Source organism: Anopheles ziemanni, chromosome 3 (assembly GCF_943734765.1).
Source record: "Anopheles ziemanni chromosome 3, idAnoZiCoDA_A2_x.2, whole genome shotgun sequence".
Classification (NCBI taxonomy): Eukaryota; Metazoa; Arthropoda; class Insecta; order Diptera; family Culicidae; genus Anopheles; species Anopheles ziemanni.
In genome coordinates, this window is record NC_080706.1 from 23,239,067 (window position 1) to 23,311,155 (window position 72,089).

At 47.1% G+C, this 72,089-nt stretch overlaps 1 protein-coding gene across 1 annotated transcript; it reads left to right on the plus strand.

Annotated features, from left to right (window-relative positions):
• The first annotated feature begins 22,710 nt into the window (after positions 1 to 22,710).
• On the plus strand, positions 22,711 to 59,124 carry LOC131284363 (uncharacterized). Its single transcript, XM_058313218.1, has 6 exons — positions 22,711 to 22,834; positions 24,840 to 24,899; positions 26,444 to 26,473; positions 42,459 to 42,552; positions 57,331 to 57,658; positions 58,581 to 59,124. The coding sequence occupies exons 1-6, from the start codon at positions 22,711 to 22,713 to the stop codon at positions 58,734 to 58,736; spliced, it is 792 nt and encodes a 263-aa protein (XP_058169201.1). The 3' UTR covers positions 58,737 to 59,124.
• The last annotated feature ends 12,965 nt before the right edge of the window (positions 59,125 to 72,089 follow it).

Below are 72,089 nucleotides of genomic sequence, written 5' to 3' on the forward strand. Positions count from 1 at the left end.
GTGCTCTCAGGTGCTAAAAGGTTCGGTTGTTTGTTCATTTGCTTTCCACAAAATTCCTACCAAAAACCTAGTGCCCGGGTGGGATGGGAGAGGCTGCGGGGCGTCGTTCTCGCTAGATTGAAACGGTACGAAAGAACGCCATCAAGCCGACATACCGATGAATGGTTCGCAGAGGCAGGTTGTAGGACAGTTTGTTGGCAGATCTTTTTTTTCCTCTCCTCGGTGTGATAACGTACGTTCCATTTACACGTTTCATCCTCCTGTTTGCATTTCGGAGGGGGGCTGTTGTTTAAGCTAGCAATCAGCTAGTGGGAAAGCCCACCCCAGGGCGTTAGCGCTTGTCTATGTGTTCATCTGTGCCTGGGTGCTGGGGCGTCTTATTAGTGTCAATATTTTTGTCAATTTGGCTTTTTTCGGTTGGTCAATATCTGCCGTGTTGAAGAGGAGAGTCATATACGTAGTAATTGAAAGAATGTTGTTCCGGGATGAATCACATCTGGCTAGCAATGGTACACAATAATAATAATAATAATAATAACTTAATTAAATTATTTAAAACACCTTAACTCAAGGGGGCAAGGGTGCAACAAGTCCAAAATGGTAGAGAAACAACATAAAAAAATGTGATCTACAACATTGTTAGCCAGTTGTTTATGGTAAACAACAAGATTTTAACATTTCCTAAATTGAAATATTATACAAAGTGCTTTCTTCAACAACTGACCGTATCGTGCGCGACGTTTGCCCGAGCGTGGGGCCATCTAATAAGTCGTTTCACTTTTTACCGGTTTTAAATGACTACTGCGAGCCTCCGAGCGCATCTGCTCGACAAACTGTGAAAACACGAACACGCCACTTCTTCACTCTCACTGACTGAAAACGTTAGAGTTCGGTGGGCCGAAGATACGAACCCACCGAAAAACATCAACACGAAAATACGGCCATGAAAATGTATGAAATCTTACGAAAGCTTTAGGGGTAATTAACAGATGTCAAAATTTAATAGAGCATACGCGCTCTCGACCACAACACCCGAGGAGGTGCGCACCCCGTTGGTGCACCCGCGGGGCAGTTTTCCGCTCGTGGTGATCGTGAAAGTGACAAAGATCGGTGAGTCCGTTGAGCGAGTGAAGAAAGGCCGTAAAGATGGATTTTGGTTTTCGTTACCCACCATCCCCCGGGGCGTAGGAAAACAATTATAAAATAAATAAAACCTCCGGAAGAAGTGGGTGGAAAAAGCTAGTCCGTTTACGACCCGCCGTTTGCGGCTCGTCCGGCAACGAATCCATCGGATTCACGTGCTTGTTGATAACCGTACAATACATCTTCACCAGCAGTTGCAGTCGTAGTGAAGGTTTGAAACGATAACTGACTGTCAGACGGTGCAGAAGGGTTCCGCGCCTACGAGCGGGACGACGACGATCGGAAGACGCAGAGAAAACGGAGGCTATTTTCCTCGGCGAGCTATATCTTCACGTGGGCCTCCGAACAGGTGACTCGAAAAGTGCGTGCAGCCTCTAATGTGAGTGAATGTGAGCGTGTGCAGCAGTTGGGTGGCTTCTAGCGCGGTTAAACATACCCTCCCCATTTCCACCATCCCCTCACCCCTTTTACCCCATCGGCGGCAGCGGGTTCAGAGCGGTCAAGCTGGAGTACTTTGGTTATAATGTCAGCGACGAACCATCCACCACCAGTCACCGGCCTCCGGTGGCATCGAGCACAGGTAAGCGCGAGCCCTTTTAACGGCGCAAGGGATAGTGTAGGTACAGGTTCCTGGTCACGAGTGGCAAGATTCGATTTTTAGATTGGCCCTATACTTGACTTGTCTCAGCGGAATAAAGATACTGATCGTTTCCGGCCAGGGTCGGTTGACCCGACGCAGGCTGGGGCTCTGGTCTATGCGCAATTAACGTACTCACGCGGGAAGCTGGTGACAGACATCACACGCACCACCGAAGGCAAGACCACATCAAATGGAGGGCGCGATCGCGTCGGTTCGAACAAAAAACAGAAAAACTAGGAAATAATTGAAGGCGCTGGCAGTCAAACGTGTATCGATATCTCTTCCACTCTCATTGCAACGCACTTAGTTTCTGTCGGAAACGAAAGCAATACCACCTCCCGATGGTTCGTGGCGCGTGCCCTAAACCACCTAGGCTTCGCCCAAAGCCACGCTTGTCGTCCAGTGCGTCAGGCCGGGCCCATTCTGTTCAGTTACCATCAATGTCACGGCCTTCACCTCGGCGACTCGATGCGTTACCGTTTCCAATGCCCCGGCAATGCACCGTCGTCGAGCAAGGGGACGCAAATTTGAGGGAGGGAAGCGGGCCAGGCCAGCTCGACAATGCAATCGCCATCGTTTAGTATTTAATTCTATCGCAGCGCACGCTGATAAAACTTGTTCCACCACCGGTTGCCCCCAACATTGTGGGATTCGGCAGGCCGTGAAAACCGGGAAGGACACACGGTAAGATAGTGGAAAAGGTTCACTATGCGCCTCTCACCCTCCCTCCTCTGTCGGGGCTCATTTGGAGGTGCAATAAAATTCGTTATTTTTAGATCACTTATCAGGGCGAATCACAGCCGGTGGCCGTGTGTGGGATCTCATTGCGCATGACCATGGTGAACCATGAAATGTCAGGGACCACACATGAACATCTGGAATGTGATCCACTGGTGAGCTACCCATTTAGATAATTGCTTGTAAATTCATTTTTACGAACATGATTTTACGATACTACACTGTGTAAAACATCTCCATTTAAGCGTTACATCTTAATTCATCCCAGAGGATGAGCATGAGCTTTTACGAGTTCCATAAAAAATATATCTTTTTTTTACGAAGCTTAAAGTCGACGGATCAAATTTGCATAGGCAAAATGTCTTCGCGACTTCCGCCGTTACATCATTGTGTTCCCCGCCCTATAACGAGCTGAAATTCCTTCCAGACACCAAATTCGGTCGGGCGGGTGACATAAAGCCGCACCAAAACGGACGAAAAATGACGAGGCAGCTATATGCAAATAAAGAAATGATCGTGAACACCTTCTTCGGGGTGAGATTAAAAACGCTGACAGAAAGAGGACGCGCGGTTGGGGAAAGGAGGAAAGAACTGTCATTTTTAATAACGTACGCCATGTTGTGGTAGATCGTTTGCGGAGTCCGATCTATGGGGAAAGGAGGGGTGAAAAATTAGTCAACGCCCTGTTGTGTGGCCAACAACACAGTTCGCCTAGTGCTCGGCGATCTGCACAATTTTGTTGTTTCCTCGTTTGGATGTAAATTGCGGCGGCTCAGAGAGCATACACAGACATTTCGTTTTTATCTCGCTCCAACCCAGCCCGCTTATGGCGACAGTAAATTATTGTGACGGGACAATCGTGGCACTAGAAATGGATAATCGCTACTCATCGTCATCATCGTTGCCGTTCGGGCGTTACTTCGCTCGGGCTTTAAGGTTGGGGAGGAACTGGAGAGGAAAGAAAAACAATCTTTCCAGCGTGGCAAAATAATAGAAACTATTTTTAAATAACTCTAGAGGGATTCGAGGGAGGAGGTGGTGATTGGAAAAATAGGCGATTGGGGGAAGAGTCACGGCAGTGGGGGCGACTACCGACCGACTGAGGGCAGATCGGGACAAGAAGATTGCCGGTGGTTGGTGGCCGCGGGACAAGATAAATTGTGCACGATACAGTTCACGTGGTAGAACGGCACTGTCCGCCCTGAAGTTCCAGAACTTTGCACAATTTCCCATCGTGAAGCATTGCAGGAGGGGAGGAAGCTAGCGATCGTGTCGGGCACGGAAACGGATATTTTCCGCGCACGTGGACTTTTCCCTCCACCTCCCGAACGTGTACGTGGTGCCCGTATCCGTGGGCTGCGTGCCGTGGAGCCCGCCGTGGGGTGAAATTAATTGCCCTCTGCCGTGCTCAATTTAAGTGAGTTTTCACTCTCGGATTCGGTGCCGGTCCGCAGCATACAAGCGGCCCTACGCTACACCGGGACGGGCACGTGAAATAAAATGAGTTTATTTTATGCGTGGAGATAGAAATAAATCCCTCCGGCGAGTGAAAAATGGTCACAACCGAACGGTTCGAACACACTCCACTCAATGCCACAGCGGCTTATAGCGTTTAATGAAACGGAACGGTTCAGTTTTGCGAGCCGTTTGTTTACCTTCCGCGCGGTGGCAGTGCAAATAAAATCGAAAGACTTCAACGCCCGCATAGGCGAGGAACTCAGTTTTTTACGAGCCGCTGTGCATGCGCACGCAACGTGATGTGAAGATACTTTGTATGATGAATGGGTTTAACGTTTTTCGTCTCGTGATGAAAGTTTTACGTTTAATAGTACTTACATTTACATTAAAAAGCTGTCCAAGCCAGGCCGAGCATGACGGTTCAATGTTTAATGTATTCGACCAACATTTTTCCGTTAAGAATGCTGTAATTTTGTTTTCATTTTTTTAAAGTTTACCATTGTTTTGACTGTGTGCTAGTAAAAGGAATGTAAGTGCTATATACATTTTTTTCTACTGTGTGAAGAAGGACATGAAATTTGGTTTGCTATCCAATCATAGTATTTCATGATTAAATTTGCACACATTCTTTCTATTATTTTAGAAGAATAACGACAATTCACAATAAATAAGAGTGATAGAAAATTCATATTTTATCTTCTACTAATTAAAAAACTCAATTTCAACAAAATCACCTGTTGAAATACAAACGTGAATTGTGCAAATTATTAACACTTTGGAAGGGGAAAGATGAAGAATCCCTCAAAAACATTAACGAACTGTGGATACATTTAATGAACTGTGTTGAGACGTGTCTCCGTGATGTTTCAAGTGGTATTACACCTTGCAGTTTGTTTACGAAAACATTCAAAATCCCACTGGATAGCATGACAATAAAACGGTCCATCCAGGACCAGTGGATTGTAGTGATAGTGGAAAACAACAAGTTGCCAAACGAAGGGCGCACACCATTCCAATCGCATCGTAATAACCGTGAAATGTGTATGGCTTCACGCCAGCGGGTGTTAAAAAAAGTTAAATATAAACTGCACCCAATGGGCCGTCGTTCCGTGCCAAAAACGATCCAAACACACAGTCACTTTCAGAACGACAGAAAGGAACATATCAACGAAATTCGTGACCCGAATATTAAAACCGGACGTACGGCCTCCAAATTCTGGCTGCTACAACCTGTGTTTGTTGCTCGAACTGCTGTGACACGAGCGTACGACCAGCAGGAGGTTGCTAGTGGCTTGTCATCGTTGCCACCATTGAACGTGTTTGCCATGGGCATCCTTTGGTGTCGGTTCCTTTGTAGCGCGAGCATGCTTCGAAGTCACTGCAGCAGCTTGTTCCGTTTTTAATTACATCGATCGTTATCCGACGGTGCCCTAGAGGGAACTCTCCCGAACGCTACGAGCGACCTTGGACTTCTGGAACCGAACGGTGGCTCCAGGATGAAGCAGATCCGCACGAGGCTCCCGCTATGACGATGCCTAAAGCCAACAATTAGCTGGTATTAATTGCACCTTTTTGTGGCGTCCTACGTCCCAACGTAAACTGTACGGATGGTCCAACCATGGGATCCATTTAATCCCTTCTATAGAGCACGCGAATGGGTCTTGCCAAGCGGCGGTAGCTTCCGTGTTGGACCGGTTGGCGTTTGGGCCGGTGATGGTTTCCTCCAGCGACTCCGGTAGGTGGTTTCGTGATTTATTGTGGAACTTAATTCATCGTCCCACTCCGCGCACACGCTTCAACGTCTCTCGCATGTTTCGAGCCAAGCAACGGCGAGGGGGGCGAAGTGAGGGGGCACGCAAAACAGCACGAACGAACTCTCATATTCGCACACACCAAAAAAAAAAGATCTCGAAGCGTCGCGTGCATGATTTATTCACCGAACGGAGCGCGAATGGCTTCGTTCTCACAGGATCTCACAGCAAAAGCAATGGCGGCGAGAGCACACGAACCGCACACGACGAATATATCCTTGAAAACGTGGGGATGCTATTGACCGTGAACCGGTGCGCGGATCAATGAAGAACGATCGTGCCTGCGTGTGTGTGTGTGTATATTTGTCGAACGAACGGATCCTGCCTGTGCGTCGCTGTCGTGTTTTAGCCACTTCTGCGTGCGTTGTGATATAGGTTGCCGACTTCCACGTTGCTGGGGAGCAATCGCAGGACTTACATCTGGAAGGCAACTGAACTAACCAACAACGGGTGTGGACGACGACACAGAACGGTTCTTCTTCCTATTCGCTTACTTTTCTTGGAGTCCTACGAAGCACCAGAAACGGAAGGCAGCGAGGATGGTTGCCGGTGCCGGTTAGTTCGGTGTCCGCCGCCGGCCATACCCTGACGTTGGGAAGGAGAAGGGCGACAGAGCACCGTCGGCACATGAATCCGTTAATGACAGACCTCCGCACCGAATAATGCGTTCGATGAACTCGCTCTCGCGTCACGTCAGACGACGCTGCGCGGACGAAACATGCTGCCGAAACGGTTTTGCAAAAAAAAAAGGGAACATTGGGTTTGCTGAAGCACATTAAAAAAAAAACCATTCTGTGGCATGCACATACACTAACAAAATAAATGAAAAAGAAAACGAAAAATGGCTAACAAGACAACCGGGAACCAAACCTGTACGATGCATGTTCTGAATTCAACCGTGCACTCCAAAAGCTCGTTAAGATACGGGTAGGGAGAGGGGGGAGAAAAGCGGCAGAGACACAACATCACGTGATCTTTTCCCTTTTTCGACGCTACTACGCGTACCCGGACGAGCGACGCCGTGGAACGGTGAAACGCCGTCTCAGAAGCGGCACAACGTGACTCGATTAACGATGGCTTCTCGGTGATGCCTCCGTCGGTTCTAACCGGATGACATTTCGTTCTCGAAGATCGTTCCACGAAACAAGGCGTCAGGGAATGTGGTGAACGAAAACACTTTCACTATCAAAGCCTTTCGCCCGAACCCGTCCGCCGACGAAGAATGTCAGTCAAATTAAACACCGTTACTTGGTACTACGCGTCGATCGGGGGAACGCCAATGATTGGTTTTACGGCGAAGCGCGGTAATCGTTGAAAGCGTCGGCCTTTAATGTCAACCGGATGAAGCTGGAGCCGCGATCGTAATCGGGCAGAAATCGCGACAGTCATTTGCCATTGTCATAAGCCATTTCTGCTGTTCTGGACCGGTAAGCCAACAACGACGGTGGCCATTTGTCATCTCACGTGCCGCTATCGGGGACGCTCCATCGGCGTCTGGTCCGCTTTGCTGGCCGTCGGTTGGTGAAATTTGCATTGCAAACTTTACTGGAAGTAGCCAGCCTTCTTTTTGGGGGGTAGGGCGTAGCTTGGAAGCGCGCTCATGGATGGGCACGTGGTCGTACTAATTGCGGGCAAAAAATTCAAAACGCTGACGCTGACGGTAAAGCTTTGCCGCAACGCAATATTTCGAGATGATAAACAACAGCGCATCCTGGAGTTACGATGAGATTGCTTTCAAGGAAAGAAATTGAATGTGTTTGTTGAAAACACATGAATACCATCAATAGACTAACGGTTATCACAAAGAATTTCAAATGTGTTTTTAATCTCATTATTCTGCGTCTTTTACTCAACAACCCATCAATGTACGGGTTTTAAAAAAGGGGCTTTCAACTTTAAACATACAATTTAAAACAACATTCATTTGACAAGTTCAAGTTATTGTCAAAAACCGATAAGATCATTAAGAGGCGTATCTTAAACACTTACCAATTTGAGATTATAATTGGGCTGCAATTTGATTTAATTAAGTTCTGCTTATTTGATTTAATTTAACAACGTTATATGTATATTGAAAATATTCTACTTTTTTTATTTTCACCTAACATTAATTGATTTTTAACAGTTTATTATAATTTATGTTGGTACGGTCTTGATATAAATGCGACGTTCCCTGTCGTTTCCGTTGATATAATTAATTATGCGTACCGATTGTACATAACGAAAGTGTTTGGTTTGTTTTTTCAATACAAGTTACCGAATTTTATTCCAATTGTGGTAGAAGCAAAATAAACAAACCATCACACACGGCCAACGGCAAGTCATTAAGTCTACGGCCATTAGCTAGAGCTCTTATTTGACAGCTCGAAGTTCGTCCGAATTGTGAAACGTGCCGTCATTTTCAAATCGTCAGATTGGGGCTCGCGCATTTCCGCTGGCCTTTAGTCTTTCCCAATTTTGGGCATTTTATCGATCGCTGCTCATCTGCTCGCATCTGCTCCAATCAGCCGCAATGAGCTGCTCGGTGGTTGGGCCCATGGAGATGGACGGGCTCGGGAAAGATGTCAAGGTTGCGTCGAGCGACCGGCAAGGCTTGCAACGGTCGGTTGATGAGATTTCGGAGGATGATTTCACGAGCGATTTAACGTCGGCCGGAGTGGAGGATGCGTGGTTTTTTCTTTCATGTTCCCCTACATGCAGCCCTACCGCATGGGTGTTTTTGCTTTCCTCCCCATTACTCCTATTGAGCAATTTGATGGTTCTCTGCTCATGTTTTTGGTAGGATAGTTTTGCTCCGTCACATACATGTACCTTGATTGAGCGCCAAGGTAGGGTAGGTGAATGAATTTGACGATCTTGTGTTGGCAGATGAAACCCAAAACAGACGCGGTATGGCCTCGGTAAGGCACAGGTCAATGTGACCCGACACAACGTGGTCGATAGAAATGGTGTCAAATTACCTACAAAGGTTCTTTTTTCGTCTCCAGCTTGGTCCTTGCAAATTACATGTTTTTCTGCCGCAAGGGTCAATCCAATCGTAAGCATCTGAACCGCCCATGTTTTTTTTCTTTGAGTGCGGTTCCAGCTGCCACGTCATTGCGTGCTAGAGATTTGCTCAACTTCCGTTTAAGGTCACTATCCGTAGCGCGAATTCGAAGTCATTGACATAACGAGTAGCATTTGCCCCGCGAAGGTTCAACACGCTCGTTCGACATAGCATTGATTATGTCGATCATCAGCGGCAGGTACGACATCACACGCTAGAGTTCTAGCCTATGGCACGGTGTGCCATCCGTAGCACACGACGCAAAAAAGCCCATTTGTACAAATAAGGACCCCGGGTTGCGCGTTGGAATGCATTTCAAACGACACGGGGAGATCTTGGCGTTGCGCCGTTCGTCGATCTTTCTCTCGAGTCGAGGCCTGACGGGGTTTCCTTCTTTCCCACTCTAAGAATGGTCGACGACGATGTTGTAATGGGTGTAAGCGCATTTGGTCATCATTGTTATGTCACTTTACGCTAGGTGTTTTTCCATCGAGGCGCTAATTGAATTAACCGCGCACCTAGGGGTCGGTTAACGACGTTCAAAAGACAGTCGGGTAATAACACATTGCTTCCTGACGCGAACACAGCAAGCACCCTCCCTTTCAGGGCGAGACAAAGCTGTTTGTAAACGGTCAACAACTCACCCAAAAAACGGAAAAATGGATTATAACGCCCGGTAGACGAAGTGTAATTGTGCAACAGTTCAGACGGTGGTCTTTTGGGGTGCCGCCATTGCCAAGGACACAGGAAGTGGATAGCTAATGTATGGAAAATGTGTGACCTACGGCTTGAAATGAGGTCACTGGACCAAACGGTAGGTCTGATGGCAGAATAGTTAGTAGTTACTTTGTCTCTTTTTACATGGAACCTTTTTTTAGGGTATAAAACGAGTACAGCTTTGTTTGTGCTGTTGTGGTGCTTTTTGAAGAGGGATTGAAAGCACTGCCATTTCATAAAGCCATATGGCACAGTGTGCATCTGACAATTGCACGGTGGACGTTTAGTAGAGCTGCAAAACAATTTCATCTTATCGCTAAGAGACGCTCTCGATTCTATTCAGATTACGGTATTCAAAGTCCGTTGCAAACAGGAATACATGATTGACGCACACGAGACTACGGTCGCCTGTTATTGCGGGTTGATAAGTTATTGAACTCACTGCAGCATGATGCAAACCACCCGCCTGCTGTCAGCCTCCACCACCTTCCATGGGAGCTCTGTAGCACCTTTACGCTGAGTGCAGTTTGTCAAAACAGTATGCAAATTTTTGGTCCACGCGGGCACCCATTGTGGGGCGGGTGAGAATAACAAATTAGAACCGCACAGTTTGTTGACTCGTGCTACGGCGCTGCTATAGAAACAGATAAACGCCGCCGGATCGTTTCCGTCAGCACGTATGGAAATGAGGAACAAAATTATCGGCTTGTGTTCGGCCCTGCGGCACGTTGGTATCTCGTGATACCTGAAGGCTCCCTACTGTAGATATAAGAGGTAACAAAGGGAAGTATGGGGAACAAAACAAGGCATCTATTTCTAGGCACACCTGGTATCTCTAGTATCCAGGAGGATGGACCGTAATCTCGGTTTCATCAGCTATTGCACTGATGATCGACTGTGCCGCATGGATCCATGACTCAAAATCACTTAAAAGATGTCGACACTTCCGTTAGACTCTACCCACGTTTAAGTGTACTGGTTGGCTTCCTTCACACGATAAACGCTATTTCCGCCATCAGACGCAACACCACCCGGGATAAGTGCAGCAGCCAATTAGTGTGACGTCAGGTGGCGTCACCGCAGACCGCGTATAGGTGGAGCGAGACCCTTGCTTGCCTTGACGCCACGGTCGGAACCTTCGGTTCCATGCTAACGGCAAATCCTTCGAGCCTTTCACTTTCGTGACGAACTTGCGAGACTTCCAGCTCCAGCCTGCAACGCAACTGGAAGATGCAATGGAAAAGAAACCGAATGACTGTCAAAGGATGGATCGACCAAGAATGGCGGTTCACTAGCTTCAGCTGTGTGTCTAGCGCTTCTGTTCCATGGGAGGCTCTAGGTGGACTGCGCGAGACATTATACCTCTTGTTGCCAAGTGCAGCATCGCAGCGATCGCACAAGTGGAGCATGGCTCCCTGAAATCGGGTTTCCAGGTGCAGGTCTCTTTTCTCTTTCTTTCGATGAAATCTGTAGGAAAGTCCCAGCGCCACACTCGACGAGCCTGTTCTCTTTGTGTGCTCCGGTAGAATTTAGTCCGTTCCTTCCGCGGTGCATCGGACCAAGTTGAAACAGGTACTGACAGACTAGGATTTTTTTAAAATGAAATAGTCAAGCATAAAGCGAATATCGAGACCATACGATACACATATCGAAAACATAGCTGTTGAATAGCGTGCGACTACACGTATTCGATCGTCAGACAAGGATCATTAGCCGGACGCAAAACCAGTTTTCGCCGGACTGTAGCCATAAAAGAAGTTGTAAAATGGAATTAAAGCCAACATTTAATAACGTTGTGGTGGCTGGGAAATCCCTGGAACAGGTCGGCAAAGCTAATAATAGACCTTCGACTAGGAGATCTTAACAGTTTGACGTTGTACTATGACCCTACTAGCAACAGTTTCGTCATATTGTTCATTACCTGCGATGACATTTACACCTGCGATAATGAGTTAAAAGAATCGACTAGAACCAACTCCGCGTCAAAAGATCAAAACATGTTAGAGATTAAAGAACCGAATTGCAATTTTCATTTACGAAACTAATAGACAATATAAGACATTTTAGACTTTCCAAATCAAATAATTCCCATACAAAATAATTACTTTACTTTGTATTTCATACTAGCACAATTGGCTAGTGCATATGTTACGGATTGATTTTATTGGCAACATCACCGATCATACGTTTCCACAACTGCAACTTCGTGCTTGCCATCTGGATTACCTCACCGCAATCGTACCCAGTGAGTCATGGAGTACGAGGCATGAACTCGTACGTCAGCTCATCGAGAACAGTACGGTAGATCGCTTAACCCTAATCATTCGTTACGACTAGATTGTCTCGATCGGCAGTAGACGAGCTGGGGTACAAGTTCCTGCAGTCTTGTCGTGCGGGATCATGAATTATGCAATCCCGCGCCCGTTCAACTAATGCATGACGACCTCGATCAATCTCGATCGAAGTACGGGAGCTGGCCCGGTGGCGGGGGTCAGGAACGCGAGCCCAGCTGATAGCGATCTCCGCAGCACGGTAGAGCGCACCTGTTCGCTTGACCAGAGGAACCCATGGAATCGTGCTCTCTCCTGGACTGACTGGACCGATCGTGTGTTGGCAATGAAATCGGTGGCTGGCTGGCGCAGGGGACGAGGATCCTGAAAAACAGGCCTATTAGAGAGATTACTTCCGCGAGTGTTGGTATTTTTAGCACTAGGAAGCGACATAGTGGCGATAGCAGAGACTCGCCAAACTCAAGAAAGTGTGTGGGTTGCGCCTTCGACGAGCATCGTGCAAAACTATTTCGTCGCTAGGTCAAGCCGTGGTCGGTTGGTAGCAAAAACCGACATTGACATTATATGTGACGCGAGGGAACTGTTCCCGTTCGAGGCCAACAAAACCTTGCAAAGATGAAGATGTTGTTTCCGAAAAACAAAAAACCTAAACAAAAAACATAGAAACCCCTGCTGAATCGTGAGTGTGGGCGAGCTTTCTCACACGAGCATCCTTGGACTTGTGCCCCAAAATGTGCGATCGCGATCGGACCGGGTGTTATAAGGCATGATATATGGTTTCGCTGTTTTGCCTACCCATCAAAAGCTCGTAAACTCAGACCTCAGACCTGCTGTTCAATGACAAAGTGTCCATGGTAAACGTTCTCAATCCACCCCCGTGTTGGTGCTGTTAGGTCAATTATGAAGAGTGAAACTGCGCCGCTTCTTTTAATTGAGGCGACCGATGTATGTCCTAGAGGACGAGATGAAACATTAGAAAGTGGCCCCCTTTTTTGCTCGTGCTCTTTCCTTGAACAACAACCTTAACAATCTTTTTTTCATTTCGCTCCAACTGCACAGGAAATCCGTGGAGGTAAACATGTGCACGTCAGTGGGCACATTGGTCACCATCATCTCCATCAGCCAACAACGTTGGTGACGGCTTGGCTGCACCCGTTTGGCAATGACCGTCGGTCTGGCCCGAAAACTAAAGTTGGCAAAAGAAAAAAACCTCGTGCATGGACAAAAAGTGGGACACTTGGCAATTGATATTCCAAAACCGATCACCAATCGCAGACTCGCTCTGGCTGGCCTCACCCATTGTCAGGCTAGTTGCGTGAAGACCATTGAGACTTCCAGTAGGGATGGGTGTTGTAGGATCAATGTTAGGTAGATTTTTTATTACTTTAAGTGATTTCGATAAGGTTTACTAAGCGCGAAAAGTTTTAACATATTAATTTGGTAGCGATTCTAAATAGCATGGATCTCGACCTCTACGGAGTCGAACGAACCCGCGCCAATCTATGATTCCCTGAGAGTGAGGTACCTCACTAGTTCAATTCGTTGGGCATTCCACGCGCGCCTAAATACGCCCCCAACCTTCTCTTTGCTACCCAGTCAGAAGTTGAAATCCTCCGAATGGAAGCTTCGAGGAGTAATTTTTCTATCGCCGCAGGGCGAGGTGACAAATGGTTGTCTATTTCGTTTTGAATCACCATAGCGTTCGGTATTATGTTTGGATCCATCCATCGGTCGAGGTCAGCGGGTAAATTTGCCCATCCTAGTCAGGTGCTTCAGGTTTTGAGCAAGCCCCTCATCGATGTAGTGCTTATCATCCTACGATCGGTGCGGATAATTCTTTTTATTTAGCAAATACTGACCAGGTTTGTGTAGTGATCGCGAGAAGCACTCCAAAATAACCGGAATCACAATGTTTCGAGCTCCCGCGAAACGGCGGAATGTAGAATCCGTGCGATACTATTCGAATCTCGTCCGTTCTTTGGCTAGACGGGTTTTTAATTTTTGTCTGCTTTTACTGAAGTGTTTTGCCTAAAATGTTAAAGGCGGGAGGTGAACGAACGTACCATAATGCCGCAAGTTTCCGTGTTGGACGGTACGAGACCCCATGAAAGCCGCTCCAACGAAGGCTCATTTGTCAGCGCCATTAGGAAGGTATTTGTCGGGTTTGAGTGATTTAGAGAGATCGGTGGGTCGTAATGAAATATGAGCTTTAAAACCAAACCTCAACATATCGTTACATTTTATGGGCGTTCAAACCTACCGATCTGTTTGGTTTTGCAGACGGCTTATCGGTGCGATAACCGTGAAGGTCAAGGTGCGATTTACGGGTCACATTCGGCACATAAATCTTTTCGTCAGGAATTTCGCAATGTTGAGTAATTGCGCAGAACCAACCGGCAGAAGAATTTTACGGGCGTCTCGTCTTGCGTCAATAACTCGTGACAGGAGTTCTAGAACTCGCCTATCGAGAGGTCGTGGTTTCTGCCTGGTAATCGAACATCTGGTCCAGCAGTGATACGCCACAACTTCCCACCGAAGCAAGCCTCTTCTCACGCTCTTTCGACGCTCGAGGAATCAACTCAATAGCGTCAAAACGACCCATCCACCACTGCGCGGGTACCGTTTGCGTCAGTTTAATTGAGACAAATTCAATTGACCTTTGTACCCTCGAAGTGATCACAGCCAGAACACAACACCGGCCAGACGATGACGGTGGGGTTGGATCCAATCAAAGCAAATCATTAACGACATTATTATCGCGCCGAGGTTCGCGATCTTTGACGCGAAAGTGTATCGTCTTCATTTGGGCGCAGAATTCGCATTTACGATTGGAACTTTCCACCAGTTGTTCGCAGCAAACGAAATGATCATGGCATAGGGGCTGTTCCGAAATTCCGCATCAAAGATTAACAGCGACGTGACGTATCTACCACGTGCTTTACCTCTCCTTCTCGAAGCGATTTCTTTATTCCAACACATGGTGCAACTAACTCACAGGCGGAATGTCGGAATAATCGTAAACAACCGTCTGATATTTTTATTTTCTTTATATCTCTGATTTTCAACACAAAATCCAATTTCGGCCGTGTGCCAGAACAAGCCTACCTTTGGATCCGAAACAGGTTTGAACCGGCGCAAAATCAGGATCAGACTGTTGTTCTACGGCAAATAAGGGTGTATAATGTTTTGATGGACTTTGACCACTCCACCTTCGCCTACCACGAGGGCCTTCGGCTGCCGAGAAGCATGATGGTGCGTTTATTTGCGAACTGGGAAAATCCCCAATCCCTCCGCGCACACACGCACGCACTCTTATGTCATTAATCGGGTATCGTTGCAGCGAGTGGATATTTACGATGATGAAGGACCTTTGTTGCCAAAATAAACATCAGAGGTTGGTATGCCAAAGAAATGTACAGATTTGGGGGGAGGATGACGATAAATCAACAAGCATTATGTTTAAGTGATGGCCACTTGAAGGATGTGAAGCGAAATGACGGTTAAAAAAGATTTGCAGGCTATCTTAAGAGGTATAGATTTTTACTTTTGAAATCGAACACGTTCATTCATAAATATCGGAAACCATGCTATATAGATGTTTTCAATAAACCAGAACATCGCCCACCGAAAAACTAATAAGTGAGCAAACATAGAAGAAATATATTAGCCTCTTATTGATCAGAAGTAAAACAGACATTTAGATAGAATGCTCAAAAATAATGGAAAACAGGAAACGATCTGTACTTTGCCTTAACCTCAACATTGATCCGAGATTGAATGCACTACAAGATGATTAGGCGAGGCGAACTTGGTTTCTAATTGAAGTTTGCTCATCCTTTAGGTTCATCCTTCCCCACCAGCTTCAATTAGCCAGCATTGCCCACACGTCGACCGGTTTAGCAATGCGTTCACAAATGCTGGAGCAAACGCTTCACAGCCTTTTTGCTCGATCGCTCCTCCAAACACCGGTGTCTTACCGTCATGCTGCCGTGTCGGATTGATTGTCCGATTGGCATTTCTTTCTCTCACTGCTCGCGGATAGCGTTCCCACCGACTTGAGACGTTTGCCTGTCGCCCCTCTTCTATGTTTGGCTGGCGGAGAAATTGTTTTTTTTCCCTTTTACTGCTGCATTTTAAGCGACTAATTACGAAACGATCCCGGTGTAAGTCGACATAATTGGCGCAGGCTCTCGTACGGCGATGGCCAGTCCCAGGCGGGGGTCCATCCGATCACCGTGGTATCGACCGAGCTCCGACGGAGGCCATTCCAATGCGATATTGAGCATCACAGCTGTGTGTGTATGTGTTCGATGGTGGTTCGGTGCTTGTGCAAGGGTGTCCATTTTTCCATACCCATACCACGCTGGTCGCGATTGCAGCTCGCGTGGCGTGGCCGTATGTTCACTACGATAGTTTTCAGATGTTTCGCATTGTTGCAGTGAAGAAATTGGTGTCATTTTGATTTGCTGGTGAAACCGATGATTGTAGATTGCGATAAACACCGAAAAGACGAAACCAACGAGCTTTTTTTTGAATTCCTCGCCAGTGAAAACATAAATAACTGCGCAAAAAGATGCTTAAGTAACGAACAAAAATACGTTTTAAAGTGTTAATTGAATTTGTTAGCTTCCGCCGTTATTATTATTAACGTTCAAATTAAACAGGCAGATTTTACCACAGCCTACTCCGTTCGGTTAGACAATGAACAGGGCTTCAAGGTGGAGTTCCAAAAATTAGTTTATCACGAGAGACGACACAGCAATCCACTCTTATCGCCGTTGACGTCTTATATCTGCCCCGCAACGCAATATATAACCACCGGAAAGAGAAAAGATCGGCTTCGCGCACCCGAATGGCACGTGACGTTCTCTTTGTTTAATAGGCTGGGCGCCTCCGAAACGGTCTTTCGAGTTGAGGTAATACTCTCGCCTTGCCGTTAGAAATTTACTTCCTACTTCGCTGACTCACGGGGTTCGCGTTTGGTTCTAGTTGTTCCAGTCTGCGTCACCGTGAAACGTGAGTCACGGCAATAAGCAAATTTGACTTCAATTGTCCCCTAATCAGCGAGAGGCGTTTTAACGAATTTTTTTTCGGCCCGGTTGTTGTCAGGCTGGTCAATTTGTGGGAAGCGGGTGGGCCAAAGTGTTCGATCGGAGGGACAATAGAATTGGATAATTTCGAGAAGCGCCACCCAGCGCCAAAGGGTACAACAACAACACAACAGAAGAAGACAGGGGACAGCTTTTCCGGCAGAACCGCAACGAATTGGCACCGCTCCGATATACAACGATGGCGCGCTGTTCTGAATTCCGGAACCGTGTGCGAATGTGTGTACTCACATGTGTTGTCGCTAAACAAAAGTGACTAATGCGGGCAAACAACATTCCGGAGCAGCAGGTTGAGCGTGTCGGTCTCGTCCAAAGGGCCCCAAGGTTTAGCACGCACGCCCCGGATCACGTGGGATCGCATCTTGTGGGTTGGGTGCTGACAAGCGCCAAATTTGCTTGAACAATAGGTGGACAACGTGGTCAAGTTTTCGGTCCACTGAGCAGTGGAGAGGAATCATTCCACGGTTTGGAATTTTCTGTGTTACGTTGTTGTTTTGGATTTTTGTTTGTCGTTTAAAAACATTGTTGATCTTTTCAGGCATTTAGCATTCACTTTTCAATTTAATGTCATGTTCTATCTCATTCTATCCCACTGGTCACTTGCTGAACGAAGAACTTAAAAATCCTTTTCCTTCGCATTTTATCTTTGAAAAACTTCAAAAGTGCCAATGGATATCATTAGGGAGTGGCTTTTAAGTGGCATTTTAAAGAAGAAAAATATAAAAATGGGGTATGACGGTCATTTTAATATCACGAATATTATTGTCGCTTTTCTAATTACCTAAAAAAAAAAACGGCGACTGACACAGTTCTAATGATGTTGACGAATGTCTTTTTAATGTTTTAGTTACAATCGTGCCGGTTTGTGCAAATTACTTCGGTGCACAAAATTAACCACCGTGTGTTAATGTAATCTTAATGGCGGAAGCTAGCTTAGCTTGTTGTCATGATACTGAAATCAGGAATGAGATCATACTTAAATTGTAAATTTCCTCACAACCGTCCGACAAGGGTTTGCTGAAATGAAACATTAACAATTTTACTGCATATTCCCGGAACGAACGATAGATAAGAGGCACGATTCGGTCATGGAGTTTGCAAACCGTTTTTGCATGCCAATAAAACGTAGTTATTACAAAAAAAGAGTAAAAACAAAAGTTCGTGGAGATGAAAGATTTCCGGAACTCGTTGGCCAGGCGTTATCTAGAACGGAATCATGCGTCCAACCGCTGACTCGGCCACACGCCAGCATTGCTCTCGTGCGGTTCGATGGCACAGCCTGCAATTCGTTTCGCCAATGTTTGTGCCGTTTGGCCGACGATCGTGTGACGTGCCGCGCGCTTTATTGTTGTGTAGTTATGTACATTCGATTTGAATCACGTCAGCGTGATAAACAACGAACCACTCTTCTCGCGTCCATCTGCATACCATGTACCGTGATGGGAAACGCCGTCGAAGCACGGAACTGCCGTCCGTACACTGCTGTGCGCAAACTTTGCACGTCCACTCGATGCGCGGCTCCGTACGCGCAACCAATTACTGATGATGAACGTTTGTAGACGCTTTGTCGGGCCGAAATGAAGGGGGCAAAAAAAAAACTGGTCGAAGGCATCGTACCGCGGTTTCGAGCATACATGTGTATAGGTTGTATGCTGCTGCTGCCGGCTTCCGCCAGCACGTCGCTAGCGGATGATGATGGGATCGGTCGCTGATGTCGCGCCGGCTGATTACAGGTGGGCACCATACGATAGAGCTTGCGTCGCTGTAGTCGTGCCGGCGGCCGTTGAAGCGAGTAAACAGGAAGGCGCAGAAGTGGACGAGGCATGAGGTGAGGCGGGGAGGGGGAGAAAAAAAGCACAACGATGCTGGTGTAGAACGCGCCGCTGGACGCGGTGGAGTCAGTTCTGGAGCACAGGTCCTTTCGGAACGGACGTAGTTGTTGATACGCTCCCGCGCGCAGGAGTACCGCCTGTCAGTTCAATTGTTGTCGTTCGGACGTACGAGTGGCGCAACAGTAGCGTCTAACGTGTTCTTTCCCTTCCCAACCCGTGAGTTATAAGTGCTTGCAAAGTGTCGGATAATCCTTGCCGATAAACCTCAAAGGCGCTGGTGAAGATTCTTCCTCCAAAAGTGTAGAAATCAATTGTGAAAATCGAGTAACTTTACTGGAAACGCCAAAGGCTGTGTAAAGCTTCTTCAACTTAAAGCAAAGAGCGTAGCAACTTCACAAAGAAGAAACCTTAACCGATGGTCGATCCCTTTTACTTCGACGTTTTTGGTGTGTGTAATTAAACTCAAAGGGGACGATCATCAACAAAAGCAAAGGGAGAAAATAGAAGGAGAAAAGGGGGGTTCGAATGTGCAACGGTTTGTCCCGGGTAGCGCCTGTTGCATCGACCAGGAGACCGAACGTGATGATTCGCATGTTTCGGTTACTGTGCCATTCCTCAATGCTACGAAAGGAATAGACTTTGTTTGCAATCATAAGAGAAGCTGAAAGTCCAGCGAAAACTTGACAACCCAGCTTGCTTAAACTTCCTGGACAATAATCTTTTATATACTCTTCGATGCAACTTTATAGCATTGATTGAATTGTGCAGTTTATTATATCTGCTCCAAACGCGCACAAGATGATGCCCTAAATAATTGATAATTACTAGATCAAGTGTTTTGACAAACGTGATACCGCACTTCAGATGATTCCGGTATGCCACAATGTATATCGGGTATGTCGTAGAAATCCTCAGCTTGTAGAACGGTAGCGTCGACTTGCAATCGTCTAGTTTTCAACTCCCCTCAACGTACTGTTGACCGTTCACCAAGACTAAAGTGTTGATAGTGTGTTATCAGTCCAGTGCCGGTATTCGCGTAGAACTCTCCCGCAATCGCCTATCCGTTGGTGATAGCAACATTATAATGCAATTACCCTTTGGGTGGCGATCGTTGATTAAAGATACGTCAATAACCTCGACCGAAGTGTACGTTCGGTTCCTTTTCGCTCGATGAACCGAATCGTCACCGCGTGGCGTAACAGTCGTTTGTGACGCTTGTTAGAGGGCGCCCCAAAAGCTTCCGCTTGGCCATGGGGCCAACATCCTTGACACTGAAATCAACGATCGTGTTCAGTGATTATGACCTCGACACAGTCACCCGCCCGCTGGGACGTTACAAACCGCGACGACGACGCCGACAACCGTGTCCCAAATATGCGCACCATCAACAAGTCTAAACGTGATGGGTTGGACCTAAGAATGCTTAGGGTCTGGCGCGCTCTGAGGAATTCGAAGGAAGTCTTGGCGTCTATTTTCCACCCCATTAGGGCCGGTATTGGTTACGATTGCAGTGATGCAGTGTAGCTTCAACTCCTCCTAAAGTTCCGGCATGCCATTGGCCTTCCGTTGCAGCAATATTGGCTGTCAGTTCGATGAAACTTCCGACCACCGGCGGTTACGTTTGTCCACCACGGGGAAAGGGACACCGAGGGTGGAGGTATGCTGTAGGTTCATTTTTTTTTCCCGATCGCACGACGGTCAAGGGCGTTATGGATTTCAGCACCGATCGCGCATGGGTTAACGACTGTTTCATTATGACGCGCATTATGGGACTGGCTGACTCCGGCGTGAGGGCAGCAGAACGGAAATGGTTGCGGTTCCAATGCGTAAAATTCTCCGTCCCAACTTCGGACCCGACGTAAACGTCAAGTACGGAACCGGCGGGTCGCATCGAATGGGCTCAGTGAGCGTCACCGAATGGTCAATCGTTTGCAGGAAGTAATCGAAGCAATAAAAATAATCAATTGGAAGTGGTTGTGAGTGAGTGAGTGAGCGGGAAGAGGACGGTGTGGTTACTGCCGTGGGGTTCCGAAGACTTGCGGCTCGGTCCAAGATATCCCAACAAGTCACGCGTCGCTTCTGCAGCCCTTTTTGTTCTAGTCTCGATCGACAACTCGAAATAGGCGGTTCAAAAGTTTTCCGTTTGGTATATTGACCAGATTGCAGATTTGGTTTTTGCCATTGTTGTATGATACCTACTAGAAAGGTAGTACTCAGTTCCGTCGCCCCAAACATGGCTCTGAATGTGGTGCATGAGTTCCGACAGCACAACGCTAGTGTTATCTGAGGTTCTCCGACATCTATAACTCTTCGGTCTTTCGGTTGGTCAGTGTGGTGAAGTGTGTGAGGCGACCATTGCGAGTGCTAGTGAATGTGAGGAACCAAGTCCAAGGCGACACGTTCGACTGATCAGCTGACCTTGAACGTTTTGGCTGCACCTACCCGAAACAAGTACCAAAAATCAACGCAAACTCGACGATGTTTGCCGGGCGATAAATTGTAGGCGCGACGTCGTGTGGATCTCGTGATTGGGCGGGTGGGTGGGATCCGTATGCTCCGTTGTGTGCGCTATCGGTCAGGTCAGCAGCTCGCGACTGACGGGTGTTGGATGATAATTCGATGCGCAAATAGAAGTATTACTTACCGGCAGGTGCCAAAGGGGGGGGGGGGGGGAAGAGAAAAACAATCCAGTGAGGCCCACAACAAGCCAATCGAACACCCAACTGATGGTAGCTCGTGGGAAAGCAACGGGAAGAGGGGGTTGGTCACGGCGATGATAAGCCTCCGGACTAATTGGTGAGACAACGCGGGGCATCAACATCGATACGAGATACGGCGTACGGTGGTATGTCTACTACGTCAATACTGACATGTCGATTGCTCACGTGGTTTCCCCCACCCTTTCTCTCCCGTGGGGAGGGGGGTTTGATAAAACGGAAGAGTTTCTGATAACCTCTCGAGATGGCTCGAGTGGAGCTGCTTCTTAAAGGGAACCGTTACACCGCCTTGTCCTCCCACCTTCCCACCGTCTCAAAGGGTTTTCTATCGAAGGAAGAAAACAAAAGCAGACCCACTGGGAGAAAGGGGGGAGGCAGGCAAAAACACCCACCGGGAGTTGGGGCACATGCTGTTGTGCGCTTTCACGGTCGGTGAGATGCTTTTTATTTATCGGACGTTGCAATTGGTACTTTAAATGGGTAATTAATATCTCCCACCAGCGCCACCTCCTCCATTCGGTAGCTAAATGGAACCTTGGAGGGTTTCAAACGGAAACGGAGAAAGGAAAACACGATCATTGATTTATGATGATTGCTATGATAATAAGGAAGTTGGCATCATCAATCATCTTAAGCCTTCTTTATACAGCACCAATCAGGAAAAGGGATAGAAAGTGAATAGATCATTGTTTTTCTCACTATTGAGCTGGGTATGGACATGCACAAACGTCATGGTACTCACGGGGACACTGGACACTTCAGATCTAATAGGGATTGATGAAAAACGACAATAATAAGTGCTGGAGTTGGGTATGGAGTGCAAAGAAAGGTTTTCTTCACTAAAGACACTGGTGTTGCGAATTCTTCGGTAAACAAAAACCGGGTGTTAAAGGTCGCTATAGCGAAATGCACATCACCAGCGGAACTAACTTATTGTCTAACACATGCTTCGGGTTGTCCAACAGCGATCCTCCCTGGATGGGTGAAGTGTCTTCGATAAGTGCATACGCAAAAGTGTCAACGTCATCGACAACAATGGTTTAACATGTGCAAATACGAACCCGTGTCCACACAACACAAGTGTACGTGCGCAGGAAACCAACGTCCGGTAGTGCCCTGGTAGAGTTAGTGCCCGCTAAAGTCGTTCCTCTGTACTTCCTAACGGAATCCCTCCTGCTTGAGGAAGTGAAATAACGAAGGCCGCGCACGATGACGATCCTTGGCGAAGCATCGGCGGCGGTGACGCTGTTGACGTCCGGCGGGCAGCAGCAGCAACAGTTACTCCGATCGGCGTCTCCCGTGGACAACGGAACGCACGCCGAACTGTTAACAGGTAAAGGAACGAACGCGTAGCACCCTCGGCGGGAATCTCCGCACAAATCTGAAGGTCACTCCAAGCCGTACGGTATTCCGCCGGCGAATTCCGCTCACGTTCCGGTGTGCTTCTCATGGCGGTACCGTTCGAAGGTTATCCGGAAGTGATTGCGCTCCCGTTGACGAATCCGCCCCGGGAATCGTTGGTTCCGGATACCAACCTCCTCGTTGTTGGTTGCTTATGCTGGACTTAAGAAACCGGTGTGAAATTTCGGAAGTAAATCTTACGTCACGTTTGATGGCTTATTGTTTCCTACACAATGTCGCCGCCGCGTGCCGGACCCGATGATCCGTTGGAAAAACCACTTTCTTTCGACACGCTCGGGGGGACGGTTTGTTTTCGGAAACGCTATAAACCACGCTCCCACACGGTGACTTCCGTCACATATGCAGGCACGGCAGCATAATGAAGCGCGTTGCATAAGGATCCGAACGGCAGCATAGCCCTCTTCTTTCAGTCGATCAGTCGGCCAAACCTTTAGTCGGGCAGGAATTCAGTTGGTCACCAATGCCACTTCCGCCAATCGCCGAACTGCAAGCAACATGGCGGCCCGTGCCGCTTTGTGGTGCCGCCGGAGTGGCCACTTTGTGGTCGATTGATTGCCTTTTCCCCTTGAGTCCGGTGGAAGGATTTGGCTTTCCTTTCGATCGTACATCACACACTTTCACACGGGCTTAAGTAACCTGTGCATCGGTTATACATAAAACGGTGTATCTATTTTTATGGTACACCCGCTCAAATGGGACAATGTTTGAAACATGAGTAGAAACGGTTTGAATTTTGGGAAACCTTTCCCCTTTGCCGATGGGGGTTGGTTCCCCCCTCTCTCCCTCGCGGCCCGGTTATATCACCACCCGCGCACGAAGAAAAAAGATTCCGATTCCGATCGGGGCAGTTTTTTCCTCCCCTTTTCTTCTCCTCCTTTCTTTTGTCGTGCTACCAATGATGAAACGCTAGAAAGTGAAAGAAAGGAACACGGTAGATGATAGGAAAAGCTGCACAATGCGCAACGAGTGCCGGGGGTTACGTGCGCCCACAGTTAGTCACATCCGGCGGAATGAAAGGAAACCGGGGACACGCTTTCGAATATGGAGATGCTGTGCTTTTATTCCAGGTCGTGGGTTGGCAGAAAATTGCATAATGGAATCGGGATCCGCGGATCAGTTTGGTACGAGGTAGGATTAGTCACGGTCAGGGGGGTAAGGGGCCCGAAGAGCGACTGCGCGGGTAAAGGGCAAAGACTCGTATAGCAAACCCGTAACTCTTGCCGCTTTGCACGACAATGCATAAATCAGGTGGCTCGTGCGAGAGTAACCTGCACGAGATCAGTGTCAAGTGGAAAATGTTATGAGTCAACCGTCACTAGCCTCCCTTGGGGGAGGGGCGGGCTGATGTCAATTGATTAACTCATTTAACTGTACGTTAGGTCGGGTGTATAAATATAAACGGCAGTCCCGGAATGTACTTGCTACCATGGAAGCTGCTGTTCAACACGTTCTTTTATTGATTTTGTGTCACAACACGCCAGCAAATAGGTCGATAAGATGTGTGTTTGTTGGTAAATAAATTTAACGATTCGTTGTACGTCCGGAAAACGTGAAGAGGCTTTCCGGCCTGGGGCTACCTTTTCGCGGGACGCGCGTGTGTAAATGATGGGCAAACAGCAAACACTGATCAAACTCGTCAGTTGTTTGCAGTGCTGTCGATTGAACCTGAGGACGGTAGGATGGTTGTTTGTCATTTTCACTAGCGCTTAAAGTACTCTCAAAATAGAAACGAGCCGTACGAGCAGATGATTAAATAATGAGCCTCATACAGATCCGGCTAAGCTATTCCGGCTATCAAATCTAAGACTAGTTTAATATGTTGTTGTATGACATTTTTTAAATGACCCATTAACAACGTTCTCGACAATTATAAACTCTACTAACTAATGCTTTATCTTTTTTTCATTTACTTTCAGCCGCTGGAGAAGGGAGTGACGTAGACAACGGAAACATTCAAGATCTTCTAAACGATACCGGTAAGAATGCAATCTTTGTGCGTGCTATCGTTACCCGCGTAAAACCCTTGTATCTGAAATAGCACAAGCTCATCCTGGTCGATACCTATCCTGGCATGCGAACGAAAGACTGTTCTTTTAACCAAAGATTTCATCAACTTTTTGTAGACTGTTTATTTGGGTAACCAGAGTTTAGTAAACGATTTTATATTTTCTAGCCTGAGTTGCACTACTCTCGAGTATTTTCTTTCCTTGCTTAATATGAATGAAAACTAACAGCCCGCAACAGTTTTCCACCTTGACATCAAAAAACCAAACTACATTTTTGTATCTACCACTAAACATTAATGCAGTTAAACAGTCAATTGAACTTTTACATAGCTAAGTTGTTTCAAAATTGTGATAATCTCGTACAATTTTGTTTTGAGCAAAACCTTCGAGAATTTGAATTTCACAATTTGTTGAATTTGATTTGAAAGCAAAAACCAAAAACTGGTTCCATAAAGCTCGAGTTTAACAAAACCGGTTGGACCGGTTAACCGATTCAGAGATGACAGAATTGCATACATTCGGGCGACGCAGCGCTTAACGCCAAAATGTATGCAATCGTGGTGACGTTGAAAGCTCCAAGTTCAATATTTGAATTTGACAATCCGCGTTCGAATGGACGGTTATTTTTTTAACGGAAAAGTGATGATCAGAAGATTGTAAGGATTAAATTTATGAACAATTGTAAAAAATGAGATTCAAAGATAGGTAAAAACGTGAAAACGTTTAAGCGGAGCGACGACATGGAGCTGTTAAGTAAATTAAACCGTGTTCCTATCAAGTTTGAAATTTGTTGCAAGAATAGTAAAATAGGAAAGCAGTATTGGATAATTGACGGAAAATACGGACCAAGTTGCCTATTTTTCTGTTGGAAAATACGGACTTGTATGCGAAACCAATCGGGATTACCCAACATGCGATTATTTTACGACATGAATGAACTTATCGTATCATTCATAGTAAAAGCTGAAGTGTTTATGATGTCCATCAAATATTAATAGACATGAAATGGTTTCTTCAACTCTTGACTTGTCGATGCGAATTCTTGTGCGGCAATAAACACTTACACGGGCAATCGATCATTCATAGTCTATCGGAAAACCAATGGAATCTCCTTCCATTGGTTTTCAATCAAGCTGTACTTCAGCAAATTCATCGGGTTTCACGTTGAATGTGTAAGCATGGATTCGTCCCCGGTTCATGCCCACAGCCACGAGACAATTGGGACCAATAAAATGGCACATTTGTCGAACGACATGTTTTCGAACCATCACGTGCTAACCGTCGTGACTGATTCTGCCAAATGATTGCGAAAGTGCTCGAAGGGAAAGGGTCGCCAGGGTGAGCATTTCTGTCCTAGAATAGATGTTCCTCATCAATTCATCTCCCATGCAAAAAAAAAAGCACCAGCTTAAAAAGGTTTCGAAGGCAGGCCCCAAATTTCCCCATACCGCAATCATTAGCTCATTTTTCTCATCCATTATTTTTTCCACCATTTGTTTACCATTTCGTTACAGATTCCGAACTTTCCTCCCTATCGCATCTTGGTAAGTTGATTCTTGAGCAAGGATTATATGTTACACATATCTTCATTATCAGACCATTCCCAGCCACATTCCATTTCGTTCCCCCATGGAGTTATATGTCATTGGATGCTATTTTCGACCAAATCATGGAAACGGTACACGCACAAGGTCTAGGAAAGAAATTTGTGACTTCACACAATACATGAATAGTGCACTATAAACAAAACAGAAAAATAACTAAGTAGATATTTACGGAAGTCTGGGAAATAATTGAGTTGTTTATGGTGTTTTTGTTTGCATTTCAATCATTTTCGCAACAAACATAGCAAAGAATGCAACGTAAGACCCTTTGTTCAAGTAGTTCACTTGTCGCTATTATTAGACACGATTAAGCGTTTGTTCGGTTAATCTTGGGGATTTTGAAAATCCGCTTAACCAGAGTGTGTCCGGCCCATATCTGTGCCAACTCTTGAGTTAATGTGTATGCCCACTTCACCGGGGAGTTAATACCGAACGCGGGCGGAATTTTCGCTAAGCGTTTTATCGGGCACGGAAAGATTACATGGGGGGATAAAAACATAATAAATCGATAGCGTCCGAACGGAAGTGATATGTTGAGCAAAGGAATCTGTCGACTTACGTGCGGTTTAAAAGATAGTCTAATCAACCGTACTATCAGATGTGCTTGAATGAGAAGCGGCAAATTCCCGGCGAAATACGGTCATTATCAAAAACCTTTCTTTCTTCGAGACATGACGAATAGTTTCTTGGCTTTTCTGGCATCTAGATAAGAGTTCAAGCACTCATCTAGTCTAGCGAGTGCCAATTTTCCCTTTGGAAAGATAACCGCAAAGATGATGGAAGATAATGAAGTTCGGGAAAACGTTCACGCAGCAGTCGACAAGCTGGCCTTGTAAATTTCCGCAAACGAGCGAACTGTTTTCATGTTTCCAGCGAATGCTTTGCATGACATCTCTGCGTGATGAGGAAGACCTGTTTCTATCACTCTCCGCAACATGTGGGGTGCCACTTTTCCACCATCCAGTGGGAAGATGGATAGATAACGGTTAGTTTTATTTTTATCAGCCTTCTCTTGCGTGTCGCCCCATATGTCACCCCACTTGGTGGTGATGTGTCGTAGTGCGCCCTATGCACCCGTACAAACAAACCCCACTCAAAACAAAGATCATATAATGGATGCAAAAAGGACACCAAGGAGTCTAAAAAGACTCTCGCTGAAGAAGAAAAAACGAATTTCATCACAACATAGTGTCGGTCAATGTGATCCTAATTAGAGGACTCACATGGGAAGTGTATTGCATCAGTTTGTTGTCGGCTTCCGAGCCACGATCTGCTGGCGTGATACCGATGTAGGCTGGTGGAGAAAGCCATGGAGGCGGGCTTTTATATCGTAAACATCAGTGAGCAACGTGGAATGGATTTGCAAAGAAACAGCTTAGAGCTTGCTTTCCTGTTTTTGTTTGCAAAGAAATGGCGTAACAAGGGAAAATATTTGATTTCGTTTCAAATTGTGGTGTCATGTTCAGAGAAATACAACCGTCATTAATTGCAATTATTCGTTTAATGTTTGTTAAAGAAATGGACAAAAATTTATCGGCGATAGGAAAAAAAAATACACACTTACAATTGAAGAATGAAGTAAATTTTATTGTAAAGTTTCATCAGTTTATTACTTTAAAAAATATTTCGACGGGTAGTAAGACAGTCTTACGGTACTTCGAAGAAACTTAAGCCATAGCCGACAAAAGTTGTTACGTGGACCACCTGTCGTTATGGCCTCTGTTGCAATTCAGAGTCCCGCAACATCCCGCAATTTGGAGTCCCGGAACGTGACCGGACATATCATATTTTAACCTTTCTCCATAAGTGATAAAATAGTCAAAAATCCAAATCAGTTGTGTTTGACGGACAGGAAAGCTGAGCTGACAGGAGCTGGAAAAGTGAATATATAATCAAAGCTAGGGAGTTTACCGTTTTAGAAGCATTCAATTTAAATGATAAAGCTGTCAAACTTGTTTTGACACAAAAGAAATGCTATCCTTGATGTTGCTGTCAAAAGATAGTTGCTAGCGTTGTCTGTTTTTGCATGAAAAATCGTCAAAAAATGTCAATCTTTTTAAATACAAACGTTATCACAACCTTCTATTGAGTAAATTAGGCAATTTTCTTGAAGCCGGAGCTAACGAACCCGCTTCGCAAGGAATTGCAAGACTTAATCCGCACACAAATGAAAAGGAAAACCGATACCCAAACCATCGGCAAAAAGTTAATAGTACTTACGTCTAGTCGGAACACCCGTTGTGGGGAAAACATTGTGGGACTGTGCGATTCTTGAACTCTCCTCCCACGCACCGAAGGTGGTCGAAGGTGCGTCTTCGTTTGTTGGTGAGTTTGGGGATTTCCAACCCTGATCCGGATCCGTCGTGATTCACGCTCCACAAACTTCGCAACAAATTTACAAGCACCGTAAGTTCGTTTACATGATGTTCCTTTTTCTGTCCGCTTCGCCTTGACGATGCTATATACCTTCGACTCATCTGGAAGTGCGTAATTTGTAAACCCCCCAGCCCCCCCCTCGTTACCGAACGGTTCGCACTTTCGATTCGTGCACCGATTGCACACCAAATGTTGTCCGTACGCGGCGGCCTCGACCGATTGAGGATGGTTTGGTTGCTCTATTTTTAGCACCGACCCTCCAAAACTGGAACCGATGATGCACCAACGCGTTGTCTCGTGGGAAACCATATGTTTTCTTGAGGGGGTGAAGGGATGCACAGATAGAGCGAGACAAGAGAGAATGATAGACAGTTGGAGGTCAGAAGCCTCTAATCTGGACCGGTTGAAACATATTTCGAACCCACCCATTATCACCCGGATGTTACACAACTCAGCTTATCTCTGGCGCGGGAGTCAATGTTTTTGGGGCCGCTCAGTACTCGCCGCTGCATCCGTTGACAAGAAGGTGACATCCCGTTCCGGAAGCATCCAGATTTCTTCGGCTACTTCTAAGAACTCATCAGCACATCGCGGGATCTAAAGGAAATTTTATAATCTCACCATTCGCGATGAGTTCCGACTTATCAGTTCGTACAACCACCTTCCGTCATCTTACTTCCCTTTGGGAAAGGAACCGAGTCCACTTTCTATCGAAGGGGCTCGTTCACGTTGGCATCGATTGCGATGTAGCTGATTGCAGCAAGTACTCGATCGTTCGACGTTACGTGCTCTTGACGTCACACCAGCAGCCCAGAACTCTCCACCAGGGAACGAGGGGATAGTCGATGTTGAAATTTCACCCATTTACCTTCCACTATTAATGGGTGTACGTTACACGCGTTTATTAGGTTACGGCGATGAGATGATCTCGATCCGGATGGCCAGTCGGCATCGTTTCGAGAGTGCGCTTACGCGAATCATTGACGTCACACGCGACCTGCGATGGCCAAAAGGGTGGTTCCTAGAAAACCTACCCAACAGTTACCCTAATTTTTACACCGGACATTTGTGTTGGGGGTGGATGTAAAGGGGAAACGTTCCCGTTCTTTTCGGCACCCGATGGTGGGGACAGTTTCTTGTAAAATTTCCATTTCATCGGAAAAACTGGTGAATGAGCAACCAGAAATCGAGGAAATGAGATCCAAAAATAAAACCATCGTGTTCCGATTATTGGTTGGTGGAATTTTTTCTTTAATTTTGTTTTGTTTTTTTAATACACTCGTGGCAGACACGTTGGCGGCAAATAATCATGATGAGTGTGTGGGTGGGTGGGTGTTCGTTATTTGTGTCCAGCTTGGGGTGATTGAGGCTACGACAAAATTGATTACTCCCGGTGCCGAGGGATGCCATAAATGTGTGACAGTTTATTACTGTGGAAGGTGGAAAGTGACGGCAGATTTATTCGTCCGATAATAAGCGGACCGGGCACCGGAAAACTCTAATCCACCCGAGCAGATGCGGAAAACACACGACCCATCAGCGAGACAATGTGTGCGACTTATTGTAATACATGGTAAAAATACCCACCGTCGACCCCGAGCGTGTGCAGTCGCGTTTTTCCGCAACGTAAATTAATGGTCCAAAAGCCTTATAATGGAATACGAGATGATGCGCGTGGAAAATCGTCCGTTGGCGGTTTTGTAAATTGATTGCCTGCTCGTAAAGAATACGCTAGCAGCCGGGACACACCTACGCAGGGCGCGGGCGCATTTTCGGCGCAAACCGCCGGAGTTTTCCACCTTTTACGACGCGGTTTAACCGTCGCGTAAACACAGTCGAATAAAACATTACAAATAAACACTATCGGTCCAGCCGGGGCAGAGGGCGGACGGGGTTTGTCTTCTGCTAATCGGGCGATCGTTAATGGCAAAACGTGCAACTTGCCCCCACCTGCCTTCCCTCCTTCCGCCCTTACTGACAAAATCCATCACTTTCACTGCCAGGGTTTCGTATGCGGGTTTCCAAAAACCTCCCCCCACCAGGGAACAATAACAAAGACGATGATGATGTAAACGAAGCTAACTATGTTTAGCCATCCCTCTAAAGGGGGCTAGCAAAGATTCGAGAGGTTTGTCAAGGTGGGATAAGCACCCGGCACCAACCACCCGCTGCTTCGGTTGTTGCGCCCGACCGAAACATTGCGCATAGGTCCGCCGAAGGGACGCGCCTCCAAACGGGATGTTTGATTGTTCTAGGGATTCTTCCACCCCGAATCGGCTGGACAAAGACAAATATTGTTTGGAATTCCTCAGCACTTAAGCGATGTGTCAGAAGGATCGATCACCTGCGTGTCTGGAGGGGCTTTCATGTGCTTTCATCATCTTTCCCTCAGTGTTTGTTGGCAAAAATCTCTAATGGAAACTTCAAAGAACCCCGTCGGTGTGTGGAATCGATAATCCAACTGTGTGCTCCAGCGAAGGTGTTTCTGGAATTTGAAGATTATTTATCTTCCTGCTTCCCGACGAAGCAATGCAAGAGAAGGAGTGCTGAAAATCTTTGGCACGCATTCGTGAGGGATACTTTTTTTTGGTGCACAATGACGCACGGACAAAACGGGGCTTGCGATGTTCCGAATCAATAATTGATCCACCACGGGGTGACAACTATGTGTTTTGCTTCCATCTCCCGATCCTTCCCGCTCTTCCGTTACTTTGTCAATACCGGCATCCCCCTCTGCCGGGCTCGTTGATAACAACCTAATGCAAAGTGTCAACAGCACGGCGAGCTACCGCCCGGGCAGTGGAAAAGTACGCGCTGCAAAACTGTCACGCAAACAGTGCCGGATTTACGTGAGCTGCAAGCAGCTCGCGGCCGCCTGGCGACAAGGTCGCTTTCGCCGGTAAAATAATTCGATTGTCATCGTGCCCAGATGGTCCGCCCTGGTGTTCGCTCCGGGTAACGATAACGAGGCGAATCGTACCCCCAGGTGTTGTTGGTGTTGCATAGTCATTACACCCGCCCGGTGGCGCTTATTATTCTCGCCGTTTGTCACATCGTTTGACAGATCGCGAGCGCCATCCGTCGATCGTCGCTGAAAGGCGCTCTCGATCGGACGACACCGAAAAAATAAAACGAGGAAACGTGCACGGGGTTGTGCGTGATAACGGAGTGGGGACGCGATGAAGCGTGCCTCTGAAGCGCTGGTGGTGAAGGTACGGGGGACGGCAAGCAGCAGACACGATCGCGGTTGAAACGATCGTGCGCTTAGCAACAGTGGCGGCGCGGTTGACTTCGAAATCGAAATGTGCTAAGCGAAAAGCGCTACAACAAAAAAACAGGGAAAAGGCAACGAAGTGTGCCCAAGAAAGAGACACCACCATCGAGGAAACAGGCAGCAACTGATCAACGTGACTTGTGGTGGAGAGAAATTTGGTTCATCCAAGCTAATCCCGGTGGACCATGTCTATCAGGAAATGGCCGAGCGAACGAGTGGAAATTGAAAGCACTCACGACTCAGCTGGTCAAAAGGAGTCAAAAAAGGGTCCCAAAAACTGACCTTATTTAAAAGCACCTCCAACAGGCATCTTTTACCGATGGCGGTAGGAGTGGTGGCACGATATCGTCACCTTCGCACACATACGAACACCTCAAAAACAGCTGATCGCTGGCCGGTGGCGTTGCTAAGGGAGCACGCAAGCACCGCTGTTTGTTTGCGGTTTTACATTTATCTCTTATCGCGGACTTAAAGGAAGCTGCAATATACACTCAAAGTAAGGCAATAATTTGCGAGAAATTTATGTACACATTGGCTACCCGCGTGCCCCATTGACAACAGCGAAATGGCACACATACCCGGCTGTGATAGCACTGCACTGTCGGCACAATATTACGTACGGGGAGAGTGCACCCTCTATATGAGTACTGGTGGCCGCGTTGCATCCGCAATTGCAATGAGGTAATTGTGCACCGAAGGTCGAAAGTCGAGCGGAACGCGCACTTTCCCAGCGTCGATCATGTTCCCACTTTTACTCGCATTGTGCGTACATACACGTTAGACGGGCGATCGGGTGCGGAATAAATAAAATGGATCCATTTATCAAACCATTCGTGACGTGGGACCATTCGTGTGCCGTGTTCGAAGCACTGGCAGGGCAGCGCAGCTTGTGTTTAGTCTGTCAATCGCGCTATGCAAACGTCAGCGGATCGCTCACTGCAAGTCGCTCACACTGGCACCGGCGCAAACAATAGCAACTCCTGTGTGCGATCCAGCATCTCATTTGTTTACCCGTGCGGGCGACAGCTCCGTTGGATGGATATACCCGTTGGGCGACTGGCATAAAGCTGTCTGGGTTCTCGAGATGACGGTTGCAAAATCGAAAACAATACGTGCGACTTTCTCTTCCGTATAAAGAACCGCATCTAAGCCGACTTTGGTGAGACGATCCCAGAGTCCAGAAGAAGACGGTCCGTGGGGGGATCGAAATGATTGTCATCTGGCAATTTTCGGGCAGCCCTTAGTACCACACGCCGTGTGGCAACAGGCGCACAATCGTGTATCCAATGCCCGCATCTCAGGCCGGGTGTAGGTGAGTGTGTATATGTTTTACCTATTGCTCAAAAATAAAGCAGACTTTGAGCTGCACAAGCGAGACACTTGCCAGATCGCGGCAACATACAGCACGAGGCGACGACGGTTGCGTTCTAGTTTCGGCTGCCTTGTCCGTGGCGCGTAGCGTAGTTTTTCACTCGAAACTGTCTTCCAACAACCAGCGCTCCGTTTCGCTCCACCGCTCCAAACACTCTTGTCCCTCCATCTCTCGGGTGATCACGATCGGTGATCCTCCCTGCTCGATCCGCAAAAACCGCTGCGTTTGACCTCCGCCAAGCCCATGTCGCCGCAAGCCGCCGTCGCAGCCGCCGACGAAGGCAACCTAGTTTTAAATAAACATCGCTCCGAACGGCTCGAAAAACCCTTCGCCAAGATTATGCTGCTGATGTGTCAGGCCTTCGTCTGACTTCGGTGTTCGTTTGTGGCGTCGGCTGCAGTATACCCGCTCTTTGTCACTTTTGTGCTCTATTAATACAAACACATCTTACGTCTTGCGCCCAACCCGACCAGGAGTGGATCTTTTCTTGTCCGGAATTAAAGCTACGCATCAAGAATTTCAGCCCTGCACCTAATCTCTACCGTGTACTCTTGTATATAACCTGATGAGCGTTGCATGATGACCCTACCTTCTTTCCGATGTTTCCACCGTCAAACGAATGTCCTCTCCAATCGATCTATCTCGATCTCGTTTCCATTTGACGGAGTAGTGTCACCTAGAGCCGGTTTCATGCATGTTATGCTGGTGTGATTGCATCACGAGGCCACACAGGACGCCACCACCCCACCAAACCCTATCGTCCCGTGTGGCATCTTTATTTGTTTTTTGTTTTGTTTTCTGTTTCCTCTCTTTCTCCTCCGCTTCGTTATTAGTCCGCAACCTACCCCAACAACCATCCGGTGGGGCCGGTTTGTGCTGACTCTGCTCAGTCGCCCCCGTGTCACTCGGGTACAGCGTGGCAGCCGTGCAGCTGGTACGGCACCCCACATTTCAAGGGCTCCCAGGCAGCGCCAGCGACAAAACGACAACCATTTTGGCGCCACGCCGATCAGCAGCAGCAGCAAAACAATGCAAACCAAGCGCATTAGTACACGAGGGTGGTGGTGCCGAGGCACGGGGAGAAGGTATAACGATCGACCTCGATCGATGGTGGGAAAGCGGGCAACTCGTATGCAAAAACAAGGGAATCAAATGCGCACGTACCGGCAGTAAGGAAGGGACGCTAATTGCACCGCAAGAATGAAGAAATGGAAGCAAGTAGGAGGAAAAACGCGAAGAAATATACTATTTTTAAAATGGCGGTAATAATCGGAAATTGCTGAAACACTTTCTCTTCCGACCGGTGTTCGGTCCGTTTGCGCGCCACCCGTTTGGACTTTGGATATGGTGGAGGAACTGGCTGCCCTTAGCACTTTGCGATCGTTTGTTCGAAGAAGACGGCAGAGGGACGGAGCGGACTCGAGGGATATTTTGAACTCGTACGCGTTTTCCTCATTTGTAAGCAAGGTTGGGAATTATTTAACACCACTGGATTTTTCCATTCTCCTGTAGCGTCGTTTGCGGGTTTTGGTGTCCAATTTTGTGTTCTTTGCTGACCAGCAACTCGATCGACGGCGTCGGCGTCACACACATGCACACACACGCGCAAACCGCTGGCGTGGAAGACACTGACCCGAGGCACGATCCGAAACTCCCAGAGAAACGTGAAACCCCTGGCAACAACTCAAAAGAGTCCATCCTCGAGGGTGAAAACCGAACCTTCCACCCGGTGGGTGGTGATAACCATCGCGTAATAAAATGGGAGGAAAGGTTATCGGGTGCTGATGGTGGCGGGTGATATTGGGTTTCTCGGGGGGCCATAAATAGCAAATCTCCTCCCGGAGCCGTTCCGACACGGCGCCTTGGGGTTATTTTTAAACACCACCGGAACCCGGTCCCAAAGTCCCGGCGAGGTAGCCGCCACCCCGCTCCCGGGACCTGCCCTGATTCGCCCTCCCTCGGAAGGCTTTGTAGGCCACCATCGCTTATCGCCCGCATGGGATCGGGGTTCGTAATCACCGGGGAAAGGCTGCAGCGTGCACTTTCATTCAGCAAACACAGGGCGGGGTGGAGGAACGGGAGCCCGGGTGGCGACGATGATCTGATTTTTCCCACTCGCCATATTGCGGAGTTTGCGATTATTTCGCACAATCATCGGCTTGATAAGAAACCGACCCTGTGGCACAACCTGGGCGTGTGCTTTTCGCTCCCGGACAAAGTATTTTCACCAAGCACACATACGATGTTGCGTTTTCTTTCGCTTTGTTCGTCGGTGGCTTGGGAATGGGACTCTGAACTGTCTTTAATTGGACGCGTTTCGATTGGCCGGAATTGATGGTGGGAGCAGCGCGCCTCAAATGAATGAAGCGGTAGGTTCGTCCACTAATTGCTCTTGATTGGATTGGCCGTCGCTGGCGAGTAAACGTTTCGCTGGAAAATTGTGAACCGTTTTCGTGGGCGGACGGCGGCGGCGTCGAAATGCTTATCGATAATTTTGGCTGTCTATCAGCGACAAGTTTGTCTCACAAGGATATAGCAAGAGGTTAAAAGGGTCTTTTTGCTGTGTTCCATCGCAAAAGGATTTATGGAAAAAATGTGTTTGAAGGCATAATTGAACCTAATTGATTTCAAAGCCATGTTTTCCAATTTTAATAGTCTGAAGAATCTTTCCTCCATCAAATGCTGACTAAAGAATTTTATTTTTGAAATATGATAAGCGATTTTGAGAATCCCTATAAGGTGAAGCAAGTTTTAAAGTTACCCTGATCAAGCGTTCCTACAATTTTTTAAATGATCTTGGACGATCTGGTAAAAATGTATAAACAAGATACAGTAAAACAAAGCAGTCATATGTACAGAGAACATACGATGTTACATAAATCCTAACAATACATCACTTTTAGAGCCATTTCAAAAGAAACCGTTAACAAACCAGTTTAACAGTACAAAATAGACGATCGTTTGTGGTCTACTTCATTTTCATCTAAAATGGATGGACATTTTCGACGACGATAAAACTATTTTACCTTCAATATTGTATAAAAATCCAATGGAAGAAACTTGGTTGAACAATTGTTCTTTATTCCTCCTTCAGTTCAATTTGAAGATGGTTGTATTCGACTTCTCTGTTAATAGAGAACAAAACAAAAAGATCTAACTAAACGCATTGCATTTCTAGAATACAGGGTGATATTAAACTACAAAGGCAACTATGTTTCAAAGAAAATAGTAGACATTCCCTAAAGTACAAAACCCAGAACCCTTTCATACGAATGCTTGTTTTGCTAATGGACAACATGATTAGTGAAATTGTAGAAATGCACAAAGTAAACTTTACTGCCAACAAAAACGGTGCAATGTCAATGATCGCTCTGGTCGATACCTTTCTAGCAAGTTCGAGTACTCACGACCAATGCCGTGTAGCATAAATATTTACTAAACTAAGCCAGGGTGGTTATCCATAATGAAGTGTGTTCTTCAAACCACGAATGCCAAGGTTGATCGATAACGACCATCGTTCTTGTCTGAAGTTCTATGCCTCCGGTAGTGTCCTTCCTCCAGTCCGCGCTGCGTTTGGGAAAATCGATAGATTATCGTCATTCTAGAGGTCGGCTGCTCTTGAGGTGTCTCCCACCTACCGGCGACGGCAGCTTGCATATCGCGTGCGGCGACATTACACTAATTTTAGCACCAAACAATCTAATCTAGTTCCAACGTTTACGCTACTCACGCCGGGGGGTCTTCCTTCGCGGCGCTCGCGACTGGGTGGCCATCGAAAGTCAATCGATAAATTGTACCCCCCAAACGGCCGGAAGGATACCCAGACCCTCTCCCCGACTCGATATCCCCTAGGGCAGTGTAACCACCTCCCCCTTGCCGGCCGAATCGTCAGCGAACCAATAGCATCGATCCAATGTACACCGACCCTTTTGTTTGCGTTTCGTGCGTAGTTTTCTCGACCTTATAGGTTTTCCCCGCCGGACGAGGCACACCAAAAGCGCGTGTGGTTCTCGTTAATCGCACACGCCACTAAATGAAACAAAACAAAACTACTCTTGCACCACCCGAAACCGAAAGGTTCTGAAAATAGTTCTAGCGAGTAAAAAGAGTCGAAAGTGATCCTCCTCTAACTGTGCCCTTCTGGTGGCGTTGAATTTTCTTTTCTTCTGACACCTGAAGCGCGTCCAGAACCACTGTCCCGTGTGGTTTATGATTTATCTTTCATCAACCCTGTCTCAAGGATTTTCCCGCCGTTAGGCCAGCCAACCAGACCTGCTTCATTCTTTTTGTGAGCAACGGGAAATTTGTCGTAGTCTACGACGATTGAGTGGACATGTTGTGGTCAGAAAGATTTCGTCACCGTTTCACGCCATCGTGTCCTCTCATGGGGCGCGAGAAAGTCGTCTGATGGTGTGGATTTATTTTTGGCTTCGCCGCACCATCAGCTCGACGGACAGCTCCCCTCGGGGCTGGCTGTTCTCTGTGTGGTCATATGACACAGTCCGTAAACCCGGGTTGGGGTGGTGAGTTGGCGTCGATGGGTTCGATGACGGAACGGGGAATGTCACCCACAGAGTTTAGCTACACTGGGCGAAGAAGCAGCGATAAGCGCGTCTTGTGACGTCGGCATCGTGAGGAGGGAATAGACAATCTTACCCACCCGACCCTACCCTAAGCCCTTCCGCCGGAGTCTTCGAACGGCGTTGAGCGATGGAAGTTATTAGCGCACTAATGAGCGCAACGCGAATAAGGCGTCGTCGAGGAGTCGCACGAATGCACTAACAAAAAAAAAATAAAATAAACCGGAAAGATGGCCGCGATGGCGCCAGAAAGCGCAACGGTGTGTGGAATCATTATCTCGGCGCGTTAGTGATGCTTATCAAAGGTGGTTTTTAGCGTGGCGTGAGACGGCGGCGATTGGCGACGGTAACACTCACTACCCTCCAAGGCCGTCTGAGGGTTGGACGGGCCGCCAAGCCGAAAGACTGAGTGGTCAATTATTGCCGTACACCTTTTTTTCGTTTCCAACTTCAAGCCGCATGCAGGATCATTTTCCGATGATTGATTGGGGTGCAAAAGGAGAAGTGAAACCCGTGGACAGACTTAAATAAACGAGAACTGTCGCAATCAACGGCATAGGATTTAAATAAACACAGTCGATTTGAAATTGTTTTTCTTCACACAATTTCACACTTTTGGATGCGTGATAGTTTATTAATATTTTGAAATTGTAGAGTTTGAACAATTCATGGTAAAAAGAACCGATTAATTGTCCAAGAACGCAGAGAATCTAAAGAAAAATTATGTTTTATGTTGTAAATAACACAACAAAATTTCAAAATTGATCTTATGATGTTGATAGAACATATAAACATGGGAGAATAAACAAATTAAATGAAAATATTGTCAAACAATCGCTACCCGCAGCTGCGATTTAACTCAAGCCAACAGTCGACCACCCCTTGGTCAAACTATTTTAGTTTCTTGGCTAAACTAATTTTAGCGCCGCTAGAGAAAACTTTCTTACCGGCAGAAAGTGGACCACGGGACGCCAATATCGAAACGAAACACTAGAGTGCACATAAGCGTACACAGTGGTGTTGATTTTTGTTGTTGTTGTTACCTCTAAAGATATATTTTTTCCTTTCCCTTCGCAAGGGTTCTGGGGATGTCCTTTCAGATCAGTGCCCAACTAAGTGTTACGAAAAGACACACAGGTGCAGGAGTTTAGGTACGTCACAAGTGACACCGAATGTGCAGAGCCCGGAGCCTAAGCGAGTGTGAGAAAGAGCTTCATCGAAAGGGCTGCATTCGGTGCAAGAGGGAAAGAAGCGGCCGGGAAAAGACCTTCGCTTTCTCCTTCAAATAGTTCGCAGGGCGGTGATCCAAATCTGCAGCCAAATTGGGGCCCACAGGTGTGCGCCCGCCCGTTCGTATTTGTCGACGCGATGTCTTCGGTCGCGACAATCGGGGGAACATTGAAAAAAAAATGGATGCATTCGAGGAGAGAGGGATGCAGAGTTCGGGGATCTCGGATGAAACATGGTTTTGGGGCGGCGGGGCAAGTCGGGCCAGCAGGTCGCCGATTAATGCAGATGATGATGATGATGCTGATGATGTGCCGTGATCTATGGCCCACGTGCGGTTGGGCCCAGCCCGAGTAGGGTGACTCCTGCCACACACGAGCAAACGACATCGTGGCGGACCGACGAATCAGGAAGAGTCGCTGACCTCGAGTGGCAGGCCATTTTGCTTTCGTCCACGAGCGGGCGGTTGGAGAGCGAAGGCAAAGATTTGCGCGCAACCCGCTTCCCGTAGTAACGCCGGCAGTAACGGTTACGAACGGTCGAATCTTTTGTGCCGTACCGCAAGTCGATCGTTCGTTTGTCGTTGCGAGCGGAGGTAGGTCCTCCGAGGTGGGGAGGACGTTGGCGCACCGAGCGGGATGATGCCGTGTGGTTACGCGGCATTTATGAATGAACGGTTTGTGAAAACCGCGCAAAGAGCGTCGTTACGCGAATGTGTCCGAGTGTTGTTCTTGGCTTTTCGCACACGCCAGACCGAGGGCCGAGGGGCGAGGTGGGTCGAGGGAATTTATTTCTTCACTTTCACTCTCGAGACAGGCGTTGATTGCTTTGCCGCTTCCGCTCTGTGGTGGATGTTCAATGATCTCGCCGTTTTGTTTACGTCGGCCCACCAGCATAGAGTAACGCCCGGAACCCTGGCGTGACGGTCCAGGTGCTTACCCCATTTGGTTCATTGGATTTACAGATCGTACCCAACTTCAACTGGCTTAATTAAGTTGGCAAATAGTCCAATTCGAGTTAATGTTTTGAAAGATTGAGTGTTTACATTTTATTCCTCAATTTTCCTTTCGAAAAGCAAATGTAAGTAAGTAACATCTAACTGTCTCTCGTTGACAGTTGAACCGTTTTGTGCTGGTTGGCAAGAACCAATAGCTTGGGGAAAGTATCAATCCTTCGTGGAACAATGCCGAGCGATACAAAATTCGCATGAAAGCCAGAAGCTGTGCCTGGGTTTCGTCTTTCAAATCACCTAGAGCTCCGAACACAATTTGCGCAGCTGTTCTCGCAGGTCTCGTTACGAAAGCGTTTCGCATCTATGTCGGGCAGCATATCGCGATAGTCACAGACATGTGAAACGATCGCATTATTGTCATCGACAGAGTCTGCGTCTGTTCTTCGGTAAACACCCAAGACACTCGCGCGAGTCCTTGAGAACAACATTTGTTCTGCGCCGAGCTCCGCTTAACCGAACGTAAAAACGAATCAAAAACAACAAACGCCGTTCTGTTGTGGTCTTCCTGCTGGCGTGGCTATTATGACGCCGGATAGATATACCACACATAAAACAGCACCAAAGTAAAAACTTTCACGCCGGCATGGTCATCCCACGCGATCCTAGGCGCGAAATTGAAAGCAGATCAACCGGGAGCTCCCGGATGGTTTTTGCGAGGGTGGCTCCTTCTTAGAGGCATGCCCCGGTCCGGTCGGCGTTTAAGACCGATTGCGGGCGGTGGGTAGTTATTTGAATTGCGTTACGTAAACTATGCCCGCGTTTTACTGATTACTCGTCGATGTGCATTGGAAGCGAGTGAAAAAGAGAGAGAGACAAAGCGTCATGTAACGAGTGCCTTTGGGGAAGTGCAACTCGTTACGCAAGTAAGCGGCCTCTATGGGCTTTTGTGCAGCAGAAGAACACAGAATGGTTAGGTTTGACATGCACACGCCACAACCGTACGGCGTACTTTGGAGTCTGTCAGCTTAGCTCGGCCAACGCGTGCCGAGATCTTGGGGCCGCAAGGATTTGTTCGTTCATAAAGAAAAAAACAAGATACAGGTATCGAGGGGGACTTAATGTGTTTGCTAAGGTACCCTAAGTCAAGATCGAGTGGATCGATGGTTATGGTCCTTGACGTTCACTACTTCCTGCTTCGACGTTTGCGCGCGCTCTCGCACCACCAACGCGCCTATAACCCGCGAGCTGCCAATTGACACCTGGTCGTTGGATCATAAAGTTCTGTGCACTAATTCCCTCTCGCCCACGAGCCGAACCATTTCAGCGGTTCAGCCGATTGGTTTTACTAGACGTCCGGGTGATGATTCAGTGTGTCGCGCTTCTCTCGCCGCTTGCCAGACGGTTAGCGTTGGGTCGCAGTCAATCACGCAATGCCTCGCGGGTAGAAAGTAATGCAAGCGGTCGTAAAAGAGTCGGCGATGTAGGAAAAAACAAAACATGCACCAAACAAACAAACAAGAGGAAGAGTGAAACACTCAGAAGTACTTACGTTACGCTTGTGCTAGTAGCGCGCGGCTGGCAGCGAATCTTAGTCGCCCATGATTGCACGGTTGTAGCCGAACTTTCCCAGGCACCGTTAATCTCTTAGCTCTTTTGGGGCGGACAAACCGGCGACAGTTTACTACGAGCTCGCTGCACTTACATAAAAGACACAAGCAAGTCACAGTCCCATCATCATTCCTTGACATTGCTGTCTCTAACCCTCGAGTTTGCGATGCAGTAATCGCGTTTTGCATTTACAACGGAACGCGTAGCCGTCGTTTGGGCCGCTCGCCATCAGGAGGGATCACTCAACCTCTCAAATTATCTTGGGGAGACTCGAAGGCTACGAGCATGAACTAGGGATATACACGCGATCCATCCATAAATCCACCCGGGTGGACGACTAAATTTAATCGTATTTTTTCTGTGTCCATGTTGAAAATAGCATCCAAATGCAAATGCCACACCCAACACCCGATGGCTACAAACCCTCTGTATCTGGGTGTGTGTGGTTGTATAGTACCCGCTACTAAAATTGTCCTACCATCTGCTGCATGCCTCCCGGTTGTTATTGTTTTTTCCCTCTTTCGTCTTATTTACAGATGCTCCCAACGATGTCCTGTATATGGTATGTGGAGTCGTCATTGCCATGCTCCTCGTGGGCCTCATCATAGTTTTAGTAGCAGTAACGATCAGGTGAGTCTCGTCTAACCAAATGTTTGTTTGGGTTTAAAAGGGGATGGCGGTTTAGTTATGCTTGTCCTTGGCACGTCGGTTTACCTCAGGCGATGGCAGAGCTTTTAAAAAAAAACTATCAACAGTTGGTTGTGATCTTTTCAATGAGTCCGTAGGGATGCGGAACTAAGGTTCGACATTACATATTACAGAAGATTAATAGACTAGGACACATGATGACTTTACAGCAAAGAGAACCTATCAAAAGACCTTCATCATGGTGATTTAAGACGACATTCAAACGTTTTGATTAGTTTCAGTAGTTTACAAACATGTTCACGAAAGTCTTTTTTTTACCCTAAATACAACAACGACGCAATTATTGTATTTTGTTTTGCTGCCCGTGTATTTCACCTGTACACCATTGCAGAGGTTTTAGTTTAACATGGAGTGTTGAAGAAGTTTACGGAACAACGGCACGGATACGGCTAAAGCGCGGTTGAGCGCGGAAAAGCGTGTGAACACACACGAACACGAACCTGCTTGAGGGTAGCATGTCGATGGGGGGGTTCGGTGGCTACCTTGAAGTACCTCTAAACCACTAGCGTGCCCGTGTCGTGCGTTCAATTACATTGTATTTAATCCCGGAGCAATAATAGGCGACTAGTTTTATTGTACTTCTTAAACGAGCAATCGTTTTGTAAAACACAGTAAAATACTTACCGAAGTGTTAAGCAATGTAAAGGGGTTACACGGTTTTGAGATCGCAAGTGTTGCGCGCTACGGATTATTAGAACCCCACATGGATTATATTATCTTGACACGCAAAAATGCTTGATGAAGGTACTTCTGTTTGAAGAATGACAGTTTTTGCTGCAGCAATAAGGGTCTAAGTACACAGGTAGCGTTCGCCAGAACGTAGTAAATCGTTGCGCCAGCTCAGGTTTGAAATCGATCGTTTCCTTCCTTCAGCACGATCGCCAACTGGTTCTGCAAGAGACCTCAACGCAGCGCGCAAACAAGGCTGGAGGTCACTAGGAAGTGGCTAGTATGCTGTGCCGAAACCTGAGCAAAAAAGTGTACGGACTAGAAGGGGGGCTTCATTAATATTCATCATTAGTTTTGAAATGTTCAACTATTCTGGTCCGGTGCCAGCTCGGAGGCCAGAGGCGGCATATGCTGGTGGGGCACCATTGACACTGCTGATTTGTGACGAGCGGCGGGTGGCGGGGGGTTTTTGAGCACGCTAGAAATCGCCCATTGTGCCCCCGTTTCGTGGAAGGGAGATTCACTTCCGCGAGGATCGACGGTGAATGATCGACGGTTCGCCCAGATGAGCGAACACCTCTCTTCTTTGTTTCTAACGGTTGGCAAGGGGTCGTCTTCGGTTTGGTGAACGATGCAGGGTGGGGGGGTTGAAGTTCGATAAACTTTCCGGTTAGTTTGTTTTGGTCGCGAAATGTTTACACACCGGCCACATCCGCCCGCAAAACGTTGAGATCGGCAGCCGTTCGGTTACTTCCGCGTCGCGCAGATTTGTTTGGACGCAGCGTAGATCGAGTGACTTGTTTTTCGCAAAGAGTGTTTACTCCTGTTTACGACCAAACTGAGATTTAACGTTCTACTCAGTCGATGACTAGAGTAGATATTCTTCTTAAAAATGGAAGTAGCGTGTGCAGCGTTTAAATTGACAGATCATGGTTTAAATTCACCTAATCCATCCTTACTGTTCTTCATCAGTATCCATCAAGCATGCTATGATGATTCTTGTGCGGGAATATCTAATGGAAAAACCTGGCAACGGTCGTAGGACACTCGATGCTCCCCACGCGTAACTCCACTGACTCCGCTTAGCTGGCGTCTAAGCAGCACTCAGCTTTCTTCTTCAGTTCATCGTCGGCCCAATCTCGCGTTACATAATATACAGCGAGACACTAGCACAGCAGAAGTGCTCGAAGCAATATGAGCGCTCCCTTCGGGAACCTACAGGTTTACGGGGGGACTCTTTTTTTTTTAGGCCTCACCGAACTCAAACCGGAGAACAAGCAGACGTCAACGTTGGTGTAATGTGAAGCCCCTACCAACGGACAGCCCGTAAAACCCACCCCCGAGTGGGAGTGTGAACTCGGTCGACAGTCCCAGTTCGCTTCCCGGGAAGCATTGGCCGCTTGCCAGCAGACTGTCGGCCTGCGCCAGACGGTGTCCGGTGGCAGTCGCGTGTAAGAACCTGACCCCTCCCGGAGACCCGAAGGGCTTCCGTAACGGTGCGAAACTGTCGAGTGGTTACGGGAATTTCGTTTCGCCGCTAGAACGAGTTCATGATGGTCGTCTTCGAAGGTCACCAAGCCCCTGCTACATGGACCGGTTAAGGAAATAGTAAGTTTCCTAAAGGGATGCCGTGCATGAAGGTTATCGGATCGGGAAAAGAAGGGCTGAAGCGAAGGGCTTGATACCTTTTGCCTAAAGGTACTTCCTTCTCCAAGTTCCACGAGCCGCGCACACGGCATGTGATCGTAACAATAAATCCACGAACTAATCGCTTCAAGTCGATAAAAGGCGCGATCGTTCAGACCCTGCTCTAGAATCTCTTGCAACGAAAGTCACACGCAAACGCTAAGGAGTGTTTCAATTAAGTGTGGATTTATTTTGCAAAGCAAATTGTACCTGGCTCGCGCACACAGCGAGTGGCCAAGTAATATATGCAGCGGTTACATTCCTTAACCTGTGGAAGGGTTTTTTTCTCCATGGCCGTATTGACGCGAAAATGAATTTTGTAAAGAACAGATCTAGAGGGAAGTTTTCGCTTTTGTTGGTTTATGTTATCGATACTCCATAGATTCAGCCTATAATGAGCGATTATTGAACGAACGATTCTCCACAAATGCGAATCGTGCTTGGATGTTAGTTTCTCGTTGTGAGAACATGACTAACAATCCTGAACGAACAAAATACCCCATTATGGTAAATCATTTACATTTATAGAGCTTGTTTTAATAAATGTTTCCAAAAAATCCCATCGAACGGATCAGCGCGATAACCAGGCAGTTGCGTAAGTTCCCTCATCGAAATAGGCAGAAAATCCCACCAGTTCTTGGAAATTGCGAAAAAACCCACCCCTGAGAAATGTAATCGGCAATAGAGATTCCCAGTTATACAGTGATGAAACGTGCACAAAATTCGTCAACAAAACTGGTTACTATACGGTTGATTAGTGCTGGGGGGGTCGGCCGTGGGGTTTAGCAGAAACGTCAGAACGTTCAACCAGAAGGCGATGCGTTAATACTCTGCCCAAACGATCGACAATCGCTGCTAAAAAGCTCGATTGACGTAGTTAAACAATCGTTCCGCTCGGCGATAACTGCGACTGGAGGGAACCATTTACCAAACATGATGCTGACCGTTGACACATTAGAACGAGTGTGATTTTTTAACACAACAAGCAAATAGACTCCCATCGGCAGTATTTGGACGAACCGGCGTTTGTTTCCATGTTCGACAAATAATAAATAACCGAAAGGCCATCACCCGGTGGAACGGCGCACAGTGCGGTCCGATTTCATCATCATCATCCGCGCGAGCCCCCGAAGGTTCATCGTCGATCGGAGGAAGGGCGGGAATGTGCACAAATCTATTGCCTTGTGTCAATCGAAGGATCTATTGAGTTATTGTCAAAACAATTTGTCGAATTGGTGCCTTTAGGTCGGGTGGAAGCGCAATGAAGCTGCCGGAAGCCGCAATTCGATCGACCGATCATATCGATTCCTCTACCCAAGCAGTCTCCGTTCAGTTGTTTAACGATCGCAAATGTTTGTTCATTGCCGGTGTCAAAAGGTCACTGATGACGCCGCGCGTCGATATCACTCGAAGGCTGAGGTTGAAAGGTTAACGGAGCAATTTACGGGCACCATGAAGATAGAGAAGACATTTTTGATTATTTTTCTCATTCGCAGGATCAATCACCCTCCGGTCCCCACTACTCTCCCTTGGACGTTATCTTATCGAAACGTGCATGAGGAGATTTTTTTCGTTTGTTTGCGGCACAAGTGGCACTTTCCTGGGGTGGTTATAAATCAATTAGGGGAAGCAACATCGAAGGGTGGCCGATAAGATTGATAAATTTACTCCCAGGAAGAAGAGGTTAAGGGGCTTAACGGGAAACGGTTGTTTGATGTTGTTCGATCACATCCCGCTGACAGGGGTCTTAATTTGGACAAAACCAACTGTCGTGTTTTATCTTTATGGTATGGTAACTGTTTCTGTGTCCACTACGAAAGGATTTACGAAATGGAGTTTACCGGATACGCTGGAAAAAAAGGCAAAGAAGGAATGGAGATTCTTAGGAAACATTTGGTTTTTCGTGGCGTTAAATTAAACAAATGTGTTCAATCGTTGCACATCAAACGCTAGAGGCACGCAAGAAATTCTTTGCTTGATACATCCAGGCGATGGTTCTTTGTTCGTTGGTTGACGGGACGATCTCGCATACGATCGATACCACTCGCGCGGTCGGTTCGATGATCATCCAGCTCCAGAGATCATTACCCTTTTAGGGACGCCCTGCTGCTGGTGCAATTATGCTGGTCAATGTACAGATTCGTCCAGCTCGGGGAGTAAATGCTGGAGGGATTCAGCCGTTAAACACACACACACATGGAAGTCGGCACGAGAGGAGCTACTCGTGAGCTCTTGAGCTCTGCATCGCGGATTCAACTTCTCGGACCCTTGCAGCTTCACAACGGCAAAGGGACTTCGCACACTAGCGCACCCGTCGGGGTAGTTCCCTCCCGATGACAGGCGCCGTTCAATGCCGCCGTTAACTACGGGGACTTCCACACCACGCGGGGATGGCATGAGTCAGAGTCGGAACGGAGCGAGACATATGCAGGGATCGCTTGGCTGTTGCTGTGCGTGATCATCAAACCAGAGACCCACACAAACTCACACACACGTACGAGTGCACGCACACAGCCCTTCTCACGGCCACAGATTCCCCAGGGGTTAGGTACTGGTGAGGGCTTTGTGCCGTTTAGACGAGTCTGGGTTGCCGCGACTCGTGGTGAGGCATAGCGCCGCGGCTGCTGGGAACTCCGACGGGTCTGGTCGCTACGTGGTTTTCCGCTTTTTCTTTTTCGTTTTCCCCCTTCCAAGAGCAACCGCGACTACGACAACGGTGGCGGTTGCTGCTGCTGGTACGGTCTGCGGTCGGTGTTAGTTTCGTCGGATAAAACTAGTGGTCCGTCGCGGCTCGGGAACCAGTCACCGACCAAATGTGCCTCTGAACGGAGCGGAGAACACGCCGCGTATACCTTTTCTGCGTACCTCCCTCTGCGTGAGTTGTGCGATATGTGTGTGCGAAGGTGTTTTCTGCATGTGTGTTTGTGGAACTAGTATGTATGAGCGATCGTGTGCTTGAGTGTGTGTGTATGTGTGTGTGTACGTGGGCATAGGCAAATATCAGCTGTTGCGAGCGTGAACGTGTGGAGTTGCAGAAACGGTGGCGATCCCAGCTGCTGTCGCTTCTTACCGTGAGGCTATATCTTATCGAGTGAAGCAGTGCTTGCCAAGGCAAGGCAGGGGAAGGAAACCACACACCGCCCGAAGACGCCGAAGATCGCAAGACCAAGAAGGGGCGCCCGAGGCGAGTCTTCTTTGTTACGATCGTGCATGCAGCAGCGCGCCGTTTGCTCGTGTCCGTGGAACCTCCCCCCGGGGATTCAAAGTTCAAACACCATTCGCGAACGAGGTCGCGAACGGGGCTTTTTTCGGTGCTGCAGCTCGAGGAGGCGCTTTAGCGGACTGAACCCGCTCTGACGGTTCAGTCGGGACGCAAGAAAGGTGCGAGGAAGGTGCACACACCGGAAAGAAAACTGGTGAAACTGAGGGCACACGCCTCGAGGCTCGAGCGGACGCGCGAGACCGCGAGTGTGTGGACGCCGTTCCGCCATTGTCTTTTAGTGTGTTTCTCGCATTCGGTGATATTGAGGTCGCAGCGTGGCAATTGATGCAGTGTAGTGCGCCCGTTTGTACTCTCCAGTCACTCCGAGCAGCTGCAGACTGTGGTACCACTGGTACTAGTACCCCGTGTACTAAGTGCTGACCTCGGCTGTGCGCAAACCCACACAGACACGTCCGATCTTCGAATCCGTTTCGAGCGTGCAAAACTCTCCGTGTGCGAAAACCATTCCAGCCAGTTGGTTGGTGAAGCCATCAAGATCAATCTAGTCGAAGCCAAACAGGGCTTGGCGTCTGTTCGTGGGTAAAATCTCCAACGCCAAGCTATCGGTACGATCGCGTTCGCCAGGTGACGCTGTCCGTTATAGAAAACCCGAACTGCTACACACACTGCTATTGGCAATGAAGAAGCGAGCCGCCGCGAAGGTCCCTTCGAGACCGCTCCACCAGCACCACCAGCACTGGAAGAACAGCTGATCTGCGATCGCCGTCGCAAAATCCGACCCGCGTCGTCGTCGGCCATCGCGCGCAGTTCCAGCTTCCATCCAGCCTCCTGTCCCTTACCTCCTTCTGCCTGTTCGAACAGTTATTCCTAGCATCCACCTTATGGTGTGCGCAAGTGTGTATCTGTAACTGGTGTGGTGCCCTCCGTTTCCTGCAAACTCTAGTCGGTTGAAGACGGCTCCAGTTGCTCACCTCGCACTTCCTACCCTCCGGTGCAGTAGCGAACAGTATTCCGCCTCGGGGCGCCACCAATGTGTTAGTGGAACGTGCGTGCGTGGCCGAAAGTACCGAAACGGTCAAACAGTACGCTCTTTTATTCGCCATCGTAGAGGCTAGCCCCAAGTTCCTGGTGTGGGGCGCTATCGCTTAGTCGGACTCTCGAGCCCTTTTTCGTGCCTGCGTTTATCGGCACAACTCGCGAACGGCCCAAGGTCTGCTGTCCAGGCGGTGCTAACTTCAGCACAACCAGCACACGTTCCCGCCTCTAGACTTCCATCGTCTTTTTGGAGAACCTCCCACATCGCACCGCGTCCACCAGTTCCGCTTGGATTGAACAGTTGTTGGCAGAGCTGCGGCAATCGGTACACAACGATGGAGGAGGTCTATCTGTATCTCTACATGGAAAGGTAACGAAGCAAAAACCTTCACGGTCACATACAATCTCAACACCAGCCTCCGTCACCAAGTGCCTCATCTTGGTGCCTTCTCCCGCCTTTGGGGAAGGGGGAGACCTCCATGAAGGTACACGTGGCGTTCGGCTGGTGTTGGTCATTATGCAATTAGTTAATCGAGGCCATATGGGGCAAGCGGGTGGCAGACACGTGGGTACAAATGCACAAAACTGACTCATCCACAGGCGCAAGTACCTGACTCGGAATGGCGTGAGCTCAAAATTAAATATCAACTAAAATCCCCCCTCAAACAGATGCGATCGCCGACGCTGACGAATCGTCTAAAATTGGCCATTCTGAAGTATGTTGTGTTTGAACAACTTCAAGCAGCTTCACACCTCCGGACTATCGGGGCTTCCGTTGGAGAGGAAAGCACTTAAAATGCGAGACACCCGTATGCGCAAAGCAAAGCGCTTTGCAAATTACAGCTGGGTTGGTGCGGGGACGGAGGATGGTGTTTCTGCAATATCGTCTATCGGAAGGTGTTAATTGCGTCCGTACCATGAACCGCCATGATTGCCTTGTCTTGCGACTAACATGCACAAGGCAATGATGAATGCCTGGCTTCCACGTATAAGCGGGTGGTGGGATGAAAGAAAGAAAGAAAAAACACACACGATTGCGAATGCCGCGAATGGCCGAGTTTCTCCGGCTGAGTCACAAAACCTCCCGATGGCTGTCATATCCGCCCGAGCGCTTGTTTCGATATCTTTCTACCCTTTTTTTCCTAATGCTTGTATACTTGACCCAGCTACGGTTAGATGCGGTTGGAAAATGGCGGCTGTAGCTGAGCTGCAGCTGCTCGAAGGCAGCAAAAATTCCATTTCCAATTCTTCACCGTGCGACACACAAATGGGCTACACGTGGGGTACGTTGCTTTTGGATAAGAAATCCACATAAAAGCAAAGTAAAGCGGCGGGGTGTCGGTGTACCAAATGCCAAATGGTAATAACTGTGAGGGTACGTTTTCTTACTTTGAAATCAGAACACGGATCTAGCAAGGGGTTTTTACAACATCTGGAACCACAATGTTCGAAACGTTTATATGGAGTTCAAACAGCAGACCAATGTAGCTTGAAAGAGCAGACTAAGTTGTTCCGTCGCAATACGGTTAACAGGAAAACGAGGACAGTCGAGAATGGAATGTTCCATTGATCTCATGTTGGTCGAATTTATTATTTTAAGTTGAATTACTCAAGTTTATATCAATTTATCAACACAAACTGTACAATTTCTCTTACAAACCCAAACACACCCGACATCTGTGCATAACGCATAACGTCTGCGTTCGCTACCGGTTTGCGCACAACCAAACCTTCTGCCGCTGACATGAATCACCCCGAAATGTAATCTCCCTTCAGGAAGTCCATTGTTTAGAGGGCTGCTTTCTTCTCTAATGCGCACTTTGGCTGTCCAGGGGTTGGGAGGTTCGACCAGCAACATTCACAAAAGGCACATGACTGTGACGTCAGATCCCGGGGTGCGCCGCTTATGTTCGGGGCCTCCAAATTTGATCGAAGGGGAATTACGGCGGACATCTGGTGGGCCTAGCTTTCGATTGGTTCGTCGCTTCTGCAGACCAGTACTGTGCGCAACCGCGTCATGATTCATCGAATGAAACGTATTTACACGGTCCAACGTTTTTTTCGACGAAACGTCCATGTCAATAAAACGGTGTGTGTATTTTGTTTCTTTTTTCGTGCGCTTCCTTTGCTAAATATATTGCATAATCTTTGCAACCGCACGAACTATCGATCTCCAGCGGAGAAAGTAAACTCGAGGATCAGACAGGAACATTTGACTGCAAACCTCATAACGGCATGTTTGAAGTTCTGTTCAACATTAAATGTCATGTCCATCTTAATCAAAGTTGTCGATAGTAGAGGGGAAGATTTGTTAGATTGGCATGTTCGATTTGTGGGATTTCTTTCCTAAACGATCACGTATAGAGAATTCGGCAATCTTTTAAATCAATGTTGTCGTGCGGGAATACACAAAAATGAACAATTGTTCAATCAAAAGTAGCTTGCATTGTTAGTTCTCTTAGATAGATAGGTGCCCTTCTAAAATGAAGGATGATCTAATGCTTCCAAGAAATACCTCCTTCCTTATATTAGAGGGAGATAGGTAGCGTACCACAGACCGTTTGTGCAGTGCATTTAATCAAATAATTGAACAATCCCACGTCGCAACTGTCGCAGGTGTGCTGTCGATTATGATAAAGTGTGCACATACGCGACCATTTTGTCCAGTTCTTGGTAAGCCAGCGCCATTCCACTCCTTCCGATATCTAGTACAGGATCCGCGAATCCACTGATAAAACAAGATAATGGCCGGAACCGTGCGAGCAACGTGGGAAAGGTCCGAAGTTCAGCAACATTTCGCATGAGGTGTACACCGCCAACGCTTGGTGTTTCGGGGTTGGCGCAGTACGTTTGTTTTTATCACCGTGTGGCGTTCCCCGAGCGAAAGATGGACTTGTTTTGATGAATCGTTGATTAGCATTGACACGGGCTCCTGCGCTAAGTGTGTGCGAACCGTTGCTGACGCCAGCAAATCCGTGCGTGTATCCTCGACGAAATCCAGCGGGCCGTGCCTCCAGAAATTGTTGTCCGCACCGACTGGTAACCGACTGCACTAGTTGTTTGTTGTTTTCCGAAGCTAAGGCCTGGGCGGGTTGCTGATAAAAATGTTGTTGTTTGTCGTGCCCATCGGCGCCGGGGCTGATCAACGGGGTAAATAGCAACGAAATAACAACAATTTCTGAGGCAAGACACAGGCAGGTAGAGCCCCAACCATCGGGATGTTGCCAGCTGGTTTTGCGGGCCGACCCACAAATGAGACGCTCACGAGACGCGCTGGGTTTGTTGGGCTTTTTGTTTATCGTGCGGGCGTCCGTGTGCTCACGTCCGTGGCCCGGTTCCATTAGGATGGATCGGGCGGGCCGACATATTCTTGTGCCCACCGAAAAGATTAAGCCGCCGATCGAAATTCCAATCTTTAATTCATTTAAAACCCGTCTACCGATGGCACAAAACCAACCATGCGGGGCGTTTGGACGTTCTGCGATCTTAATGGCGGTTTTAGCTGGTCGCTAATTTTCGCTGCACGAACTTCCTACGGATCTTCGAAAGTTCCCGAAAATTTATGTAATGGGTTTTTGATTATGATTCATTCGCTAGCGCCACTGTGGAGCATTACGATATGGAGCAGCTAAATTAATTTGTGGCACCACTAATGTTTTGAGTCCAGAATTGGATTCCGCTTACGGTTCCCACGCCACACGGTTTGGCAGGAAACATGGTTGGCACTCTGTATGGGGATCAGCTTGTTGATCAATTGGTGGTTTCCTATGAAACGGACGATCTGACATTAAGAGAAGGATGCTTTTAATTCAACGGCTCAATTTAAAAGTATGAACAACCACAACGAATGTTGCAGTACGCATGAGTAACATTCAGCACAGGAAGCAGAAGAAAGAAGGAAAATAAAACCCATAAGACCATACGCAAACCATGGATTTAATCGTTCTGCTTCGGCGTAAAATGTGATGTGGCCAGCCATTCGCTGGAATTCCGTTAGAACTGTTTGCCCGAGAAAACGGGGTGGTATGATAAGTCGGTTGTTTGAATTGTACCGGTTTCCGGCGCAAGCCAGCGGTCCAACATCAAAACATGTTTTCATCAACGCTCAGGCTGCGGTGGTTTGTTTTCGAGCGAATACACCGGGTTTCCACAACTGCGCGTCCCTGAACGCGGCCGCGAGAAGACGGACAGGATCGTGCACGGCTTTGGTGCCGACGTCAGCATTACCGTCAAACAGGAAAAAAAATTTAAACCGAACACTATGGACTTCGTCTCGCCGGCCGTTGGCGTTGTGCGCCGAGATGGTGGCGTCATTGTCCGGTACAATAACCGTTCTCTTATCGTAGTTGTGTGTGTGTGTGTGTGAGTATGTGAGAGTTAATGTTTGTCGTGTCTGGGGCCAAGGTTTTCATGAATGAATTCTTTCAAAGTGAAGCAATCGACGCCCAAAGGGTCGAAGAAACTGCACATACGCTGGCTTATCATGTCTACTACTGACCAACTCTGATAAGTCTGACAGACAACAACAATCGGCCTGGGGTGGTTAGACAATTCCTCAATTCCGATCCATTATCCCCGTTTCGGTGGAGTCACTTGTCTCCGCCGAAGGTTTAATCACACTTAACACTAAACGCTCTAGGAAGCTATAGTTGAAGCTGGCAGCTACATCCGGAAGGTGTTAGAAAGCGCTCTAACGGTGGTCTAATCACGTACTGAGCAGGTGGCATAGCGGCTCGACCAGGACCCTGGTTGGTTTCAGGGATGCAAGAGCAATGCACTGTCATTTGTGTTTGCAATTCAAATTAGTACTACACCACGGCGTTACTATAGACTTGACACAGAGCCCAGTTCGGTTCCCTTCGCATGGTTTCTTCCGTTCTCTTCGTTGGCACAAAAAGTAGCACACGATTAGTGGGGCTTACACCCGATTGGCAACTGTAGCTAAGCTCCAGGTTATTTATCCAAGCTCACTTTTGCGGCACTCAAAAGTACATACCTCAATTAGCGAGACTGCGACGAGGGACTCGACATTGGAGAGGGGGCTTCTTCTTGTCTAGGTCTGGGATGTTGTATCAATATCTTGGAATCAATGTTTTTTGGCCATGGGCTTTTCTTCAGATTGTCTCTTGGTTGCTTTTTTTTTGGCACGCGAAACATTGATGGTGATATCATGAAATAGAGTGGTCATATAACCATATCGATATTAGTAACAGCACGTCGACAAGGTCTGGCATGACTCAACTCGGAGCATTTGATATCGCATGGACAGGTCGCACGAAGTCACCGAATGATCGGTGAACGCCCATGCCGGATGTCGCATATCGGACATGCAGCTAGCACGGTGTCTCGTCTAGTGTATATGAAAAGACACGGGCCATTACGGTTTGCCCCTTGTGCACCACAAGAATTGCACTATCATCTGCACTTTCGTACGTGCGCATACTACTAAAGTCGACTCTTGGAGGTGGCGTACTTATCAGAGGCTGGTGGCCATCGGCTCTGTCATAACGCTGGCCTTTAACTAAATCGCAAACGGTGCACAGTGCTAGCACTAAATGTCATGTAAAGTGAGCTCAGCTTTGGGTCGTAAATCTGAGCAGAGCAGACGGTTTCCGTTGGGCTAGTTTATTGCGATTCCGCCGTAGTCCTACGGCATTAGTAGTCTAATGGTGCCACAACTCAGGCTCATCGATTGATAATTCGAAAGGGTCATATGCCCTTTAATGCCGGAGCGAACCGGAAACGGATTAAGATGTATCGGGATTGCACTGCGAAGTCTTTGACTGGCGAGACAATGCACTCCGGAACCGGTAATCATCCGGTAATTTACAGAATAAATGGGACTTTTGTACGGAGCCGAGAAGAAATCCGGTGGACGGGGGCGTCATTGAAGGTCACGACAGTGATGGGGGCATCAGCCGATTTGTCCCAATGCATAATGCAACTCCGGGGGGGTACCGGGAGGACACTTGAGAGCGACTTTTGCTGTAAGGGTTTGCGGTCGCCCTGGCAAAAAAAAAACCGGTTCCGTAGCCGCGACCTTGACGTGGGCGCGCTCCTCGCTCGGGGTAGTATCGATCGTAGTTCGGAGTTGTGTCCCCCACCCGTTACCCGTCCGTATTCCGCGTCCCCGAACTTTCCACGATCCCGCGATGTACCGTCGGGAAGGTGTTTCGGGGTAGGGTTATTGCTTTTTTGTGATGTTTTTTCTCTCAAACACTGCTCGGAGGGTATCGTAGTATCACTAGACTGACATTGTGGTGCGGACAGAGTTCGTAAAGCATATAATCATCATCGCAAGAGAGGACCTAACCACCCGTTACCGGTTCGCATCCGGAGTTCGTTGGTTACTTTTGAATGTTTTATGACTCAGGTTCGTTCAGGTGAACCAAGGGAAGCTCACGGGGGACAATAAAGAGTCATGGGAGGTTTGTGGCATCATACGGCGCGAGGGGCCGTTGTTTTCCTACGATGGATACACTTATCAAACGGTTCGCCAAGCGCACCACATCCCCCCATCATCTTTCGCGCACGGAAAGTTCCGTTTGACCATACACCGGTTTGAAGGCGTGGGGCATTTCCCACCCGGTGACGATGTTTGCGTTCCGTTCCAATTCGGTTCATTCTATTGCGCCATGTTTTCGAGCATGATCCCCGTCCCGGCCCCCGGCATGATCCAACACAACATCCCGGGGGCTGCCCTTGCTCCAAGAGACGTGCGTCAATGACGTCAGAGTACGCTGCGCGCGTAGGAAAGAGGGAGACGGTTCGATTTGTTTGGCATCGCCTACTGCTCCACCGGGGGCGCTCGCCGTGTGTGTGTGTATGTTTTGTAGTAACGCTCCATCGCGATGTCGCCGCGATAGTGTTCGTAATGGGGGGATAAGAGTTCGCGCGCATCTCGCGCGGCGCAGCAATATAAAAATCGAACCGCCGACGGCGAACCGAAGCAAGTCGAGTACGAACCGTTGCATCTAGCGGACACAAGCGCCACGCAAAGCGAGATTTCGCGTGTTCCTGAGCAGTGCAACAATCACGCGCCACTCGAAAGTGATTGCAAGTAAAAGTTGGTTGCCAGAGAACGGCAAAATAGAACAACCCCAACAAACGCGCGCGACGACCACCCCCTAAGTGTCGGCAGTGTGCTGAGTTCGTGGTATTGAACCGATCATCGACTTTTTGGTAGATCGTCTTGGCTTCAGTCCTTGCGAATCTCTTATCCTTCGTGGTGTGTACGATACCGAATAACCAACGTACCCGAAACGTTGTGCCCGATAAACCCGATAAGGAACCGTGTGTGAGTGTGCGTAGTTGAAGGTGTTCACACATGACAGCGAGTTACCGAACAGTTAGAAGGTTAGCGATTAGAAGGCTAGATACGGCGAAGCCCTCGCATACAAAAAGCCGCTAGGCAACCGGCCAGCCCGACAGTGTATCGTGTGAGTGCTCTGCGAGCGTAGCCACGGCAAAACACACAAACCGGGAGCGGAGAACAAAGCCAGCATCGTAGCAGCCGGAGCCTTTGTAAGGCTTGTGTGCAGGACGATCCTTGAAACAGCCGACCCGGCACAGAGTTTGGTGAATTCGCGTGGTGGATATCTCGCTTTCCGTTTTCGAGAGAGTCCTCCTCCAAGGAGTCATCCAGCCAGTTGAATCCTTCGTTGTGTGGTGTAAAAGTAAAAAGACAGGCGCACAAACGGCAACTGCCCAAGTGCCAGCAACAGTTGAGAAGAAGTGATCGCTTTTGGGTTGACTCAAACAAACAAACAGAACGGGCGAAGGACTAGTCCAATAGTGCAAGTGGTGTGTGTTTGTATACGACAAATGTTCCTTGACACACCGACACGCAAAGTACGCACAGTGCTGTGCACCTGCAGACATTAATCGACAAACTGTGATAGCGTAAAGTTTGTGTTCGGAAATCGTCCTTTTGCAACGGGGAAGGGAAAACGTGTGCATTTAAGTGCTATACACCGCTGCCATACCCCTCTCGCCTCTGCGGGTCCAAACCGACGCGCCAAGATTAACAAGCTCAAGAAAATGGTCGGAAGCACCGGTACCCTAATGACAATGCGTCTCGTCCGCAGTAAGCTGAGAAAGCGGGAGGAATCGTCGACGGTGAGCCCGACGGCCAGCAACGTCGAGGCGCCGCCACACCATCACCACCATAATCACCACCAGCTTCATCACAACGGAACAAGCCATCCTCAGCAGCAGCAGCAGCAGTCGCAGCAGGCGCATAACCATAGCAGCAGTAATCACAACCACCATCACCACCAGCAGAGTAACGGTGGCAGCAGTCCGGAAACGGGCTACTCCGTGCCGACGCCAATCGCCTTCCGCCAGAGCCCGTCCACTGTGTGGGTCTTTCCACCGCTACCACCGCAGCCGAACATCTACAACGCCAGTAGTCAGGTAAGGGGTCCGCCGCCGTCCATGTTCCATTCGTTCTCCCTACCCGCCTTCGGTTCCCACAGACGTTCGTATGCGCGCACGCGAGACAGAGAGATCCTCCTCCATCCGATCTGGTAGGATGGAAATCCTTCCTGGTTTGCAAGCGCGCAAAGCCAAGCAAACGAAGTAAAACAAAGTGACCGGCATCCGGAGCCTTGAACCCGTAGGAAATTTATCATTCGACCGACGATGATCGTCGCTTTGCAAGCCTTCCGTTTGGAAGGTTCCTTACCATCCAAAGCATGGTTGGCAGGGAAAATCAATCCAGTCGCCGTTGCTTCCTAATGGGGAAAAAAGAAGGCACACTAAAAAACAAAAACCACAGACAGCCTGAGAGAGCATCGCCCTCCGTTTCGCTCGTTACCAACAGACGAACGAAGCAGAGTGGTTGAAGGAAGGAGCGATTTTGTTTCTTCTGAAGATTTGATTACAATTTTACGTCGACGAAAAAGGCCTAAGGGGGACACAAACAACTTCCAGCCCCGGGTTGGTCGGTTCAAGAGATAGTTGTTAAAGAAATATTCAACCTGAAGAGAAGACCGAAAGGATTTCGTTAGTTTTAGCGAGCTTGTCTCTGAAGCATCCGGTTGAACTCAATTTGGGAATGACTTTTTCTCAGTCTGCTCCTTTGCACCAAGAAAAAAGCCATATGGTAACAATAGAAAAGGGACAAAATGGCCTCCTTTTTAACGCTGTCGTCGATACTTTCCGGTAACACAAGAAAATTTCAAATTCCACGCGCAACGAACATCTGCTTTCCTTTCCATCCCTTCGAGCTAAAGTACGCAGCCAGTCGCGTATTAGGTTCGCTCTCCAATGCAACAACAGAAAAAAAACACCGAACTAACGCTTTTCTTGTTTTCTTTTTCTCTCCTCTCCGCAGGACGCGTTCGTACATAACGAGAAGACCGGCTTCAAGGGACTGAAACGTCAGCTGTCCGGTCGGTTCAAGCGTCTGGTATCGCGGAAAGCGCACGAACCTGCCCCAGTCATACCGCCCGAGCTGAAGCCCCAGCTCAAGACGATCTACGTGTATTAATCATAATGATTTCCCTTTGGATGAGGAAACCCACAACCCTCCGCCCCTGCTCGTGCCCTCCCAGCCCACGCACACCGTCATAGTGTTATTTTAGTGTCTGCATAGAAAATGCGCCCACAACTGCTTCATCAGCAACAGCAGTAGAAGCAACCACACTAGGGAAAGGAGGAAAAACAAAAAAACTCTATAGAGTCGCAGCAGGCTGATGAGAGGCAAGAACGTGCGACATCTGATCCGCGAGGCTATGTCGCTTTTTCCAAATTAGATTTCCATTCCTCTACTTGAGCGCTCACGCTCGGTGCGGCGTACATATGTATATAAATGTTTACTTTTTTCCCGTTTTTAACTGATTGTATTCACACCGCCCGCTCGGCTCAGTCTAACTCTTTTCCCTTTTGCGGATCAAATTTGTTGTGAAACGCATGCCGCGTGTGTGTGTGTGTGTAGCGAAAGGGCATACAAACCTACTTTCGAAACGTGGCCAATTTTAATACGCCACGGTTAATACCCTTTTTGACGCCTACTAGGTTAGAGCCTCCGTAACGTTTAATTTAATTTATTGTTTTTCCTTAAATCTTGTTTCCTTTTCTAATAAGTGCGACTTTATTGCACCGTGGGTGTGGGGTGGAAAGGGCGCGTAACCGCCCAGTATCCCCGTGTTCCGCACGGTGCAAAGGCAAAAGCAAAATGGGGTGGAAAAATTCAGCTGTTAGCTGACAGAACGTAGCCCCTGGTAGAGACGCTTGTGCAGAGAACCGACCACATACTGACACTTTCAAAACACAAGAGCAGCGACCCGGAATGGACACTTGGTCTTGGACTTGGTCTCAAGGACGCGTAGCGAGAAGTCTCAAGAAAGGAAACGAACTCGCGTGCCCCGTCATCTCTTCCCCGGCTCGGGGTGCTGGAAACAAAATCTCGTGAAGTGTGAATTGAATTGATCGTGCAGAGCAACTACTCGGAAAACGGGGCACACACCACACCGCTTTCATTCGTTCGGGGTGCTAATCGTCTTGCCTATCATTCCATGGCGCCGGAACATTCCATGACGGGCCGGCGCAGCCCTCTATCAGTTAAAAGGCAAGGCGCAAGTAGTACCCCAGCTGGGTGGTTGGTGCCTGCTGCCCCGGACCGTAACCTGCACGAACCCGATAAGACGAACATTCCACCTTCCACGCACCGGCGAAAAGGGGAGGGATGGCGCGGGAGAAGAGACCCTTGCACCTTGACCTGGATGCGCAAAACGGGGCCGTTTTATAGGCTTTTTGGCTGAGATTTTGGCAATCATTTCTTTTCGATTTCGGTAACGTTCCTTACGGCGCGATAATTGCCTTTTTTAAATTGACGTCCATGTTTGATGGAGGATGAGAAAAAAAACATACATTATTAGAAGAAGACTGACACACAAAATGAAAAAAAAAACCCAGGCAAGAGGTCGTTCGCGGTTGTTCGGCTGCACAAGTTGCGGGAAGGATTTCAGGAAGCAAGGGAAAGAAGAAGATTGTATAGGAGCGGATAGGAGGCGGTAGCGGCAAAACGCTAAAAAGGCTAGCAAATGTAGGCAACAAAAAAAGTAAAGAACAGACACCTTTAGTAAGTACGGATGTAAATTTTTTAACCTTGGACCTAGAAAAAGCATGTAGATTACACGACCAAATGTGTCTAACCTTCACTGGGCTATGCGTTATCGTTAGGGAACAGGACGGGGCAGCGTCGTGTATCGGTATCGTGTCAAGCTAGGCCCGGGTCCGGTAGCGGGAAGGTGTTGCGGTGTGTTGCGCTTGATCGTGTTATAGGACGTTTGCTCAGAGAATAGGAACGGGACAGGGTTTTCATTCGCCGATACCCGGAGGCGGACGCTTCCCCGGAGTCGGAACGAATGTAAACGACCACGACGAACCAAGCGGACAACCGGAGCGATATTCTAGGACGATCATGCACGCCCTTTCCACACCTGCCCCCGCTAGTAATGACGCACGATCGTCTAGAAGAGGGACCACAGGGGGACACGTTTCCAACAATCGATGATATGGTAGGAGGTAGGAAGTGCAAATTCAGGACGATATGCTCGTAAGCCAGGTGAGAGAAAAAGAAGAAGAAGTTCACTCACATTGAGTGCCCCGCGATATGGCGAAGTAAGGAGAAGGTCATGTGCTGTGTGTGTGTGCGCGCCCAACCCCCCCCCGGGGGCTTGGGGCGATGGAAGGTGCAGGCGACGGCGCACTGGTGCAAGAAGCCCTCCGGTGCGTTTGAAGAAAACTGTATTTTTAGTGTTTTAAAGAAAAAAAGGACGGGCCGAAAAGTATACACGAGAAGGGTGGGCGCATCGTAAGCGAGGCGCTACCTAAAACTAGGGCAGAAATAGAGGATGGTGTACAATTATGATGATGAAGTTGGGTAGATTATGCCATGTGGCGAGAAGATGATGATTACCTTACTTTGTAAGTGATGCTAACTGTAATTTAAAAATATACAAACAATGTAATGCGAAAAGAAAACCAAAACTTTGCCCTTTCTATTTCTTCAAGTTTCAGTTTAAACTGTAACTGCTGGGTTGTAGAAGACGAACATCCGAAATTGGGGAGATGGGTGGCAAGATTTATTGATAGGAGCTCGTAATAATGTATTTCTCATTAGGGGATTTCGATTCAAGTTCGACTCCCAATTATTTCTATGAATTCTTCAACAATATAATTCACATCTTCTTTTCCACTGTTTGTTTGTTTGTTTTTGTAAATGGGACATTAACAATTCATCATATTCAGATAAGTAATCTAAACAAGCTAGATTGCTATGCTTTGCCTTTGCTCAAATTGCTTTTAATAAATAGAAAATAGCTACTATGTAGTATACTGATTTTCGAGGTCATACAATTCATTTGAAATCGCTCTCAAATTATTAAAATCCTTTGATAAATTGGTACCGCGAGGAGGAAAATAATATGAATGGGTAACAAAGCAGACGTTGCTGGTGAAAACTTGGTCATGTTGAGCCACTATTTCATCTTACGCGTTTGAAAGCTTTAAAAATTCTTAAGACACCACTTTCGGAACGATTTTCGGGAATTCGGCTAAAAAGCAAATATACTCTTAGCATAACTTAAAATTAGTAATAAAATTATTTAAATTAGCTAAGAGTAGAATTAAGTGTAGTGGAATGAGGGGCAAGACTGTTCGACGGTGCAAATTCTTTGGCACCTAAAACTTGCTTGGGTTGAATTGGAGAGTAAAACAGGAAGGAAAAAGTATGGGTAGAAAGGTGCTGTTGAAGTTAAATTTGCACTTGTAGCCAGGCAAAGAGAAACAAGTGAAAGAACATGAAAAAATGATCAATATTGGAGCATAACAAGCGACTTATTTTTAAATATTAGAAGAAATAACAGATTTGCATATCACAATTTTCCCCTCCTCTGCAATTTTCCCCTTTTTCACGAACCGGTCGAAAACGGTTGAAACCGGTTCTCTGAAACGGTTCTTCTGGTGGCCTCACTGGCGTCATCTGGTGATCGCAGACACGTACTACTCCAATTCCCGATTCGAACCGGTTGGAAATTGGACCGCTGCTAGCGCCATCTGATGGCCTCACTAGCGTCATCTAGTGAGCGCAGCTACGTACTACTTAAAAAGTAGTCGCTTTCAAGTAGTTCGTGTTGGAACCACTAGATGTCGCTAAAAGTCTACCAACCTTGGTATCTTTCGCATAGCTTCGTTCTAGATATTTTGTTTGCAAACCCATCTGTCCAAACCTTGGCCGTCCGGCATACTTTTCTCTCGCTACCTTAGTCGAAATTAAAATCTCGACAATATGAAAAGAAAAAGATGATGGAGATTTTGTTTTCAAAATATATTCTAACCATGCAACATTCCCCAGAGAAGTAAGATGCACAAGCATGCATCGATCCTTTTTCTCCACAGCAAGACACGAGCGGTCACGGAAGCGAAGGAACATAACACGGGTCATAAATGTCGAACATTTCGCTCGGAATCGTTGTACCCACGGGAAACTGGAAGGTTTACGTTCGGTTCGTTTACTGCACTGATCTCTCCCCTCCCACCCGGTGGGCAGCGCTTTACCAGACCGCGTGGAGTCTTACTGTAACCTCGGCTGAGCCGCATCAATATGCAAATGGTTCATCACTCCAACAACATCCACCACCAGTGAGCCAGGAAACGTTGCCCTCCGTGATAACGTTGCATCAGCATCGAGTAACGTTCGGAAATCGATTAATTTCGATTTCATGCACCGGCAGAAAAGCCAATGGAAAAAGATCGAAGTGCACTTGCTCGTTCTTTAATTCGCAACCGTTTCCCACCCGCACAGCAGGGTGGCCAATGCAAACGTAGAGTCGGACAAGTTAGTGGTGTGGGGTTGAGCGGAGGGCTTTTGTTGTTCTGGATCGCAACGGGAGTTAGAACGCGATCTTAAGCTGAAGCCTGCTAAAAAGGTCAACCGATGGCAAGACGAATCGAAGATGCAACGAGCAGCGTGGAAACTTAAGTTTCGGTTCTGAAAAGCAGTTAAAGGCGCCGAACTCCCAACCATGGTTAGGTGATAAAACTAGGATGGTTCTATTTCCTGGGAGTCTAACAGCTGTCGATGAACTAATCAAATTCGCTAAGCGTAATGGTAGCACTGCAGCATAAGAATCCTTAAGCTGAAGAACCGTTAGTCTTAATTCTTAGGTCGTTCGGCCATGCGGACTTCGAAAGGTACCAAGTCGTTCTTGGAAGCGGGTTGTAAAAATATTACTATCGTGGATAGATTCATGTCGAGCTTTGATTGAATATTTCCGCTCTTTAGCAAAATCATGAGCATCCATTTCAAACTTCCTGTAAGTCGTTAACGTTTTTAAGCTTTCTGCAGACACAAATTGGAACTAGAGTGAAATGGTATTTTTGGTAATGCACATGTAAAAAAAAACCCACCTCGAAGTTTTTTTTTCCATAAATTTTGCTTAACATTTTTGCCATATACAGAGAAGGATCATAGGGTAAGCTGATTAAGCAACTGTTTGGGGTCCCAAGTTTTGTAAACGTAGCTGGAAAAACAACTGTCTAGGCAGTGGTAATAGTGCAAGTGCATTTCTACAAACATGACGATCAAGAATAGGCCCAACATCTTCTCAAAGTTTGGGTTAAACAGAGGAAACTGGCCACTGCCACAAATACTACATTTTTTTAATAGAAAACTAAAAAGGTCAACAACTAAAGTCAATTTAAACTTGTGTTTTATGCTATTCCGTCAGACTCGATTTAGTTTGATTTCAGTATTTTCGGCTTTATCCTCATTGAGATCTACGAAGAATGAACTGCATTTTGACCAAAAATAACATTTTCCCATACATTATTTCAGAAAATGTGTCCGATAGCTACAATGAACTAATTTTGGTTGAGATATACGCAATAGTTTAAGAAAATTAAAAGTGGTGTTAATTTTATTTCACACCCTTTTCTATGAATTATTTGAATGAAATGTAAACAGTACATAGTAATTCAATCGTAGCAGGTTAAAATAACATTCAAAACATGAGAACGTACAATTGATTGAAAAGTTCTGGAAAAACTGCCAAAACAAATGGTGGTGCTACTGTTACTTCGCTCAGTGTACATGTTTATACGTGTTAAATCAATTGATAATTGATTGAAAAAGTCATTTCATTTAAATGATCCTTTATCACTGAATATCATGAAACTATAACAAGAGTATATGATTAAAAAAGTGTTGAGTAAGAGCAAAATCCTTTAAAGAAAGGTTTTCGATGTAAAGGTTTTGTTAAAGCTGCAATGAACTGTACAAAACAAATTTCCTATTCAAATTTCCATAATTACTGTTCTTCCAATGAAGCCCAGCTAATTTACAAGTTTTCTTGTTTTCAAAACGCATACAGGTTGGTTTTTAACTAGATGTGTTTAACTCGATTCTTTACACCGCTCGCAGAGCTTGTTGACCATGGGGGGAAAATATATCTAACCCATTTTCTCCCCGCTGATTCCCTGCGCACACGATCACAGGAGAACATGCGAAGATCGCCGATCGGCCATTCCTTAATCTGCGACAACGGGGTGGAAAATTATATGTGTTTAGGCCTTATTAAGTTAGACGCTGGCCGAACGACGACGGGACACTTCGAAAGGACGAACCTCGGGGTGTCTGGGGGGGGAAAAGGACCGACGGCCGTTCGAGAGGGCTCCACCCAAACCCAAACACCGGCCGACGAGGGAGGCGGTGGCCGTGGCCAGGAAGATCTAAATTACCGATAATGAGCTCGGGCTCTGGCTGTAGCTCCTTCCCTCTTCAACGGCGTTGCTGCTAGAGCTTCGCTGTCCTGCGGAATGGCACAACACAGTCGTGCAGAAGGCCCGTGGTGTCGTCGCGATGGTGGCGTTTTTCCCGCTGCCCACCAACTGTACATACTAGCCCGAGTGTGGATGTGAAGATCGTCTATCGTCTAGCTTGCAATTGGCTGAGAAAAATGGCAACGAGGCGTCGTTCGTTATGCTAATAGCTATTATCAGTTTGTGCGAGTGGTTGCCTCCACCAAGTCATCAACTCTTCGGGCGGAGGAAGGCGATCGGTTTCCCGGTAGCTATTGACGGTTGATGCTAATCGCGTCCAGCTGATCCCAAAGTGCAAGAGATCTTTCTGGAGTTATCACCCCAAACGCAGATTCTTACGATTGTAGAAAAAGAACTAAATTCTTTAAAAATTTAATTTAGTGAGTATATGGAGATGGAGAAACTTTCTTTAATTCAAACTTTTCTATTTCGTTACTTTTGGAAAGAGAACTTTCCGTTTGTGCGTCGATTTTTTATCGATTTTTTTCGTGTGAAGGTTTTTAGTACCTTGAGAGAGGCTCAAATAACCTTAACTTTTTATAACTAAAAGACTTATTGACTTAGATATTGTTTAGCGTTTGATACTTTTTCACGTAAATGAACTAAAACATTTCAAACAAACATTGAAGTGTACCTTAATTACAATAATTAAACGATAATTCGTGGCTACCCACGACTTTCTAACATCGCAGATCTCTTATAGTCAGAAAAGCAGTAATACACTCCGGATAATCGTAATAAAGAGATTAGATGGTATACAGAAGATGTTTGAATCCTACATATTTTTGGTTAACGGAAATGTTGGCGATCGATTATTGGAAACAGTATGAACAGTTTAATGAAGGTCGATATTTTTTATCGTCGAGTAATTTAAAGAAAAATCATGTAAATACACCTACACCATTTTTTGCTTTTATTTGGCTCAATAACTATTTTATTTATTCATTTTAAATCCAATAATATCATACAGGCTCATCGGAGTGATAATGTTAACCAAAAGTTTTGTCTGCTAAAAAGTTTCGAATGGTGAAACCATTCGTTACGACTAAATCCTTGCATTCAACATCTAATATTATCACTGGATTAAACTTGTTTTGCAAGTATTAGCTCAATTTACTGCTTTGATAGAATAAATCAAGAAATCTTCACTGCTTAGCTCGATATCGATATTTAAAACAACAATAGGTTGCGTGAACTCAAGCAAAAGCATTGAAGATCTTAAGGCATAAGTAGAAGACGATTGCCGGAATCAGTGAAACGGATAATTGCGAAAGTAAATGACTCAAAGTAACACCACATATAATTGAAAATATGTCAAATGAGCGCTTATTAGGCAGCTTGAGCGGATGAGGGAAGAGGTTGCAGGTTGGTTGAGGCATTTCGATGCGAAACATATTTACTCACATAACGAATGATCGTTGCTGAGCGCGCCTGCAACTGGTAGCGTGAAATCAGGTGTTGGGCAATTAATTTCGCGCGTCCCCCCCTTTTCCGTCGAAACGGACACACAAACACGCACAGGCCAGTGTCGGAGCTGCCCCAAACACGAAAAAGTGCCGAAAGATCACTTAGGTCGGCTGCGTTCCTCCCGGCTGCCCGGATCGAGGCGGGGGGCTCATTTATCTTGGCACCTCGATCGACAAGCGACGGAGAGTCCTGTTGCAGTGTCCGGGCTTGTCTTGCGACGTCGGGATTCGCGAGATGGGCGGAGTTCTTCGGAGTCCTTCGGCGGTGGCGGCGGCGGCAGTGATCGCGATTAGATCAACGCGGCCATGCGTTTGATTACTTCGCGTTCGCTTTCGGATGTTTGCAGCGAATCGTTAGCAGGCGAATCTCGTTTGGACAGCGAATGCGCTCGGTCCGTCTTTGGAGTTTCTGGTGGTGCCTCTTCTTTTACGTTTTTCTGTTCACTCTCGATCTACCTTTTGGCTTTCTTTCATCTCCCGAAAATGGTTTGCCGAAAAACCCGTTTGTCAGATGGGCGGACTCGTTGTTGGTTCTGGCGAACGGTTTTGATACAAGACTTCGCGTCTGCGGGATTCAGTCACCACACTTTGTCCGAAATAATTACTCCCTGCGTCTTTCGCGTGGAAGAACGGTTTGGACTTCTCGCAAATCTTACCTCGCAGGAAGTCAGCTCGGTAAGTCAAGTCTCTTCTTTCACACAAAGTGAAAGATGTAGCTGTTCTTTCGTAAGCTTCCCCTCGGGGGGAAGCTGCTTTAGTCTGCAATCCATAGCAGACTGAGAACCGTGCTAAAGCATAAGAATTATGCTGCCATAGACTGCATGACGACTACTTTCCCGAAACCGGTTGAAACTGCATTGAATTATGGTGAAAGGTAGAACCCAGCTGAAGACACTGAACTTTTGGTTAAGCTTTGGAGATTTAAAAAGATTAGTTTGGTGCTTGGAAAATTGGGAGATGCAAATATTGTTGCGAATTTGATTAAACCAATTTGTATTCCATATACCGTAATACAAAGTTCAAACCAATCATTACATATACCCTAGCTTTTCATTGCCAAGAAGTATTTAAAACAAAGTTAACCACAATCAAGTTTAGGCAAATATTCTTCATTGAAGAAAATATTCAACAGAAAGGGAGTAGAATTAAAAAAGTTATGGCCAACAGTTCAAAGAAAATCTGTTTAATATCTTCGAGTAAGTATGCTTCTAAATGGATTGTTTGCTAATGATGCATAAAGCAGTAAACAATGCAAAATTCTTTGAAGATCTAACGGAAGAAATGGAAGTACTGCTTGGCTACGCAAAACATTTAGGAATTATTTTCAAGTGCGTGAATTTTTTATTTGAAAATGTGCAATCATAAAAAAAAAATTTAATTTCAAAGTGACTTTGCGTTGCATGTTCATTCATTTGATGGAAGGTTAAATAAAATAACCCACTGCAGCTAGAAGGATTGTGTATAATTTCGTATTGGATTAAAAGCTGCGATAAAGGGGGAAAAAATGCCACGTTAAACTTTCACAACCATCAATCTAATCAAATGAAATATCCAACCATTCCAAAATGGTACAGATGAATTGAATAAATAATTATAAAAGCAAAGAGTCCTATCTCTACATATGTTTACAGAGGTTTTCTTTTCTTATGTTCAACAACTAAAAGTAAGTAATGGAGCCATCGAACAGTACTAGCAACTAATTCTTGTTTGTCCCTTCCTGTTAGCACCGCCATGACAGTCGGTCAACAAATGCCTTCCACTAACACAAACACGCATATATTTGTCCTGAAAGCAAAAACCTGCGGCCCTAATAACGGCTCTACCTGGTGGCCATTTCGATGGAAATTTAATTACTCGTTCTACGGTGACTTTGCGCAATTAACTCGCATTTGCGAGGGGTCTCCATCCCAAGCGGTAGGTGGCTCACTCACACCAAAGGTAACCGAGGTTTGTGGTGGCTGTGTACTATATGGCATTTAATGGGCGGTTATAAACCAGAAGCGGGACATACGCAGAAAGAGGGAGCCTCCACCTGCGGGAGCTTAATGGAATTAGCGTCCCAAGTGGAGGGCGCTTTAGGTGTCGACTTGGTGACTCCAAAAACTCCACCCACCCACGGTGTACGGAGGTTAGCGGGCACAAAATGACACCCCTGACACAATGACATGTGCATACACACCCGGCAGAGGAATCGATTTGTTCTAGCAGACCGGCAGAAGAAAGCCGGAAAAGCCGGTGTGCAAATGGCGCTTCGTGCAACAAGTTTGCACCAGCTTCACGCCTCGATCGATGATCGATGACTTTCCGCTTCGACGGTGGGTTACGGAAGGTGTACCTGTTCGGCCGGCCGCAGGAAACGGGAATAGATCAACCCCCGAAGGTGGAAAAGCAACGAAGGATGCCCGGGAAAGGACGTCCGGCGGTTCCTTTGGTCCCTTCGTTCGGTTTCGATTAGATTAATCTCCCGGCAGCGCTAGGGGCCGCTGACCGCAGCCACGCAAACGGTGTCAGGATTCACACACAATGCAGCACCCTCTCCTAATGATAGGTTTTCTCCCCCCTCCACGGGAGATCAAAGCTTGAGAGGCCAGCGGTGTAGGTGTGGCGTTCCTCCCGGAGGAACAGTTTTGTTTTCATTTATCTTGTTTTGCACCTCGGCCTGTGGCCATGGGTCTGGAGCCTCCTGGCCTCCCGGGTCCGCTCTAATGATCCTCCTGAGCGGTCCGGAGAAAGGTAACGAATGATTGTAGGTTTTAGTGTCCTGTTTGGCACCTTCGCAACGGCAACGGATTCAGGATCGCTGCTCGGGAGCGACCGGCATCAGAAGCGGGCAGGAGAGACCGGCAGGAGACCAACAGTCGGCCGGCCGATTTGCGGGTAATTTGTTACCGGAACTCTTCACAAGGAAACAAAAGGGAACCTCGGCAGCCGCCTTCGAAAGGACCTGCGGAGGAGGGCCATGTTAGCTTTAATTACAAAGCGACATGTTTGCCGAACATCCTTTTGACCGTGGCCGACAACACTAAGGCCTGAGAGAGAGAGAGAGAGTGTTTGTCGGTGTGTTTGCTTTGTAGCTGGAAGCTGTACGGTCGCCATCGGCGGGTCAAGTTCACGCTTAATCGTGATGAATGAAGATGGATTTCTTTTAAATAGGCTCCCGGGATCAGAAGTGTCAGACAACTGAAACGAAGCATATGCTGCTCGATGTGGGATTGTTTTCGAAATCAATAATAGCTCGTCCTATTGTGTGAAGAACAATTAAAGTATCACGGTTTCGGTTGCAATTATGGTTTTGCCTCTTTTCGAAAATCACAAATGCCAACGGTTCGATTATGTGAAACTGCCTACGAAGTGATGCGAAGATTTTGTGTAATTTTCCAATCGTTAGCAAGGAAACATGTTGTTTCAGAGAACCATATGTCGGACTAATCGACAGAAACATGCAGTTTTCCTTTTTCAAGCAGAGTCGTGATTGAATCTTTCCTTTCTTCGATTCGGGGGTCTATGTTCTAGTTTCCTTAAAATTACATATTTTCTAATAGTTAATAACAGTTTTTCAAATAATTTACGCAATTTAGTAATATTAGGAGTTTAGGTATTGTAGGTCCATCTAACGTCAATCTCTGTAAAAAACTGTTAAGTTTGTTTCCTTTCTTTTTACATTATAGAATTAAACAATCTAGCATTAGCACTAAACCTCGGTTTGAAATCGGAGTATACTTTATGCAGTATGTTGACTTGCATTTTGACCAAACGACACAAAAAGTGGAGGACATAGGGCTTAGCCTCTCTTTCCTCCACCACACTGGAATGTTTTTTAATTAGAATGTTGTGATGAAGTGAGTTTGATTTGTGCAAATATTTGCGTAAATGCATTGAATTAAAAACAAGTCATGAGACGACAACGGTTAACGATGATTGATATAATGAAACTCAGAAGAAAAAATCAAACAATCATTACGTCTTTCAAAGTAAAATGTCTCAAAACAATGTTTAAATGTGGAAAAGCAATAACTAACTCAAAAAGGATACCATTGGAAATACCTACAAGAGAACCCATTATCATAGTATTTGCCCATTTTGCAGTTAAAAAAACATCGTACCTCAACTATTCCGCAGAAATAATATTTAATATAGGAGAAATGCGTGCCCAATGAGGGGTTTCTACGAAAATAAAGCAAGAGGAGCCTTTCCCTTTTTGAAAATCAATCAATGTTTTTTGTTGAAGGCAAAGAAAGCGAACTAGAATCAAATACACTTTTTCATCCTCCTGAAAGAGAGTTTCAAGTTGCAACGTCACGACCAACATGTTCAGAAAGTGGTTAAAACGTCATCCAAGCCTTCTAAATTCACTTTTGGATTAAGACGCCTTCATCGTAGAAAAGTGTCTTTTCTATACTACTTTTTTATTCGTAGATTGACTTCCATTAAAAAACATTTCAAAGAAAATATTAAGACATACTTACAAACCCATTCTTCTGGGCCGATTGGGTGAGAATGTCCGACTTGGCCGCATGACCCCCTTCTTTCTGGAGTGATGAGTTGGCCCTTCCGGTAGTCCTTGGCCGGCGGGCCTCGCTAAGTGGCGTTTGGTGTCAATCGCCAACAAATCCGCACCATCACGCCCGCCAACGGCGCTTCCCCCCCGACGCGGTTTCCGGTTGACTGCCCATGCACCATTTCTCAAGGCTAGGCGAAAATAAAATCCACTCGCCAAAGCCGGGGTGTGTTCCGGCGCGATGCAAATCATTATCAGTCATTACGTTCGTTCGCACCAACTCCGTCCACCGTCCCGTCCGGGCGTTCCCGAATGGCCTTCGCTTAAGCAGCTCTCTCTCTCTGTCTCAAGGAGCCCCTTGTTGGGCGGCGGATTGCGCATCGCAGGAGGAAGATTGATGACGGCCGATTGATGGCCGAAGCTGCCGGGGAAGTGGGTTTTCTTTTTTATTTTGTTTATTTCGAGATGACTCGCTGTTGGCTTCTCGCGTCGATTACGTGCGATCATAATTGGCGGCCGGTCGGTAAACAACACCGTGAGTCCTTTTTCTCGCAATGGGAGGAATGCAGGGACCGTGGGAGAAAAAAAGTACACGAACAAAAAAAAAAAGACACACACACTGTACATTGAAAACCAAACCATGGGACAAACCAATATCGGCTTCGTAGCGTTTAAATATTTGTTTTTCTTCTCGATAAGGAACCGATACCGAACCCTCCTTCGGTGAGGCGGAGGATGCGGCGTTTGTGAAGGGATCGTCCTTTGGTCTGGTGTCAAAAAACAAGTCAAAGAACCCCAGGGGTGACACCTACATCCATTCCAATTAGTCATGCTGTGAGCATAAACTACAGGAGAGTTGTTGCCTTGTCGGTTTCATCTTTGAGAGATGTGTGTTCCTCCCTAGAGAAAGCGGATGACACTTTACATTGTGCGTTCAAACAATGAATCCACTTTCGTCCCCGGTTCTAGGAGACCCGATGTTCGGATCGAGCGGTTTGATGTTTGATTTTCGGATCTCTTTAAATGTCCCAAACCGTGGATTATTTGTTTTCAA

Coding starts and splice junctions, on each gene's coding strand:
- LOC131284363 (XM_058313218.1), top strand. CDS start 22,711: ATGACGATCCTTGGCGAAGCATCGGCGGCGGTGACGCTGTTGACGTCC. Junction 26,474..42,458: donor TTCCTCCCTATCGCATCTTG/GTAAGTTGATTC, acceptor TCTTATTTACAG/ATGCTCCCAACGATGTCCTG. Junction 42,553..57,330: donor TTAGTAGCAGTAACGATCAG/GTGAGTCTCGTC, acceptor TCTCGTCCGCAG/TAAGCTGAGAAAGCGGGAGG.